This window comes from Gopherus flavomarginatus, chromosome 20 (genome assembly GCF_025201925.1).
Source record: "Gopherus flavomarginatus isolate rGopFla2 chromosome 20, rGopFla2.mat.asm, whole genome shotgun sequence".
Lineage (NCBI taxonomy): Eukaryota > Metazoa > Chordata > Testudines > Testudinidae > Gopherus > Gopherus flavomarginatus.
In genome coordinates, this window is record NC_066636.1 from 2,344,849 (window position 1) to 2,405,796 (window position 60,948).

The 60,948-nt window shown below is 49.0% G+C and overlaps 6 protein-coding genes across 7 annotated transcripts; all 6 read left to right on the top strand.

Annotated features, from left to right (window-relative positions):
• Positions 1-8,958: 8,958 nt before the first annotated feature.
• Positions 8,959-10,032, top strand: LOC127038352 (chemerin-like receptor 1). Its single transcript, XM_050930936.1, has one exon. It carries the CDS (start codon positions 8,959-8,961, stop codon positions 10,030-10,032), a length of 1,074 nt encoding a protein of 357 aa, XP_050786893.1.
• Positions 10,033-22,013: 11,981 nt separating this feature from the next.
• On the top strand, positions 22,014-26,327 carry LOC127038241 (chemerin-like receptor 1). Of its 2 annotated transcripts, none has more exons than XM_050930761.1 (2): positions 22,014-22,227; positions 24,598-26,327. In XM_050930761.1, exon 2 carries the CDS (start codon positions 24,639-24,641, stop codon positions 25,728-25,730), a length of 1,092 nt encoding a protein of 363 aa, XP_050786718.1. In that variant the 5' UTR covers positions 22,014-22,227; positions 24,598-24,638; the 3' UTR covers positions 25,731-26,327. The 2 variants fall into 2 exon arrangements, with proteins under 2 accessions (XP_050786718.1, XP_050786719.1); XM_050930762.1 differs by having other exon boundaries at positions 22,014-22,213.
• Positions 26,328-33,105: 6,778 nt separating this feature from the next.
• On the top strand, positions 33,106-34,203 carry LOC127038240 (chemerin-like receptor 1). The gene has a single exon (XM_050930759.1). The coding sequence runs from the start codon at positions 33,106-33,108 to the stop codon at positions 34,201-34,203; it is 1,098 nt and encodes a 365-aa protein (XP_050786716.1).
• Positions 34,204-40,286: 6,083 nt separating this feature from the next.
• LOC127038253 (chemerin-like receptor 1) lies at positions 40,287-41,150 on the top strand. The gene has a single exon (XM_050930775.1). It carries the CDS (start codon positions 40,287-40,289, stop codon positions 41,148-41,150), a length of 864 nt encoding a protein of 287 aa, XP_050786732.1.
• Positions 41,151-49,477: 8,327 nt separating this feature from the next.
• Positions 49,478-50,341, top strand: LOC127038254 (chemerin-like receptor 1). The gene has a single exon (XM_050930776.1). The coding sequence runs from the start codon at positions 49,478-49,480 to the stop codon at positions 50,339-50,341; it is 864 nt and encodes a 287-aa protein (XP_050786733.1).
• A 9,292-nt stretch (positions 50,342-59,633) lies between these two features.
• LOC127038252 (chemerin-like receptor 1) lies at positions 59,634-60,539 on the top strand. The gene has a single exon (XM_050930774.1). It carries the CDS (start codon positions 59,634-59,636, stop codon positions 60,537-60,539), a length of 906 nt encoding a protein of 301 aa, XP_050786731.1.
• The last annotated feature ends 409 nt before the right edge of the window (positions 60,540-60,948 follow it).

The following is a 60,948-nucleotide window of genomic DNA, read 5'->3' on the forward strand; positions in this document are numbered from 1 at the left end:
GGGGCAGCTTGCGGAGCCCTCTGGCTGCCACTATGTGTAGGAGCCTGATGGGGGACATGCCGCTGCTTCCAGGAGCCACGTAGAGTCACGGCACGTGCAGAGCGGGGCAAGCCCCTGGCCCCGCTCCCCAGCTGGAGCGGGGAAATCCCTGGACCCTGGTACCCAGCGGGAGCTCGAGGGCTGGATTAAAACTTCTGAAGGGCCAGATGCAGCCCCCAGGCTGTAGTTTGATCATCCCTGGTCTAGATAAAACTTGGTCCTGTCTTGAGTGCAGGGGACTGGAGTAGATGACCTCTCTGGTTCCATGAGTCCTGGTGCTCAGCCCCTCTGGTCTAATCACTAGACACCACTCCCCTTTCATAGCTGGGGATTGAACCCAGGAGTCCAATCTCCCAGTCCCTCCTGATCTAACCACTTGACCTCACTCCCCTCCCTGAGCCCAGGAGAGAATCTGGGAGTCCCGACTCCCAGCCTCCCCACTGTAACCTCTCGACATCATTCCCCTCCCAGAGCCAGGGAGAGTACACAGGAGTCCTGGCTCCCAGCCCCTCCCTCGCTTTAACCACTAGACACCACTCCTCTCCCCAAGCCTAGGAGAGAAGCCAGGAGTCCCGGCTCCCAGTCCCCTCCTCCCTGTGTAACCACTAGACCCCACTCCCCTCCCAGAGCTGGGGAGAGAACCCAGAAGTGCCCTGTGTGTTCTGGAATGATTTAGGTGCCACCTGCTGATGAAATTGTGCATCGCATCTTGTCCGCTCATCTTTAGCCCTGTCCTAGACCCATGTGCAGCGTGTGCTGGGGCTGATGTGTTAGAGCAGGGGGCAGCGGGGAGCTGGGAGCCAGGACTTATGGGTTCTCTCCCTGGCCCTGGGAGGGGAGTGGGTCTGGTGGTTAGAGCGGGGGGGCTGGGAGCCAGGACTCCTGGGTTCTCTACCGCATGGCTCCTCAAGCCAAAACCACAATAGAAAGAGAGATCAAGGGCATGTTACGGATGGGTGTAATCAGGGCATGGGCCTCTCCAGTGGTTCTGGTTCCCAAACCAGATGGGGAAATCCGCTTTTGTAACCTAAATGCTATAACTCACCCAGAGAACTATCCAATGCCACGCACAGATGAGCTATTGGAGAAACTGCGATGTGCTCAGTTCATCTCTACCTTAGACTTAACTAAGGAGAACTGGCCAGCACCGCTCAATGAATCCACCAAGAAAAGGCCAGCCTTCATCGCCTATGTAGAGCTGTATAAATTTAATACACCTTCCACCTTCTAGAGACTGCTAGATAACCTTCTGGCTGGGTTTGGGGAATTTGCAGTCACCAGTGTGGCTATATTCCCAGATTAATGGGCAAAACCCCTGGAACATCTCCAAGCTGTTTTCCAGCACATGAGGAATCGAGGATTAACCGTTAAGGTCAAAAAGTGTCAAATAAAGTACCTTGGACACCAGGTGGGTCAAAGTACTATCAACCCCCTACAGGCTAAGGTAAATGCTCTTCAAAATTGACCTGTCCCCAAGTCAAAGAAGCAGGTCCATCCTTCTTGGGCTTGGCTGGGTATTACCGACGATTTGTAACACACTACAGCCCAACTGCCACCCCACTGACAGACCTGACCAGGAAAAAACAGCCAAATGCAGTTTGGTGACTGAACAGTGTCGGAAAGTCTTTAACCAGCTTAAGGTGGCCCTTATGTCTGAGAGGGCCCCCGACTTCGACCAACCGTTCGTGATAACCATAGATGCGCCTGAGCGTGGTGTGGGAGCAGTTTTATTGCAGGAAGGACCAGATCAACAATTCCATCCTGTTGTGTTTCTCAGTAAAAAGCTTTCTGAGAGGGGAGGGAAAGCCACTGGTCAGTGTCAGAAACAGGGCGTTACGCTGTTGTGTATGCTCTGGAGAAGCTAGGCCCATACTTTTGGGGACGGCGGGTCCACCTGCTCGCTGACCATGCTGCACTGAAGGGACTTCACATGGTCAAAGAGACTAACAAAAAACTTCTTCGGTGGAGTTTAGCTCTTCAGGTCTTTGATTTTGAGGTACAACACGTTTCAGGAGCCTCTAACAGAGTGGCTGATGCACTCTCTCGGGAAGGTTTCCCAGAATCAGCCCGGTGACAATGTCCCTGCATTCTAACTCATTGTAGTCCCCGAAATGTATAAAGGACTTTTGGTTCTTCATGTAATTATTAGTGAAATTAGAGGTGCATGTATCTTATTAACTCTGTTTCCTAAGCCTCCAGGAAGAAATCCCAGCTGGCGTGGACCTGATCTGAACCAGGCTGGCCAGCACCGGCTGTGATTTGGGGGGCGTGTGATAAATGAAGTGGGGGGGAGGTAGCTCCCTTTGATGGACACTCACCCAGCCAATTAGCTTTAAAATCCCTCTTGGTATGTGTTCTTAACTTGCTTTACCTGTAAGGGGTTAAAAAGTCCCCCAGATAAAGAAACGGAAGTGGGCACCTGACCAAAAGAGCCAATGGGAAGGTAGAACTTTTCAAAATTGGGAAAGAAACTTTCTCTTTGTTTGTTGTTGTCTCTGGACTCCCCCCGTCCATCCCCGCCCTGCTCCACCCATTCCCCGTCCCTGCCCCGCCCCATTCCAATCTCTTCCCCAAAATCCTCACCCCAACTCCGCCTCCTCCCTGCCCCTATTGGACCCCTTCCCCAAATCTCCGCCCTGGCCCCGCCTCTTCCCAGAGCGCGCCGCATTCCCCCTCCTCCCCCCTCCCTCCCAGCCACGTGAAACAGCTGTTTTGTGGCGCAAATGCTGGGAGGAAAAGCGGCCACACGGCGTGCTTACAGGGCTGCCCAGAGGGGAGGGGCAAATGGGGCAATTTGCCCCAGGCCTCACAGAGGCCCCCATGAGAGTTTTTCAGGGGCCCTGGAGTGGGGTCCTTCACTTGCTCCGGAGGCCCCGGAAAACTCTTGCGGGTCCCCGGAGCTTCCTCCGCTCCAGGTCTTCCGTGGCAATTTGGCAGCTGGGGGTCCTTCCGCTCCAGGTCCCGCCACCGAAGTGCCCCAAAGACCCATGGCGGGGGGGGTCCTCCTGCCCTGGGACCCGCCGCCGAAGACCCCAGGCCCCCTGAATCCTCTGGGCGGCCCTGCGTGCTCAGGGAGGTGGCGGAGGAGGAGGTGAGCTGGGGCAGGGCGGCGGGGTGGGAAGCTGCTGGTGAGTGCAGTACACCCACCAATTTTTCCCTGTGGGTGCTCCAGCCCCAGAGCACCCACGGAACCGGCGCCTATGGCTGCAGGGACTCAGAGCAGCCATGCTATAAGCAGGAATCTGTGTAAGGTTTGAACCAGGTATGAAAAATGGTTTTCCATACCTGGAAGGACTCATTGGGACAGGGAATGCCCAGGTAGACGCGATCAGGTTTATTTCTTACTTGGCCTTGTGAACTCCTCTGTGCTAACCCCAGATGCTTCTGTTTGCTTGTAACCTTTAGCTGAACCCCCCCCGAAAAGCTATTGTAGGTGCTTGATTTTTTGAATTGTTCTTTTTAAATCTAGCAAAAGCCTAAATTCCAGATGCATTTTCTTTCTTTTTCTTTTTAATAAAATTTACCTTTTTTTTAAGAACAGAACTGGATTGTTGGCGTCCTAAGAGGTTTGTGGATGTTGTTTGATTCTCTGGTAGCAACAGCTAATTTCTTTTGTTTTCTGTCTCAGCTCTTCCCCAGAGTGGGGGTGAAAGGGCTTGAGGGTACCCCACAGGGAGGAATTCCCAAGTGTCCCTTCCTGGGCTCTCAAAGGGGTTCTGCATTTGGGTGGTGGCAGCGTTTACCAAGCCAAGGTCAGAGAAAAGCTGTAACCCTGGGAGTTGAATACAAGCCTGGAGTAGCCAGTGTTAATTTTTAGTATCCTTGAGAGCCCCACCTTCTGCACTCGAAGTGCCAGAGTGGGGATTCAACCTTGACAGGGTTAGAACAGAGGGCAGGGAGCCAGGACTCCTGGGTTCTCTCCCTAGGCCTGGAAGGGGAGTGGGATCTAATACTTACAGTGGGGGGGAGGAGCTGGGGATTGGAGCGGCAGGAAGGGGTGCAGACACTGTGGTGTGTCTCTGTGCTGACTGGATCATGGATCTGGAGTTGAAGACTTCCCAAGCAACCCACTGGGACTCCCCACCCGCCACACACTCCCTTGATCCCAACCGCAACTGGGGACAGAGTCAGCCACATCCTCCCACAGCCCCTTCCTGCCACAGCCGTGCTGGCTGTGCTGGGCCATGTGTCACCCAGCCCCAGAGCTAACCACAGCCGCTCCCCCAGGGCTGGGACGGCAGCTGTAGCTTGGGGTCTGGTGGATGACACCCGGCTTCTGCCTGTAGCCCTTATGGGGGTTCGGATGAGCTGGGGGGTAGGGGAGTGATGGGGCAGTACAGAGATGCACTGACACACCCAAAGAGAACACACACACAGTGTACAGCAACACGCACAGAATACACATAATATATATAGTTAAACACATCGTACAGAACAACCCACAGAGACAGACATGAACACACAGATGTGCTGTATAGCAACACACACATGCACACACACACACACACACACAGAGACACACAACAGGGCGTGCCCACGCCAGCAGAGGGCAGTGGGGACACTAACACACAAAAACACAGACACACAGCAGGGCCTGTCCACGCCAGCAGGGGGCATCGGGGACACTAACACACACAGACACAGAAACACACACACACAGAGCAGGGCCTGTCCCCTTCAGCAGGGGGCAGCAGGGACACACACACACACACACACACACACACACACGACCAGGACCTGTCCCAGCCAGCACACACACACACACATGCACATGCACACGCACACACACACACACACACACAGAGCAGGGTCTGTTCCTTCCAGCAGGGGGCAGCAGGGACACACACACACACACACACACACACACACACACTGGCCTGTCCCGGGCAGCACACACACACAGAGCAGGGCCTGTCCCTTCCAGCAGGGGGCAGCAGGGACACACACACACACACACACACACACACACACACACACACACACACACACACAGAACAGGGCCTGTCCCTTCCAGCAGGGGGCAGCAGGGACACACACACACACACACACGCACACACCCCAGGGCCTGTCCCGGGCAGCGCACACACACACACACACACACACACACACACACAGAACAGGGCCTGTCCCTTCCAGCAGGAGGCAGCAGGGACACACACACACAGAGAACAGAGTCTGTCCCTTCCAGCAGGGGGCAGCAGGGACATACACACACACACACACACACACACACACACAGTTTCTCCTTTTTGGTAAATATTTTGACCCCCTCCAACAATTGTTCCCTTCTCAAATCTGGACGACAACTCGAAATCCCCCAAACATTTGTGATCTGACACCCGCCCCCCTTTTCATCTGTCCCCATCAACCAAACCAGCCTGATTTAAAAATTGCCAGGGACTGAGACTCCACCCAACCCCTTGGGCAACTGCCCCTCACTGCCCCCCGGTTCACCCCCCCCTCGGGTCACAAGTGTCGCCTGATTTCCTGCCTGATTATTTGCTCCCCGTGTCGGTACGGACAGACAGGATCCACTCACCCCTTTGCCAACCCGTGGCCAGCGGGGCCCCGGGGGCCCACAGACGCTGACTAAGATTTCCCAAGGGGTCTGCACCTGCATGGGGAAGGTTTTAGGAGCCCGCAGAGGAAAAGAGGTTGACAACCACGGCGCCTCTCACTTGCCTCTCGCTCTGAGGCAGGTCTCCTCCCGGCCCTTCTCTGAGTCCTCCCCAACCGGCCAACGTCCTTGGTGAACCATGGGCCCCAGAACCGGACGCAGGAGCCCAGCGGCGTCACCCCAGGGCATCCCACCCCCCCTTGCCCCGTTTGAAATTCCTCTGCCAGCGTCAGGCCGGCCCCGGGCGCTGGGCGGCTCTGGCACGGGCCCGGACAGTGGCTTTTGATGGTTCTCTCTCTGCCCACCAGGCAGTCCGGAATTTTGCTTAGTTACGAGGTTTTTAATGGGGTTTGTTTTCCTGGGGTTGGGGTTTTGCTAAGGACTGTTTGTGTTTCCACAGGTAGGTTCGGAGCCACAGATAGATCCGGTCCCTGTGACCCGTTGGTGCGAGGATGTGGTCTGAGGGCACCCACCACTGTGTGTTGAGTTTGTTGGGTTGCTCCACCTCCAGGCTGGATGCATAGGCTGGCGTAAAGCCAGGAGTCCTGGCCCCCCCCCACCCCCCCAGCCACAGCTAGAGGTGGCTGCAGGTCAGGAGTGAGGGGCACTGGCAGAGCAGGGGAGGGGGAATTGCCATGGCCCTGGTTTGGGAAGGCCTGAGTCACTTAACGGGGAAATATGAGACCTTGCGCGGGGGGACGAGGGGAGTAAGAGCCTGGATCTAATTGTCTCTGTGGGAACGAGCTCTGGAGGTGGGGGGATGGACGATTGATGGACCCACGGACCCCCCTTCCCTCATGGAGGCAGGGCTCATTCCCCCCCAGATCCCCCAACCATCAACCGCCCAACACAGGCCCCCAACAACGCCCCACAGTCCTTCACACAGCACCCAAATACAGGTCCCCACCCTACAGCTCCCCAGAACCTCTGCCAAACACAGCCTGCATAATGCCCTCAACCCCCCCTCCCCAATCCCCTCAACAACACCCCACAGTCCTCCACAAAGAACCAAAATACAGGCCCCCACCCTACAGCTCCCCAGAACCCCCCACAAACACAGCTCCCATAATGCCCCCAACCCCCTACAGACCCCAAGCCCCCCAAACACAGCCTCCCAGCAATGCCCCACAGTCCTCCCAACAGCAGCCAAATACAGGCCCACATCCCCACAGCTCTCCAGAACCCCCCCACAACCCCCCCATAATTCCCCCAATGCCCCCAGCCACCAATCCTCCCAACAATGCTACACAGTCCTCCCCCACAGTACCCCAACACAGGCCCACCTCCCAGGTCCTCCGAACCCCCCACAAACACAGCCCTCATAATTACCCCAACTCCCCAATTCCCCCCAAACAAAGCCTCCCAACAGCCGCCAACACATAACCCCCCAACAATGCCCCACAGTTTCCTCACAGCACCCAAATACAGGCCTTCACTCTCAAAGCTCCCCAGAACCCTGCAACAAACACAATCCCCCTAATCCCCCCAACTCCCCACAGCCCCCCAACCCCCCAAATATAGACCCCCAACAATGCCCCACAGTCCACCCCACAGCACCCCACCAGGCTCACAGCCCCCACAGCTCACCAGAACCCCCACAAACAAAGCCCACTTAATTCCCCTGAGCCCCCAAATTCCCTCCAAACACAGCCCCCAAATCCTCCCAATAACCTCCAACACACAGTCCCCCAGCAACACCCCACAGTACCCCAACACAAGTCCCTACCCCTCACAGCTCCCCAGAACCCCCCACAAACAGCCCCCTTAATACTCCCAGACACCCCAATTTCTCCCCAAACACAGTCCCCCAATCCCCCCAACAGCCCCCAGCAATGACCCACAGTGCCCCAACACAGGCCCCCACCCCACAGCTCCCCAGAACCTCCCAAACACAACCCCCATAATTCCTCAAGCCCCCCGGACACAGCCCCCCAATCTCCACAACAGATCTCAACACACAGACCCCCACAATGCCCCCACACCCCCACGCTCCCCCCACTGCATGGAGAATCCCAGAGCAGAGGGTAGCCTGGTGCCAGGACAGAGACCAAGGCTGGGGGAAGCACCACTTCCAGGATCCCCCCACCTCCCGCCCCACTTCCTGGCACCTCCCCATAGCCACCGGCGGCACCAAGATCTCTGCAGACACTCGGGGGCATCAGGGAGAGAGAGAGTGAATCACGAAGCCAGCAGAGGAGAGACTCAGGAACAAGGTAACAAACCTCTGGGCCAGCATGAGCAAACCTATCATCTGTCTGTCTGTCCCCAGGCACCCCCTCTATCTATCTATCTATCTATCTATCTATCTATCTATCTATCTATCCCCATACACTCCCTCTATCTATCTATCTATCCCCATACACCTCATCTATCTATCTATCTATCTATCTATCTATCTATCTATCTATCTATCTATCTATCTATCTTCATCACTGTAGTAGCTGATAGATTCATAAGCAGATAGATAGATGGAATGGATGGGGATGGATAGATAGAAGTCCTGGCTCCCAGCCCCCTCCTGCTGTAGCCAGTAGCCCCCTCTCTCCTCCCAGAGCTGGGGAGAGAACCCAGGAGTCCTGGCTCCCAGCCCCCTGGCTCGTCGTGCTCAGAGAAGAGCTGAGAGCTCAGGGGAAGCCGTTACTGTTGGTAGGAGCCGGGTCCGAGCCGGGCGTCTCAGGGTCTCTCCCTACTGTGCTGAACCGGGGAAGAGTCTGACTGAGATTGGGTGGGGAGTGGGGGTGTTGGTCCGGGGACCATCCCACACATCTGTGGTGTTCCTGGCTGAGTGACCAGCATCCTGGCTCCAGAATGAAGTTGCGCAGCCTCAGGATTTTCCTAGCCCAGCCAGTAACCACAGCGATGTGGCAACACGGCTGGATCTGGGAAAGTATCAGTTGGATGCAATTACCCTGTTTCCTTGGTACCACACAGCTAAATGTTTTGAGGCCTGGCTGACTCAGGAAGGCTGGGCATGGGACTGGAGGCCTTTCCCCCGTCAGGGGTGCTGGCTCAGATTGGGCCCCAAGGCGGGGACTGGCTGGCTCAGGGGGGCAGGTAATGGGGCATGGGCCTCTTCCCCTCTAGGGGGTGCTGGCCCCAATCCAAGCCCAGGGTGGGGGCCTTGGTGTCTTAGGGGGTCAGTCCGAGTGGGGAATGGGACATGTGATCTTTCCCCTATAGGGGGCGCTGGCTCCCATCCAGCCCCATGAGGGGGACTGGCTGGCTCAGGAGGGGTGGGGAATGGGGCACGGGGCCTTTCTCCTTATGGCCAATGACTCCTTTCCTGCACGTTCTCCTTCAGCATGGCTGAAAATGCCTCCTTCCCCTACGACTATGATGGAGACTATGAGGACGACTCCAGCGTGGAGGCCGGCGCCAGGCTGCGTGGCACTATGCACGTGGTCTCCATGGTGATCTATTCCATCGCCTTTGTGTTGGGGGTGACAGGCAATGGGCTGGTCATCTTCATTACTGGCTTCCGGATGAAGAGGACGGTCAACGCCATCTGGTTCCTCAACCTGGCCATGGCCGACTTCATCTTCACCTTCTTCCTCCCGCTCGGCGTGGCCTACGTGGCCCTGGGCTTCCACTGGCCCTTTGGCAGGGCCATGTGCAAGATCAACACCGCCGTGGCCTTCCTCAACATGTTCACCAGCGTCTTCCTCCTCACCACCATCAGCGCCGACCGTTGCGTCACTGTGGCCTGGCCGGTCTGGGCCCAGAACCACCGCACGCCCCGGCTGGCCTCTCTGGTGGCCGTGGCCGTTTGGTTGGCAGCCCTTGCTCTCAGCTGCCCCTATGTGGTTTTCCGGGACACTGGGAGCTCCCCTTTTCAGGAGAACGTCACCCACTGCTACAACAACTATGCCCTGTCGGATGGCTTCCAGGGGGAGGAAATGGCTGGGCTGAGGGAGAGCCGGCACCAGGCCATGGTGCTGACCCGGTTCATGGTTGGCTTTCTGGTGCCATTCACTGTCATCCTGGCCTGCTACATAGTCATCGCGGCCAAGATGAGGAGGAACCAGCTGGCTCGCTCTGGTAGGCCCTACAAGATCATGGTGGCCGTGGTCACGGCCTTCTTCCTCTGCTGGTTCCCCTACCACGTCTTCTCCTTCCTGGAAGTGTCAGTCACTGCGGTGACGCCCCAGCTTCAGTCACTCCTGGCAGTGGGAATCCCACTGGCCTCAGGCCTGGCCTATCTCAACAGTTGCCTCAACCCCCTCCTCTACGTCTTCGTGGGCCGGGATTTCAGGGAGAAGCTCAGGAGCTCGGTGCTGTCGGCCTTCGAAGGCGCCTTCAGCGAGGTCTCCTGCCAGTCCTCCCTCCCAGCCAGCAAAAGCAAGGCCAGTGCAGAGGCTGAGTGTCACCTGGTGTAGAGGGGATGGGTTGGCTCAGGGGTCTTTCCTCTATAGGGGCACCGGCTCCCAACTAGCCAAAAGGAGGTCATGGAATGGGACATATTGTTACCAGCTTTGCCTTTTACTTTGGAGTAAGCTCATTTATTAGGATTACTTTTCTGGGGGGAGGAGGGAGGTTCTGTGCTTCTATCAATGTGCTGTTTGTGTCACTTGTCTTCTCATACGGAGCTCGACTTCTCCCTGCTGCAAGTTTCCTCCCAATGGAGCTGTCCTGCAGGACCTCGGTTCCCCAGGGCTGCGGTCTTCCAGCCCCAGAATCACACACACACACACACACACACACACACACACACACACACACACACACACACACACACACACAAACGTCGAGCAGCACCTCCAAGCCGCCACCCTCATATGTCCCTGGTTCAGCATGTCCCTATCCCCACTGTCACGTTACAATTATGCTGGGAGTAACCCACTTGATGAGCAAACCCCACAGGACTTTTGGGCACTGCAGGGCTCTATCTATAGTCATAGTGAAGATACCAAAGAAAGGAATTCAGTGCTTACAATAACTGGAGTGGTATCACACTTTTATCTGTGCCAAGCAAAGTATTGTGTAAGATCATAGTCCAGCCTTTATCAGAGGTAGTTGATAGTGTTCTCAGAAAAGAGCAAGCTGGAAGCAAGCCTTTTGGAAAGGGCGTGGATGCACAGACCACATCTTCATTGTGAAAGTAGAATGGATTAAAGAAATGCTGAATGTACCTTTAAGCAGAAATAAGGAATGTTGAAATACAGGTGTCAGGAAAAGAAACATTAAGGCATAAACAACGAGTCCACTCAAGCTAATGGTGGAACATTAACTGGAGATTGGTAAAAGTTAGTAAGGAAATTAGCCATGTATGTCTAGCCTCAGATAAACTTCTCAGTTCTGCTTTCTTTTGTCCTCTTGTTAAGTTTGCGCCCTTTTTATCTGTATAAAATAAGGTAGGGTGGGTCTTGCATGGTGCTCACATTATCTGGGTGTATTAGCAGAGCGCTGTGCTAATAAAACAGAGTGGTCTGACAAACTGTGAGTCCTGAGTCTAACTTTGACAATTTGGAGGTCCCACCGAGATGGCAACTGTCTTCACTGGGGCTGTGTGATTCCTGATCGTTTTTGTAGGATGACCGGGGCATCCAGTACCTGGGCATTTGGCCCGAGCGGTCCTCCGCCTGAATGGAAAGGTGCACGATCACAGTGAAGTCTATGCCATCAAACCTGTTGGTTCCCACTCTGTTCTGGTAGGGATCCCGGGATCTGACATCAGGAATCTGGTCAGGTGATTGTTTCTGTGTTTTGTGCAGACTGAGGACTGTCCTGTCTCTATGTCTTTCCATCCTCCCTGTAGAGTGTTTGAGTCTGGGTGCCATCTCCTTCTGGGGATCGGGCAACCAAGGGGTTCCTGTCCCCATGGTCTGAGTGAAATCTGCACAATCGCAGCCGCACCGCACCTTGGGTAAAATCCTTGGTGTGAAAGCAAGGGCGATTGAGGCAGTAGCCTGTGGGCTCCTTTTGTGTGTTGCACTGGGCATCGCTCTAACGAACCCGAATTTCCTTCTTGTGCGATTGGTGTGTGAAGTCCTCCTGTATGGGTAACCAGACGTCTAAGTCGGGACAGTTCCCTAAAGGAACACCGGCTCATTTTATGGATTTTAGGAAGGGTCTGGACTCCTGTAAATTTCTGGAAAAATTGTCTAGGCTAACTCAGGGGGATCCCAAAACTCAGTGGCCACTGTTAGGATCTTGCAACAAAGACCGAGTGGACGTCTTAAGAGACAAACTTGGCCAACCTAAAACTAAATTGGCCAGAGGAGAGGTTGATTGTTTCATGCAGTGGTGGGAAGAGGCAAATTGTAGGTGGACAGAATCAAAACTCGCCTCTCTCAAAGGTTCAAATGATAAGTTAAAAGCTTTATTGGAAGCCTCCTCTCCCACCACCAGGCCAAGTGCTCCCCATTACCCCATTCTCCGAGCAGACTCAGATCGATCCCAACCACCTTCATACTCCCATCTCATTGTGGAAAAGGGCGAAGAAAACCCCTTGTTAAATTCTGGGGACGCTGATGAGGAAGACGCATTAATTGGTTTGGCAGCCTTGCGTCAGATCAATAGACGATCCCCAGCCTCCCCAGTTCAGGAACAAGTCTCAGAGGTCACCAGTTCAGATCTGTCTGGACCATCCAATGCCACCCAGGCCCATTCTTCTGGTACCACTCAGGCCTGCAAAGAAAAATCCCTTGTTCCCCCAAAACCCTCCAGTCTGCCTGACTCCTCTGCTTTTTCTTGTACATGCAAAGATAACCTGACTAAGAATTGGGCCCACCACTTGTGCTCTGACTCTAAAACTTTCCAGATTCCCCTCTGAATCCTGCATACTGGGGGCCAAGAAGTGGGTTCCACTTGGAACTATAAACCCTGGACCCGCACAGAACTCCATTCAATTGTAAAAGGCTTTCCGAAGCCCCTGGAAAATCCTACCAAATTCACAGAGGAAATTTTGTTAGTGTGCGACACCTATGAACCTTCTGAGGCAGACCTCCTGCAGCTGTGCAAGCTACTTGTAACCCCTAGCAAGCATGAAAAATGGCTCATGGCAACAAATTGTCCCATCAGTGAGCGCCACTCTAATTTGCCAGATAGCGGTTCTGACGCTGAATACCGGGAAAAGTGTAAGGACCTCGCTAAAAATCTGCTTGAAGCCATCCCTTGAGTGTGGACTCCTAAAACCAACTGGACGGCCATACACTGCTGTAAACAGCGACAGGGAGAAAACCCGGGCGACTATCGCACCCGGCTGACTGATGTTTTTCTGCAACATTCGGGTATACAGCAATCAGGTGAAAATGGACAGGGCTTTGCCCAAGTGTCAACAATATGAATTTATCTTGGTTATGGTATGTTTATTTTCTGGTTGGATCGAAGCCTTTCCTTGTCGCAAGGCTGACTCACTGTCTGTTGCCAAATGTTTGTTAAATCATATTATGCCTGCCAAGGGAATTCCTGCCACTCTGTCCAGTGACCGGGGTAAACATTTTACCAGATAACTTGTTCAACACCTGGATTGTGTATTACATATCACACACCTGTTGCACTGTCCCTACCACTCACAGAGCGCAAGTGCAGTTGAAAGACGAAATGGTGTACTTAAGAATAAGCTTGCTAAAATTTGTGACTCTACAGCAAGGGTCGGCAACCTTTCAGACGTGCTCTGCCGAGTCTTTATTTATTCACTCTAATTTAAGGTTTCACCTGCTAGTAATCCATTTTAACGTTTTGAGAAGGTCTCTTTCTAGACGTCTATAATACAAAACTAAACTATTGTTGTATGTAAAGAAAATAAGATTTTTAAAATGTTTAGTAAGCTTCATTTAAAATTAAATTAAAATGCAGAGCCTCCCCAGACTGGTGGCCAGGACCTCGGCAGTGTGAGTGCCACTGAAAATCAGCATTCAGAGGACCAACCTATGGCACATTCTGCGGGGATACGGAATTCCTTTCCGTATAATCAACGTTATCAAAAGCATCTGTTTCACCTTTACATGCAGTGTTGATCACAGTGAGCTCAGTTTTGAAATCGAAACAGGAGTACGTCAGGGGTGTGTCATGTCTGCAATCCTCTTCAACATTGCCATCTACTGGGTAATGCGGCGTACAACAGAAGACATGCCAAGAGGCATTAAATGGACACTCTTCTCATCCCTTGAAGACCTGGATTTCGCAGATGATGTCGCTCTCCTATCACATACCCACCACCATATACAAGAAAAAACAACTCGACTCAATGCATTCAGCCAGCAAAATGGACTGAAAATCAACCACAATAAGACAGATATCGTGATCTTTAATATTGCTTCACCATCACCAGTACGGATAGAGGATCATGTTCTCACCAACGTAGAAACATTCACATACTTGGGAAGCACCATCAGCCAGGATGGCGAAACAAGCCAGGACATCTGGAACAAAATGAATAAAGCTAGGAACACCTTCAGGAGCTTAAAATACAGTCTGGAAATCATCAAAATACAACACTAAAACCAAACGCAAGATTTATCAGAGCTGCATATTTTCAACATTACTTTACAGTGCAGAATGCTGGGGAATGAGAAAGTCTGACACATCCAAACTGTCTTCATTCCATACAACCTGCCTCAGGAAAAGTGCTCCGTACCTTTTGGTCCAGAACAATCTCAAACCAAGATCTGTTGAGCGAGTGCAGCCGAGAGGACCTGAGCACCATCATTGCCAGGAGGTGTTGGAGACGGTTCAGTCATGTGCTTCGAATGGAAACTGATTCCATCACCAGAGTGGCAATAAGATGGGCACCTGAAGGGAAGTGAAAATGAAGCTGCCTGAAAACAACACGGCGAAGAGCTGTGGAAGCCCAGCTCAAAAAACTGGGGCAGAGCTGGGGAACCATTGAATGACTTGCCAGAAAGAGACAGGAGTGGAGGAGCTTCGTCATTGCCCTAAACGCCAGAAGCGTAATAGAAATATGATGACGTTGAACCATAGAGGAGTCAAACAAACAAAACAACTATAATATTAAATTTAACTCAAATTTGATGATAAAACTCAGGCTTACAAAACTATAACTGATCACACAGGTCAGGGTCAGAAGGCTACACTTAGAGAGAGAGAGATGGGTTCTCACCACTCCGTGAAGCTTGAATCAATCAGGGGTCCCAGGTGATGGTGGTAGCTGAGAGTTTGGGGTGCTGGAATGAGGCAGATCCCCCAGCTCGATCAGTCAGGAGAAGATGGAGTCCCAGTGGAACTTGAGCATGGGTAGGGGTTTTTGTAGAGAAACAACAATGGTTCGAGGGAGAGCACTAGATTTGTTGATGTGTAAACACGGGAGATACCAACATTGTTTTGTTCAGGCTAGACACAGGAGATGATCATTCCTGGCTTTGGGCGGTGTTCCTTGGAGGGAGCTCACAAGGCAATTCACTATTTTGGATACCAATCAAGGATTTATTGCTAGCATTAGTCCGATAACTGCTGAGCTGGGTGTGGGCAGGCGGGTTCATTGACATCTGGAGCAGAGATCCCCCATCATGCCGTGCTTCCCTGCTTTTCTGGTCCCAGAGTTCCATGCGGTTCTTGCTTTGGGATCTCTGTTTGCCTTTCTGTATGTTAATGAGGCTAGGAGAATTTCCTTAATCCTGTCACCCTTATCCCAGGGGTTTATGTGCGTCTACCACGACCTTTCCATTACTTTTTGTCAGTCTTTCTTCTGAAGCAGATTTGGTTCAAACAGAGGCTGGGAAGGGGGAAGGTCTTTCGTGAGTCAGACATGCTGGGTACAGTGCCCTGGTTCCCCAAGAACACAGACCTGCTAGGTAACACTATACCCTCCCCAGCTGGCCCCATGGTGGGGGACCTGGCTGGTTCAGGGTATGGAGTCAATCTGTGGATAGACCCCAGGAGTCCTGGCTCCCAGCCCCACCTGCTCTAATCCACTAGACTCCCCTCCCCTCCCAGAGCTGGGGAGAGAACTCAGGAGTCCTGGCTCCAAGCGTCGCCCTCCCGCTCTCCCCATTGCCTGCACTCATTCCTGGCTGTTGAGTGTGGTTGTAATCTGGTGGTGAGTCATTCCCCATCTCGTGGCCTCTGTGGAAGAAGTTGGTGGTGACTGTGGGAAAGTCACGTGATCGCTCTGTGCCTCAGTTTCCCCAATTGTACAACACGGGAAATAATTCTGCCTTCGTCTGTTTAGACTGTGAGCTCTCCAGAGGGCAGGGACGTTCTTCTCACTCTGGGACTGTGCAGCACCCATGGCGATGGGGCCCTGATCTCGGCTGGGGTCTGTGCAGTGCCCGGCACAGTGGTGTCATGATCTGTTTAATTGGTTTTGGTGTTAATTCTCTGACACTTCATACTTTGCATAATCCAGGAGGGTTTTTTTATTTAATACCATACGTGTGTGTGTATAAAACTCGTCACTGTAATCTCCTATAATCCACCTCTCCTAACTAATGACAAAATCTAAACCTAACCCTCAACATACCCCTACGCCATCACCGAAACAACCCCAACCCTAAAACTGATCACTGACTCTAACCACTACTTCTAACCTTAACCTTAACTCTCATTGATACCTTAACCCTAATCCCTGTCCTAACCCTAATTATACCCCTGCCCTATCCTTAACCCTAACCCTAACCCTAACCCTACCGCAGTGCTAACCAAGCAGCAAAAATTAACTAGACATCCTCACCCTAAACATGGACTCTACCCTCAAACTTACACTCCTAACCCTAAAACTAGCCCCTACTATTAACTCTGCACTAAAACTAGTCCCTGCCCCTAACTCCTTAGTGCTGATTTTCAATAAGTCTTGGAGCACTGGCGAAGTTGCAGAAGACTGGAAGAAAACGAATGTTGTACCAATATTTAAAAAGGATAAATGGGATGATCCGGGAATTATCGGCCTGTCAGTGGGACATCGATTTTGAGAAGATAGAGGAGCAGCTGATAAGAGACTTGATAATAAAGAATGAAAGGAGGGTAACATCAGTAATGCCAATCAACCTTGGTTTGTGGAAAACAGCTGCTGTCAAATCATCTTGACATCTTTTTTGGAGGTTGGTTGATAAAAGTAACAGTATCGACGTCGTAGACAGAGACTCCTATCAGGCATTTGCCTTGGTACTGCATGACATTTTGATTAAAAAAACCAGCATATAAACTGAACATGGCTCATAGTAAATGGATTACAAACTGGCTAACTGATTCATCTGAAAATGTAACTGTATCCAGGGAATCGTCATCAAGCAGGTGTGTTTCTAGTGGGGTCCCGCAGGGATTGATTCTTGGCCCTATGCTCTTTAACATCTTTATTAGTGAGCTAAAAAAAAAAACATAAAATGATCATGAATAAAATTTGCAGATGACACAAAAATCAGGGGTGAGGTAAATTACGACGAGGCCAGGCCGGTGATATAGAGCACTCTGTGTCGCTTGGTAAACTGGGCACAAGCAAACAATTAACATTTTAATATGGCTAAATGTCAACATTTACATCTAGGAACAAAGGGTGTCGGGGGGATTTGCAGGATGGGAGACGCTCTCCTGGGCAGCAGGGACGCTGGCTATGATTGGGGCTGGTGCTAGATAGTTAGCTGAACATGAATTCCCACTGCGATGCTGTGGCCAAAAGGGCTCTGGCTGTCCTGGGATGCATCCACAGGGCAATCTCGAGTAGGAGCAGAGAGGTCATTTCCCCTCTGGATTTAGCTCAGGTGCGACTGGAATCCTGTGCCAGTCCTGGGGCCCACAATTCCTGAAGGATGTGGATCAATTGCAGAGGGAGCAGGGAAGAACTACAGGGATGATTGAAAGGTTAGAAAACCTGCCCTAGAGCGAGAGACTCAAGGAGCTCTGTCTATTTAGCTTAACAAAGAGGAGGTCAAAGAGTGACTTGACCTCAGTCAGTACCTTCATGGTGAACATGTAACGGGCTCTTCCATCCAGAAGAGGAAGGTCTGACACGGTCCAATGCTTGGAAATTGAAGCCTGGAACGAAGTGTAACTGTTTGACAGCGAGGGAAGTAACGATTAGAACAATTCCCTCAGGGTCGTGGTGGATTCTCCATCGGTGACCATTTTAAAATCAGGACTGGGTGTTTTTCTAGGAATTAGTTAGGGGCAGTTCTCTGGCCTGTGCTATCCAGGAGATCACATGGCATGATCACAATGGTCCCTTCAAGCCTTGGGGTCTATGAATTTTACTCTCCCGCATAAAATATCTTCCATGGCTATTTCCTGCTGTGGTCTGCTAGGTACGGTTATCGCCAGTGTCAGAGGAGATGCCCCCTAGAGACCATGCTCTGTAAAGCAATGCTGATCTCTTGAACGTTGAACCAACATTCACATGACCCCACACCCCTACCGGAGCTGGGAATGGAATGGAACCTGCAGTCCCACGCACCCCCGAACGCTGTAACCGCCGCACGTCTGTCCCACAAGCATCCTCTGTTTATTGCATCATTTTTGGACGTGGAGACTCAGGCTTTGTCTACACAACCCAGTTTGGTCGGCAAAAGGAACACAGCTCGGGGCGGGGGGGCAGGGGACTGCTGTGCTGTGCTGTGCAAAGCGGGAAGGGAGGCGGGGGGGGTAATGTCAGGGGTGTCCCCATTCCTCTACCTCAGGCCTAGTTGCTTACAGCCACTGTCTGAACTTAAAGAGAGCGTGACAAAACAAATAAAAACAAATAAAAGGAAGTTCTTCTTCACGCAATGCAGTCAACTTGTGGAACTCCTTGCAGGAGGAGGTTGTGAAGGCTAGGACTATAACAGCGTTTAAAAGAGAACTGGATAAATTCATGGTGGTTAAGTCCATTAATGGCTATTAGCTAGTCTGGGTAAGGAATGGTGTCCCTAGCCTCTGTTTGTCAGAGGGTGGAGATGGACGGCAGGAGAGAGATCACTTGATCATTGCGTCTGGGGCATCTGGCATTGGCCACTGTTGGTAGACAGGATACTTGCCTGGATGGGCCTTTGGTCTGACTCAGTACGGCCGTTCTTGTGTTCTTATCTGATGATGTACTCACTCCCCCAATACACACTAGTCTTGGTGTCTCCCCTGCCTCCACGGTCCCTGTCATACACTGTTCCCCCTCCTCCCCCCACACTTCAATTGAAAAGCAGCTGGAAAGCTAGCAGGATGCCCATGGAAGGATGGGATTGAGACACCGGCATTGTGTGACGCTGTCCCTGCCCCACAAGGCACTGCAAACCCTTCCCAAAGCCCACCGAGCTGCTCTCTGTGTCCGTACGAGAGCTGCGAGTGTGGACGCGCGCTGCTGACACACGGAGCTCATGTGGACACGCAACTGCTTAATTAAAGAAGAAAAAGTTTTGTCAACAAAACTCTGTAATCTGGACAAGGTCTTAGTAACACATGAGTAACATCCTCTCAAACTGCTTGAGTTACTGTGGGTTTAGGATTCTGCAGGTTGGAGAGGACGGAGTGCCTGGATCAGTGGGAACTGGAGGGGGGTTATCTATCTATCTATCTATCTATCTATCTATCTATCTATCTATCTATCTATCTATCTATCTATCTATCTATCTATCTATCTATCCCTATAGCCCCCCTCTATCTATCTATACCCATAGACCCCCTCTATCTATCTATCTATCTATCTATCTATCTATCTATCTATCTATCTATCTATCTATCTATCTATCCTGATACAGACCATCAATCTACATAGGCTTCGGCTCACCACAAAAGATGCAGTAAAAGTCTCTTCTGTCCAAATCTCTCGTTACATCTGATGTATGAAAATCAGTTTGAATTTGAAAATAGCCTGTGGGAGAAAGAAAAAGCAAATTGGCCAGAATCCTAGCTAAGCTCAATCGGCCTTTTCCTCATTGGAGTCAGTGGGATCAGACCCCAAGCTGGTCTCAATTGGCCACAGCTTTCCATCCACACACCACTCCCCTCCCAGTGCTGGGAACAGGGCCCCGGGAGCCTGGACTGACAGTCTGCATGCACCGTCCACATGATTTTAGCTCCACAAGCACCAGTCATTTCATCATCTCCCTACTGGGGAAGTTGCGACTCTGTGGGCAGAATTGAGCAAAGTCCTGCCAACCTGCTTCATTTACAGTTGTGGGACAGGGCAGGAAGGAAGAAGAACAACTGCCTGTTACTGATTTACCAAACTACCCTTCCATCTATGGGCGGCACATAAGCCCCGCTTTGGGGAGGCTAACCCTGCGGAGCGTTGGCGGGGCCAGGGCTAAGCTAGGGGAGGCTTTTCCTCCCTGGGCTTATTATACCCACCACCCATGCGTCCATCCCCATACACCCCCCTCTCTCCATCCCATATTATCTATCTATCCATCCATCCATCCCCAGACATCTGCTCTATCTATCTATCTCTCTATCTATCTATCCCCAGTCACCCCCTCTATCTATCTATCTATCTATCTATCTATCTATCTATCTATCTATCTATCTAATCTTCTTTAGCCAAGTCTCTCATTATAGCTGACGTATTAAACTCACTTTGAACTTCAGCATAGATTATGGGAGAAAGACAAAGCAAATCTGCCAGCCCCCCAACTGAGGTCAATCAGCTGCAGCTCCACTGACGTCAATGGGGCCAGACCCCCAACTGGAGTCAATGGGCCGTAGCTCCATTGGAATCAATCGGCCAGATCCCCAGCTGGGGTCAATGGGCCATAGCTCCATTGGAGTCAATGGGGCCAGATCCCAGCTGAAGTCAATGGGCCGTAGCTCCATTGGAATCAATCGGCCAGATCCCAGCTGGGGTCAATGGGCCGTACCTCCATTGGAGTCAATGGGGCAGATCCCAGCTGAGGTCAATGGGCCGTAGCTCCATTGGAGTCAATGGGGCAGATCCCAGCTGAAGTCAATGGGCCATAGCTCCATTGGAGTCAATGGGGCCAGATCCCAGCTGAGGTCAATGGGCCGTAGCTCCATTGGAGTCAATGGGGCCAGATCCCAGCTGAGGTCAATGGGCTGTAGCTCCATTGGAGTCAATGGGGCAGATCCCAGCTGAGGTCAATGGGCCATAGCTCCATTGGAGTCAATCGGCCAGATCCCAGCTGAGGTCAATGGGCCGTAGCTCCATTGGAGTCAATGGGGCAGATCCCAGCTGAGGTCAATGGGCCGTAGCTCCATAGGAGTCAATCGGCCAGATCCCAGCTGGGGTCAATGGGCTGTAGCTCCATTGGAGTCAATGGGGCAGATCCCAGCTGAGGTCAATGGGCCGTAGCTCCATAGGAGTCAATCGGCCAGATCCCAGCTGGGGTCAATGGGCCGTACCTCCATTGGAGTCAATGGGGCAGATCCCAGCTGAGGTCAATGGGCCGTAGCTCCATTGGAGTCAATGGGGCCAGATCCCAGCTGAAGTCAATGGGCCGTAGCTCCATTGGAGTCAATGGGGCAGATCCCAGCTGAGGTCAATGGGCCGTAGCTCCATTGGAGTCAATGGGGCCAGATCCCAGCTGAGGTCAATGGGCCGTAGCTCCATTGGAGTCAATGGGGCAGATCCCAGCTGAGGTCAATGGGCCGTAGCTCCATAGGAGTCAATCGGCCAGATCCCAGCTGGGGTCAATGGGCCGTACCAGAGGGGTGGCTAAAAGCAGCACCCAGCACAGTCTGATGCTGGTACGAGTTTGCCAGGTCTAGGAGTGGGGCTTTTCCAGCAGCGAAGTTGCAAGCGAGAGTCATGCCAGGAGACAGAAGCGGCGTTTTCTCGCCTTGCTGGGGTTTTCTCACCTTTTTCTGTGGGTTTGTCCCATTTTGTCTTCTAGGAAACAGCATCAGACCTTAACAACAGCGGCAAGGACGCCGGTTCCAGCTCAACCCAGATGACTTCTCCTCCATCCCCCAAAGGACAGGGATCATCTCTGGCACCAGCTAAAACACTATCAGGTGGGTTTTTCCCTTCCCTAAATCTCTCTGCATCCAAGGGCACACGGGTTATAGTTCAAGTGAAAGCCTGACTTAATAATTTACCTTGCAAAGGCATTCACTCTCTCCTCCCTCCCCTTGTTTCTTTAATAAAAGGGTGTTTTCTGAAGTCAGAGACAGGCTGCAGACTCTGTGGAGCAAAGTCTGTGGACTCCTTGTTTAATGTTGACCAGTTTCAGATTCGTGGTCACAACTTTGAGTTTTGGGGTCCGTTAGTATAAATTAATACAACATCCCCCTACTCTTACCACTAGACCCACAGCTGGGAGGACAGCAGCCAGGACCCAGCCCCCCATGTTCTAACCCACTAGACCCCACTCCTCAGCCAGAGCCAGAACGCAGGAATCCTGGCTCCCAACCCCCCTGCTATCACCCACTAGACCCCACTCCTCAGCCAGAGCCAGGGCTAGATCCCAGCAGTCCTGTTCCACGCCTGTGCTGATTCAGGGGTTACATCACATTTCCGTTGTTCTCTCTGTTGGGTCAGAAGCTCAGCACTCTTCCCGTATTGGTCAAGTGCTGCGGATCACGCCTTGCTGACTGCATGATACAAAGCCATCCCGGGCCTCTGAAGGGTTTGAGATCCTCTACCTGAGAAGAACAGACGGGGCTGGCTTCAGAGGAGAGGATCAGCAGGGGAGGTCGCCCTTAGAGAGCCCCACAGACAGGAAAGGAGACATCACACGCACAGTGAGCACTCAGAGGTATAAGAGGGTGACCAGGATTCCTGGGTTCTCTACATGGCTCCGGGGATGGGAGTTGGGTCTAGGGGTTAGAGCGGGGCAGGGAGCCAGGACTCCTGGGTTCTCTCCCCACCTGTGGAGGGCTGGGAACCAGGACTGCTGGGATGTATTCTTGGTTCTGGAGGGGTAAATAGATAACTAAAGTAACCAGAGCTCCCATCCTGTGCAGAAGAGGAAATGGCGCTGGGACGGGGGTGGTGTGGAGTCTGTCTTTTCTCTTCCCCTGTTTAACAACCGGCCCTGGGTTGGGACATCGGGTGGGACGGATCCTGAGGCCTGCTTGTCGAAGAACAGGGTGTGCCGGAGAAATGGTTGCAGTAGCGGACTGAGAACCTCGAGAGGGGGGCAGAGAGCCTTCCAGCTGCCAAGTTACCAGCGTTTACTATAATCAATTTCTACAGATTTTACAAATCTTTCCCTGCACTTCTCAGCCCTTCGTTTAACTCAAGGCCTCCAGGTCGTTGCCCCCCAAAAGCTGGGGAGGTAGCCCCTGCTCTCCCTGCACAGATCAGTTAACTGGGGGCAGAGTTCAGGGTAGGGGCAGTCTGACTGTGGGAAGTTTTTCTCACGTGGAGATGCTGCCTCTCAGAAGGAATGGGCCAGATTTATGGACTTGGCTAGCCGGGCTGGACCCACCATTGTAACCACTAGATCCCAGAGGCAGGTACTCTAAAAGCCAGTCCTCCCTCCTACTACCAGTAATAGAACCCAGGAGTCCTGACCCCCAACTCCCCATGCCATACTCCACTCCCCTCCCAGTACCAGAACCCAGGAATCCTGAACCCAGCCACCCTGCTCTAACCCCCGGACCCCTCTCCCCACCCAGAGGTGGGGATAGAACCCAGGCCTGCTGATCATCCCCAATTTTTTCTGAAAGTTTGCAAGGCATATCCTGGGTGGGAGGGGAGCTATTAATGAACAGCCTGCTAATCACTGTGGGGCACAGAAACCCTCCCCCCTGCCAGTTTCCCGCATTTGGGTAATTCGTCCCCTACTGCATGGTTTGAAGGTCATAGTGGGGTAACTATGGGAGGGCCTGTGCTGAATAATAATTTAAACCCCACTGAAATAGTAGTAAATAATTTGCTGATCATGGTGCAACACACAACAAACCACAGGCATTTTGATTTTCCATCTAATTTCTCAGCATCCAGTGCCCTCCACTGGCAGCCTACAGATTTTTGAGTATCACCTGGTGAAATAATTTAATCAAATTGTTTTTTTCAGTGAAAAATGCAGATTTGGTGACACTGAAACATTTCATGAATCCAGGCTGGTTTCACTAAATTGTTCATTTCAGGATCCTGCCCCCACTCGGCCTGCCAAAAACAACACCCCCTCCCCCATTGAAATGTTTCCACTTGACATTTTTGGAAACAAAAAGTGACTATTGGAAATGACTTCTCATTTTGAAATATCCTTGAATTTTATCCATTTTTAAATTATTCAAAGGCATGAAAAACACTTGAGATCCAAATGACATCGTTCTGTTCAGGCTGAAGGAATTGGTTCCCCAAACTGATTTTTTTTGACTTTTTCAGTCACTGAAAATTGCAAAAATATTTCATTGTGGTTCGATCTGAAACAATTTTTCCTCCTCGACGATTCGGAATCATCAACGAACTGAAAAGTCCATTGTTAGAGGGCACCCAATGGCATCCAACACAGACCATACACCTCCCCCCAGTTATTCCTGCTTGAACTAAAGCCAATCTTTTAGAAACACCTCCTGTCTTGATTTTGAAACTGCCAGTGATGGAGAATCCACTACAGGCATTAGGAAGTTATTCCGATGGTGAATTTCGTCACCATTAAAAAGTTGCCTCTTATTTCCAGTTTAAATTTGTCTTGCTTCAACTTCCAGCCATTGGGTCTTTGCAAGACCAAAGAACCCATGGTCAAATATTTGTTCTCCATGTAGGTACCTATAGACTGGGACCCCTTCAACTTCTCTTTGTTAAACCAGATAGATGGATTTCCTGGAATCTTTCACTGTAAGGCAGGTGTTCTAATATTTGAATTATTCCCCTCTCTCTTCTCTGAGTCCTCTCCAATTTATCACCATCCTTGAATTTTAAGACTTTGACCTAATGCAGTGACCAGTAAATAAGTAAGTTAATTTACCAGTTAGGGGCCAGGAAAGTATCTTGGTCCCTTTTCTCTATCATCTTTGTCCAAGTTTCTCACCAAGTGTAAATGTGGTGCAACAGAATACAGGAGTCCCAAGTTCCCTTGACCCTTCTGAAGGGTAGTGTTCCCTTCAAGTCACTGGCTGGTTGGGAGGTTGCCAGGGGAGACAACTAATTGATGAGTTGTGTTGGTGTGTGACAGGTGGAGAAAGAGGTAAGACGGAGAGAATTGAAGACATCCCCATGGCGGTGAAGGGCACCTCTCTCCCCACAACTCCGTTAGATGTCTCCTCTGCCTCCTATTATGATGACTCTGGCTATGATTATGAAGATGCGGTCCGGAAGCAAGCGCTCTTCAATACAATGCATGTGGTCACTATGATCATCTATTCCATCGCCTTCGTGCTGGGAGTGACGGGCAATGGGCTGGTCATCTTCATCACCGGCTTCCGGATGAAGAGGACAGTCAACACCATCTGGTTTCTCAACCTGGCCGTGGCCGACTTCATTTTCACCTTCTTTCTCCCCCTCAGTGTGGTCTACACAGCTCTGGGCTTCCACTGGCCATTTGGAAGGGCCTTGTGTAAGATCAACAGCACTTTGGCCTTCCTCAACCTCTACGCCAGCGTCTATCTCCTCATGGTCATCAGCATAGACCGCTGCATCTCCGTACTGCACCCTGTGTGGGCCCAAAACCACCGCACACCCAACCTGGCTTTACTGGTAGCCTTGGGTGTGTGGGTCTTGGCCTTGGTCCTGTGTTCTCCAAACCTATACTTCCGCCACACGGCACCCTCCCCATTCAACAAGAACATCACCAACTGCTACAACAATTTCGACACAGCTGGGGAAGGGGCCACCAATGAGCAAAGAACCAGGATGGTAAACACCAACCACCGGGCAATGATCATCAGCCGCTTTATATTAGGCTTCTATATCCCCTTCAGCGTCATCTTGGGCTGCTACGGTGCCATCTGGGCCAAGCTAAAGAGGAACCAACTGGCTCGATCTGGGAAGCCCTTCAAGGTCATTGCCGCTGTGATTGTGGCTTTCTTCCTCTGCTGGCTCCCCTACCACATCTTCTCCTTCCTGGAGTTGAAGCGGACACCCAGCCTGGACACCACCCTCATTGTTGGCCTGCCCTTGACCGCCAGCCTGGCCTTCATCAACAGCTGCCTCAACCCCATCCTCTACGTCTTCATGGGTCAGGACTTCAAGGAGAAGCTGCGCCGCTCCCTCTTCTCAGCCTTCGAAAGTGCCTTCAGTGACGAGGCTGCCAGCACCGCTGCGAACACAAAGAGCAAGTCCACAGACATGGACTCCCAGGTCTTCTAGGTACCATGAGTCTGCTGAGAGCTGGGAACCTCACCTGTGTTCGGCCAGAATCTATCCCCCACATCAACAGGGGCAAAACCGACTCAGGGAACTCCGCCCTTCCACAGATATGATTCCCCGCTCAGCTCTGCTTATGCTGATATATCCCTGCCAGGGATGGTCTAGGTTCACTTGGTCCTGTCTCGCCATGGGAGAAGAGGCCTGGAAGCCTCTTGAGGTTTCTTCTAACCCTACATTTCTGCGAACAGATGCTTCCATATGGATGGATAGAAGACAGCAAAGAACAAAATGCCATCACCTGGTGGTGGGATCCTTTGCTGATTTCTCTGTTGTAAATGCATTCAGCGAGCATAACTCGAGCAGCATTTTCTATACCTAAGAGTGATTTTGGGGGCATCCAGCTAGAGAGATCTGGTGTTCAGAGGGACTTTGTCGAAATGACATCTCTTTAAGACTGCTCCATTTTGTCTCTGAGAACAGATACTGAAACCTTGGCTTTTCTCCATTCCTCCTTAATAGCACGTTGCTCGGTTTCTTAATTAACAGTGTTTTATTGAAAGCTGAGGCTGCATGAAATAAAATGCTTGTGCTTGCAGATCCTTGGAGCTGGGAATTGTATCTGAATGGTGGACACAGTCAAGATAATAGAGACAATAGAGCTGTGTTGTGGAAAGATTCTGGTTTCTTCATTAAAAAAAAAGACACCTTCTCAATAAGGGGCAAATTGTTCACTATAAGGGGGGATTCTCTGTAAGGGAGTTTAGTTCATTATTTGGGACAGTCTCTCAAAGGGGTTATGAGCTCATTATCAGAAGTTATCACTATAATAAAAGATGACTTGTTTGGAAATACAGCTCTGGAAGGGGAGTGGGGTCTAGTGGTTTAGAGCAGGGAGAGGAGGACGGGGGAAAGGCTGGGACCCAGGACTCCTGGGTTCTCTCCCCAGCTCTAAGAGGGGAGTGGGGCATAGTGGGTTAGAGTTGGGGGAGGCAGACAGGGGAGAGGCTGGGATCCAGGACTCCTGGGTTCTAGTCAAAGCTCTGGGAGGGGAGTGGGGTCAAGGGTTACAGCAGGGCATGGTGGGGACTTGGAGGCAGGAGTCCTGTATGTGATTATGGGGCAGGTGGCTTTTTTGAAGGGAGGGGGTGAAGGATTGCAAACAGCTGGGCACAGGACAGAAGGGACCCTGGGGTTGGTCAGCGTTAGTATCCTGTCTGATGGCTCCAAATTGCTGGCACTTAGGGGCCAGATGCCAGAATAGGCCAAACCAGATCCTTCCTTGTCGCCTCTGGTTCGCCAGATGCATTCAGCCTTCATAATAATGGTGGGATTTAAAACCTGGTGGGAGCAGGGATCTGACAAGCACTAAGTCCTGTACAAATGGAGTTAATGCACAAAGGACACCCAGGTCAAACTCACTGGATCCCACTCCCCTTCCAGAGCTGGGGAGAGAACCCAGGAATCCTGGATCCCAGCCCCCCTGCTCTAACCACTAGATGCTATTCCCATTCCCGGAGCTGGGGAAAGAACTTCTGGTTGTGGCTGCAAGAAAGTACAAGGTCCATCCTCCTCCTGCTCTGGGCTGGGCAGACTGACACACCACAGAGCAGCCGGACCAACGCCCTGACTCCTTCCCTGTCAATGTTCCCACCTCCCCATGGCAGCTCTTGACTCTCTGCCAGCCACCTCCCCCTGCCTGCGTCAGCCTGGTCCAGACTTGTACAGGGGCGAGGACACAGAACTACCATCAATGATCAGCCCTATGGACCCATCCTGCCCAGTGTCCCGCCCCCTCCCTGCCTACCTGGGTCAGACCCATAGGCTCATCTAACCCTGCACTCCACCCCCTCCCTTTTACCACAGATCAGTGTCATGGGCCCATCTAGCCTGGTATCCTGCCCCCTCCCTCATGCGTTCATCCTTTCAGATGCCAAAGTCGCAGTCATGAGCTCCTGAAGGCCTGGTAGGTTTCTCAGCACTGGACAGCTCCACCACCTCAGAGCACATGGCACTAAGAGTTAAAGGAGGAGAAGAGAGACGGAGGGGCTGGTCCAAGTGGGGCGGGAGCAGCAGAGGGGGCTGGTTCTTGCCCCCCAGGAGGATGACGAAGGCCTCTTCTGTGGAGAGAAAGGAGGTGAAGATGAAGTCGGCCATGGCTGGGTTGAGGTTCCAGATGGTGGCCATAAGCTGGCGATGAAGATGATCAAGCCGTTGTCTGTCATGCTGAGTAGGAATTCCAGACTGAAGAGGATGGCAAAGAGAACTCCTGTCCATTCATGCTGGGCTCCATCCTCTTTTCTGTGCTGGTAGAGATTCCCGAAGAAGGGGTGTAAGGTGCTGTTCACATACGGAAAGGCGGGGTGGGTCCAGGGGACTGGAAGGGCATGGTCTCCTCCATCCTATGCCATCCAAACGCACATCCACCATCCCCATTAGTGCCGGTGGGCCAAGAGAGCAGGGAGTTGATAGAGCTGGGCAGAAACTGGTTTTCCCACGCCACACATTTCTGAAAAATGTTCCTGGCCCAAATTGGAACCAAACCTTGAAATTCCAATGTTTTCATGAACCATAAACCTGGGGGGAAAAATCGATTTGGGACAGTCAGAGATTCCAGAGCCAGAAGGGACCATTGTGATCATCTAGTCCACTGGTCCCCACATTTTTTACACTGTGCCTCCCTCTTACAGCTGTCTATGTCCCCCCACCCCACCTCCCAGAGCTGGGGCTGGGAGCGGAGCTCCAGGAGAGGGAGGGGTGCAGACAGAGGTAAGGGGGCCAAGGCTGGGGCCACAGCTGGGAGTGGACATGGAGCCCTGGGTGTGGGGATGGCAGCCAGGGCTTAAAGCAGAGCCCGGGGTGGGGAGCCGTGCCAGCCGCGATCCCCGAATGTTCCTCACCGCCCATCTAGGGAGCGGCCTTCCCAGACCGGGGACCTCTAATCTAGTTTGACCATGTGGATAACACAGGTCATAGGACTCTCCTGATTTAATTCCTGCTTGAACAGGGGCAGATAACGAATAACCCAACTCGCTTTAAAACTTGCCAGTGGCAGAGACTCCACCCCAGGGGCAGCTCTATGTATTTTGCTGCCCCAAGCATGGCAGGCAGGCGGCTTTCGGTGGCATGCCTGTGGGACGTCCACCTGTCCCGTGCCTTCAGCGTCCCCGCCGCTGAATTACCGCCGAAGCCGCGGGACCAGCGGACCTCCCGCAGGCATGCCGCCGAAGGCAGCCTGACTGCTGCCCTCTTGGCAACCGGCAGCCCACTCCCCGCAGCTTGCCGCCCCAGGCACACACTTGGCATGCTGGTGCTTGGAGCCGCCCCTGCTCCACCCCCCTCAAAACGCTCTGTTCCGCCCGCTTCAAAAGGGTGTGTTTCAATCCCACCCCTTTGAACATTTTTTGTAGCTTATATTTGCCAAAACAAAAAGGCTGTTTTGGAAGAATCAGACTCTTTCATCTGGAATTTCAAAACTTCTCCTCCCAAAAAAAAAACCCAAAAACTTTTTTGAGTTGGGAGATCCATGGAATTCCCATGACAAGTTCCAACTGGCATTTTTGGACAAGCAAAAAAGTCTTGCTGAAAATGTCAGCTCTTCAGATAAGTAGTGAGATGGGCTGAACCCCCCACCCCATTCCTCCTCTTGCAGAGTGGGCGGAGCTTTCTCTTCCCTGGGGGCGGGGCTTCCCCACTTTTCTCTCAGAAGGGCGGGGCTACTTTTTCCCCCTCCGCTCTTGCTCTGTCTGTTGATTGGCAGCTGCCGCCCCATGCCTTGCCACCTGCTGATTGGCCACATGTCAGTGCCACTCAATAATTGGCTGTGGGATATTGAGAGATGGAAGGGCAGGAGCTGGTCCAATCCAGTTCGGACTAGACCAGCGCCGGGGGCGGGGGGCAGGAGAGGGAGGAACCAAGCCCTGGGTTCCATTCCGGCTACGGGAAGGGAGTGGGGTCTAGCAGGTTAGAGTGCAGGGATGGTGGGATCACTGGAACAGACTCAGGGGCCCAGGTAACCTGGTGTCTCCTGCCACACTCGATCAGACCCATGGGCCTATAGAGACTGGTATCCTGCTCCCTCATTAAATGCCCCTTTGCTCTGCCCTACAGCTTGGTATCCCTGCCTCCACCATGGGTCTAAGCTGGAGAACGGAGATCCGGAGGGATTGGCAGGTAGAGGAAGAGCAGAGAGACAAGGGGATGGGCCAAGTGGGGTGAGAGAAGCAGAGGGGGTTGCTTCTTGCCCCTTGTCACAGACTCACAGGTTGCGCCCACTCTTGGCCCCGTGCAGTCCCTGGGGGAACCCCCTTCAGAGTGACAGCCCTTCTCAGGGGTCAGTTCTCTCTTGAGGGTTAAGCCCCTCCACCTCCTGGAGCTGCACCTCTCTGAGCCTTAGCACGCCTGCTTCTCGCCGTGGGCCCCCTCAGGGAGTCCACGCGCTCTGGACCACTGGGGCCTCCACTCCCAGCGGGAATAATGCCACCCTCCTCTCTAGACTGCAGTGACTCTCAGCCGGCGTAAAGCAGGAGGGTTTATTGAGCGTCTGAACAGAGCACAGGAAACTCTCCAGCCTCAGGCCTGGCCTCCCTCAGCACAGCACATCCCAGTCCCCCTGCATCCAGGTGGGCTCTGTCTGCTCCCCCTCTCCACCCCAGAGCCCCCCTGTGACAGGTTGGCTCACAGAACCGCCCCTGGGAGCTGCCACCCAATGTGCCAAGACTACTTCTACCCTGCCTTCCCTGCCAGCTCGGGACCCCAGCACCCTGTCTTGCTGAGCCAGACCCTCCCGTCTGCTCCAACAAAGACCCAGGGTCTGAATTACCGGCCCCAAAGCTGCAGGTTTACCTGAAAGCAGCTAACAGAAGTGTGCTTGTCTCTAACACTCAGATGCCCAACTCCCAATGGAGTCTAAACCCAAATAAATCTGTTTTACCCTGTATAAAGCTTATGCAGGGTGAACTCATAAATTGTTTTCCCTCTATAGCACCAACAGAGAGATATGCACAGCTGTTTGCCCACCCAGATATTAACACATATTCTGAGTTAATTAATAAGTAAAAAGTGATTTTATTAAATACAGAAAGTAGGATTTAACTGGTTCCAAGTAGTGACAGACAAAACAAAGTAAGTCACCAAGCAAAATAAAATAAAATGCACAAATCTATGTCTAATCAAACTGAACACAGATAATCTCAGCCTTAGAGATGCTTCAGTAAGTTTTTTCCTCAGACTGGACACCTTCCAGACCTGGGCACAATCCTTCCCCCTGGTACAGCTCTTGTTCCAGCTCAGGTGCTAGCTAGGGGATTCCTCATATTGGCTCACCCCTTTGTTCTGCTCCATCCACTTATATATCTTTTGCATAAGGCGGGAATCCTTTGTCCCTCTCTGGGTCCCCACCCCTCCTTCTCAATGGAAAAGCACCAGGTTAAAGATGGATTCCAGTTCAGGTGATGTGATCACATGTCACTGCAAGACTTCATTGCCCACTTGCGAGCACACACGTATACAGAGAGACTTACAGGTAAAACACACCCATCTGCAGACAATGGTCCTGGTTAATGGGAGTCATCAAGATTTCAAACCACCATTAATGGCCCACACTTTGCATAATTACAATAGGCCCTCAGAGTTATATTTCATATTTCTAGTTTCACATACAAGAGTGAGACATTTATACAAATAGGATAATCACACTCAGTAGATTATAAACTTTGTAATGATACTTTACAACAGACCTTTTGCATGAAGCATATTCCAGTTACGTTATATTCACTCATTAGCATACTTTTATAAAACCTTATAGACTGCAACATCACATCCTCTGCGTTCCAGCTGGACATCTGATCTCACCGGCCCCAAGTCCTCCCTCCATCCATTGTCGTCTATCCAGGTAAACAGGGTTGCTGGGCCTTCTTTCCTCTCTTCTGGCCCCCTCTGGCTGTAACTGGCTGGTTAGGTCACCGGGGTCCTCTCTTTACAGCCCATTGCCCTCCTACTGGCCAGAATGGCTGTGACTCCTGAGCTGGGCCTCCAGGTCCCCAGGTCCCCAGCCATTGGCCAGGGTCCCAGGTTCCATCCCTGGTCCTCTGTAACAACAAACTCCCCCTCCCATCACTTCATTAAACCAGTAACACCCAAGGAAACTGAGTCCCACCCCCTCTGCATGCAAACCATTGGAAAAACAAGTCAAAAACCAGGAAATCCCACACTTCCTCACACCCCTGAGGTTGTGTAAAGGGAGCAGGGACGGAACTAGAAAGGGTCAGGACTCCTGGGGTCTAGTGAGTTAGAACAGGAGTGAGGGTGGGAGCTGGGACTTCTGGGTTCTCTCCTCCATTCTGGGAGGGGAGTGGGGTCCAAGTGGGACAAGGAAGGGGGCATGATAAAAAGTAAGCAGGGAACTTAGAACAATACCAGAGAAGGGAGCACAGGGCAGTCCTGAGAAGCTGTCTGATCCCTTTGCTAGCAACAAATCACCAGAGGAAATGAAAATGCTGAAGCTTCTCCAGATCTGAGTCTGCAGCCCCAGAGCCAACCCCTTTCTCCTCCTTCCCTTTCCCATAACCCCTTCAAGTTTCCCAGCCTGGCCAGAGTGCAAGCTACTGGGGCCACAGTAGGAGAGCCGCTCTGGGGATCCGGGAAGAGACGTCCCTCTGAGACCTGGGTAAGGAAAGGCTCAGATCCCTCCAACTCAGCCCCGGGTCCCTCCCAGAGTGTGGGTGAGGGGAGACAGGGAGGAAGCTGCTCCACTCCTACAGGAGACAAACAGGGAAAGCGCACCCCCCAGGAAAGAGAATGCCTCATGCCCTCTGCAAGGGGAGGTAAGGGGTGGGGTTTTCACCCTGTCTCACTCTACTTATCTCCAGAGCTGGTCAGGAAACTTTTGACAAGATGTTTTCATGTCTAAAACAGCTGATTCATTGACAGCTTTTGTGTTTGGGAAAAAATTAAGCTAATTATCATTTGTAAAAACAATTAAAAAGAAATGAAAAGCAGATGGAATTGAAAATGCCACATTTAAAAATGATCAGAATGGAGAGTTTTGATGCGGGTGGATTCTCTACCATGGGCAATTTCGGTAGCAGGCTGGGATTTGGGGCTGTTCTCTGGCCTGTGTTGTAAAGGTCAGACTAGATTATCACAATGGTGGCTTCTGGCCTTGGAATCTATGATTGCCCTGAACTGGTTTTTGGTTTTTGGTTCATGAAAATGTCGAGATTTCAAGTTTTGGCTCCAATTCAGGATGGGACAATTTTTCAAAAGGTTCAAAAATTTGTGGTATGGGAAAAACGTTTTCTGCCCAGCTCTTCTAATCCCTGCTCTCTTGCCCACTGGTGCTAACAGTGACAGTGGATCTGGGTTTGGATGTTGTAGGATGGAGGAGACCACACCCTTCCAGCACCTCGGGGCCTACTCTGCCTTTGCATATGTGAACAGCACCTTACACCCCTTCAGGGATCCCTACCAGCACGAAGAGGATGGAGCCCAACGTGAATGGATAGGAGTTCTCTTTGCCATCCTTTTCAGTCTGGGATTCCTATTTGGAGTAATAGGCAATGGCCTGGTTATCTTCATCGCCAGCTTCCGGATGACGAAGACTGTGGTCTCTATCTGGTACCTCAACCTGGCCGTGGCCGACTTCATCTTCACCTCCTTCCTCTCCATTGAGGTGGCCTATGCAGCTCTGAACTTCCACTGGCCCTTTGGCCGGACACTGTGTAAGATCCACAGTGCAGTGTCCTTCCTCAACCTCTTCTCCAGCGTCTTCCTCCTCACTGTCATCAGCGTCGACCGCTGCATCTCCGTGGCCTGGCCGGTCTGGGCCCAGAACCACCGCTCTCCCCGGCTGGCTTTCTGGGTGGCGGTGGCTGTTTGGCTGGTAGCTCTGGCTCTCAGTTCACCATATATCATTTTCCGGGACATTAGGAGCTTCCCGCTTCAAGGAGACATCACCCTCTGCTACAACAACTACATCCCAATGGGGAACTTCACTAGTGAGGAGGTGACCATGGTGTGGAAGCATCGACACCAGGCCATGGTGCTCACCAGCTTTGTGACTGGGTTCTTGGTGCCGTTTGCCATCATCCTGACCTGCTATGGAGTCATGGCGGCCAAACTGACGAGGAACCATCTGGCCCACTCTGGCAGGCCCTACAAGATCATGGTGGCCGTGGTGACGGCTTTCTTTCTCTGCTGGTTCCCCTACCACCTCTCTACTCTATTGGCCATGTCGGCAGAAGGGGTGACTCCAGCAATACAGGTGCTCCTTGATGTCGCTCTTCCCTTGGCCTATCTGAACAGCTGCCTCAACCCTGCCCTGTATGCGTTCATGGGCTGGGGCTGCAAGGACACGCTGTGGCGCTCCGTGGTCTTGGCCTTCCAGAGGGCCTTCGGTGAGGCTGAGGCCCAGGCCAACCTCCCCAGCAAGAGCCAGGACAGCAGTAGATTAGAGGCAGAATTGCCCCCATTATGATCAGGCTACTGACACCTCTCCCTTCCCCAAGCTGAGGATAGAAGCCCAGGAGTCCTGGCTCCCATCCCTGCTCTAACCTACTAGACCCCACTCCCTTCTCTTGAGCTGGAGATAGAACCCAGGAGTCCTGGCTACCAAACCTGCCACTCTAACCTACTAGACCCCCCTCCCTTCCCCTGAGCTGGGGATAGAACCCAGGAGTTCTAGCTACCAACCCCTCCACTCTAACCTACTAGACCCCATTCCCTTCCCCTGAGCTGGGGATAGAACCCAGGCATCCTGGCTCACAGACCTCCCTGCTCTATTCACCGGACCTCACTCTCCCAGAGCTATCACCTAGCTAGGATGGAATCCTGTGTAAGGCAAACAATAAAGGCTTCAGTTTTAATGTTGATTCTGGTTCTGTTTTTCCAAAAAGAGGAACCAGCAAGGAAAGAGAACCAGAACCTGCCATGTCCCCCAGTTTACATTTGGCCACAGGATTGAGGTCAGGAGTTCAGTTCCCAGCCTATAAGCCAGGACTTCAGACCAGGAGCTTTTGATGCTGTAAAAAAATCCTGCATTTGCCTGTTTAGATGATAAAATCTTTGGAACTGATGCCCAGTGCCCCTTCTCTGACCTACTAGCTCCCCTCTTTCCCAGATCTGGGAAAGAACCCTGGAGTCCAAGGCCAGATAGGATCATTGTGCTCAGACTGTAGTCTGACCTCCTGGATAACACAGACCATAAAATTTAAAAAAAAATGATACCTAGTGTTTATCTTTCAGAAAAGCATCCAATCTTGATTTAAAATTTGCCATTGATGGGAACCAGGGTGCAGTACTGAGCCTGTCTGACTCATGAAAGACCTTTCCCCCTCCCCAACTCCAGCGTCCGCTTGAATCAAAACCATTCAGAAGAAAGACTTACCAAAAGGAATGAAAAGGTTGTGGGAGACACACCTAAACCCCTCCGGAAAAGGGTGACATGATTAAGGAAACTCCCCTAGCCTCATTTGCATTGAAGATGGGACAGGGAGGCATCTCTATTAGCAGACAGAATGGAGAACAGAGATTCCAAGGCAAGAACCGCATGGAACTCTGGGACCAGAAAAGCCGGGAAGCACGGCATGATAGGGGATCTCTGCGCCAGATGTTAATGAACCCGCCTGCCCACACCCAGCTCAGCAGTTATCAGACCAACGCTAGTAACGAATCCTTGATTGGTATCCAAAATAGTGAAGCTCCCTAATTGCATTGTGAGCTCCCTCCAAGGAACACCGCCCCAAACCAGGAAAATCCGTTCCTATTGTCTAGCCTGAACAAAACAACTTTGGCATCTCCCTTGAGCCATCAATTTACCCATGAACAAACCTAGTGTCTTCCTTGAACCATTGCTCTTTCTCTTCAAAAATGCCTACCCATGCTCCAGTCAGGGTTCTGATGCCTGGATCCAACATCTGCATCAATTCCACTGGGACTCCGACTTCTCCTGACTGATCGTGCTGGAGATTCTGCCTCACTCCAGCACTCCGGACCCTCAGCTACCACCACCACCTGGGACCCCTGACTGATTCAAGCTTCACGGAGTGGTGAGAACCCAGCTTTCTCTCTGTAGGTGACCCTTCTGACCCTGACTTTTGTGTTCAGTTATAGTTTTATAAACCTGACTTTTGCAATCAAATTTGTTAGATTTAATATTATCACTGTTTTGTTTGCCTCCTCTATGGTTATTACCTGGCAGTAGATAACTTTCATGGTTAAGCTGGTTGCTTTTTTTTCCTCTCTCTCTCTCTCTGCCCACCTCGTGAGTAGTTTTTTGGCTTCCTCATTCGCTCTGCAGAAACACTCCTTGTACCTAAGCTAAAAGATCCTTGCAATGCCCAAAAATCCAGTGGGGTTTGCTCATCATATGGGTTACTACCAAAACAACTGTTACGTGAAAGTGGGGATAGGAATGTGCTGAACCTGTGACATATGAAGGTGACAGGGGGTTGGACGAGATACCTCCTGAGGTCCCTTCCAGCGCTGATATTCTATGATTCTATGACAGCTTGGAAGAGCAGCTTGACCCAGCCTACTGAGTCCAGGGACATCTAAGGGGTCAGCTTGGGAATGCTGATTAACCTGGTCCTCTCAGACGTGCTCTGTTAATGTGTGTGTGTGTGTGTGTTCATCTGATTCTGGGGCTGGAAGAACCCAGCCTGAGGAACCGAGGTCCTGCAGGGTAGCCCCATTGAGAGGGAACTTAGAGCAGGGAGAATTCAAGCTCCGTATGAGAACACAAGTGACACAAGCAGCACATTGATAGAAGCACAGACCCCCCGCCACCTCCCCCCAGAAGAGTAAACCTAAGAAATGAGCATACCCCAAAGTAATGGGCAAATCTGGTAACAAATCGGTGGAGGAACGCGGGCAGCATGTGACCCTAATCACGTGGTACTTGTTGAGTAGTTGCTGTGGAGTGGGGCAACAGAGGCACAGACCAGAACAAACTGTCTCTTCCTTTTTCAGACTAAGCTCCTTTAGTGAGGTTTCCCTGTCATAGAATATTTGGTAACATCCTGTAACGTTTAAGCTAAGAATCATGCTTAGAATAACTGTGGGACTGTGCAATGAGCTTAAGAGTTGTGCCTTAAAAGTAAAGATTTTGTGAAAGTGAAAGAGCTTTTGGTGGGGCTCATTAGTGAGATCAGGGAAGTAGAGAAGGCTGGAAACTCCCCCCACCCCCAACCCCATGGCTGCTTGCTTGAGCCAGGAAAAAACCAACAGGTTTGAGAGATGGGTAATGAAGAAGGGGAAATGCCCCTGGGAAAGGCTTTAAGGGTGACAATCCCCTGATTGAAGCGAGTCTGAGCTTTGAACAATATTGCAGAACTTTTAAGCCACAGGGTGGCACAAAGGATGCGGCTGCTGCATGGGCGTTTGTCATAAACAGATAGTTAAGGGTTAATAGAATAGAAGTACTTCATGTCTCTTTTGACTGTAAAGAGTTAACAAGTTCAGTGAGCCTGGCTGTCACCTGACTAGAGGACCAATCAGGGGACAGGATACTTTCAAATCTTGAGGGAGGGAAGTTTTTGTGTTTGCTCTTAGTGTCTGGTTGTTGTTCTCTCTGGGTTCTGAGAGTGACCAGACGTGCAACCAGGTTTCTCTCCAATCTCTCCGATACAGGCTCTTATAAGTTCAGAATAGTAAGTACTAGGTAGATAAAGCAAGTTAGGCTTATGGTTGTTTTCTTTATTTGCAAATGTGTATTTGGCTGGAAGGAGTTCAAATTTGTATTTTGCTGAAAGGATTTTAATTTGTACTTGTATACTTAGGCTGGGTGGGTATTCCCAGTGTCTATAGCTGAAAGACCCTGTAACATATTCCATCTTAAATTTACAAAGATAATTTTTACTGTTTTTCTTTCTTTAATTAAAAGCTTTTCTTGTTTAAAAACCTGATTGTTTTTCATTCTGGTGAGACCCCAGGGGACTGGGTCTGGATCCACCAGGGAACTGGTGGGGAGAAAGAAGGGAAGGGGGAGAGAAAGGTTAATTTCTCTCTGTGTTAGGATTACTTTCTCTCTCAGGGAGAGTCTGGGAGGGAGACAAAGGAGGAGGAGGGAAGGTGAATTTTCCTCTCTGTTTTAAGATTCAACGAGTTTGGATCACAGTGATCTTCCAGGGTAACCCAGGGAGGGGAAGGCTGGGAGAGGCAACGGTGAGGGAAAGGGTTTACTTTCCTTGTGTTAAGATCCAGAGGGACTGGGTCTTGGGGGTCCCCGGGCAAGTTTTTGGGGGGACCAGAGTGTACCAGGCACTGGAATTCCTGGTTTGTGGCAGCGCTACAAGTACTAAGCTGGTAATTGAGCTTAGAGGAATTCATGCTGGTACCCCAGCTTTTGGACGCTAAGGTTCAGAGTGGGGAATTATACCATGACAGCGTTATTTTATGCATGTCCAGACATGGCTGAAATGATAAAGAGGAGGCAGGAACTGGAGCTGGAGAACAAGCAGCTACAACAGCGTTTGAACAAATGTGAGACAGGCGGGTGTGAACTGATAGCAGAAAAGCTTCAGACGGTGACGGTATGTAGAAAAGTGCACTAGGAGAGAGACGAGGCCAGCAGGAATGCAGAACAGTATAAGAAAGCCTTAACACACGCACACAAACGTTGTTAGAAGACGCGAGAACAACAACTCGCTTCCTGGCAGGTGAGAATAAGGCACCCAAGGCAGCAGTGGGCCATCCGGTGTGTGAGGCAGAGATTAGTAAATTGTGTGCCCGACTTAGTACCCGTAATGTGGTGGTAGTGGTTGTAAGGTTGAGAGAGGATTGTGATTTGCAGCCCTTTGGGAAAATAGCGACGCATCCTGATGCTGTCCCCAAAAACCCATTCAAACCCGATTGGCCACACAGGCATAACGTTGCCCGTTTCCACAAGGGAGCATAGTTGCAGTAGCCGATCTTCCCACAACGGAGTTGGCCACGGACGTAGTAGGATGGTCTCCTAGTCAAGCCAAGGCGGGTTTCCTTAGCCTTAGCTGGTCTGTAATGTGGCCTGAGGCCAAGGGGTGAGTTCCCTGCAGCAAAGGCAGGGCTGAGAATCTCATGTGTTCGACTCCCAGTGGGTCTCTGTTCGCTTTCCTCAGCCAGGATGGAGTAGAGGGCAGAGTCCCAGTTCTGGGACCTCACCTGGTGGATTCAGCTGGATTTGGCTGTCTTAGCCCCTGGTCTTTGCTGGGGGCCCCATTCACCTGCCCCCGGATGTCGGCAGCCAAATGCAGACACTTGGCAAGGGCCCAGCAGGGGGGCTGGGGAGGAGTTTGTGGTTCGTGTGATGTCTACATGTAGCAGTGGTTGATGAAGACCTTACAGGCTTTGCAGACATGATTGGACCCAGCCAGGTCTTGTGATCTCCCCACATTGTCCCCCCTCCAGATATACCCCCACATGAACGGCTTCCTGCTCTGGTGGCGAGCTACAGGCATCGCACTGGGGAACCCGGAACAGGGGTCAACTCTGAAACGCTGTGTCCCCCCAAGACACAGATAAGGAAATGAAGTAAACCCTCCAGCTGCTCCACTGGATCTCATTCTGCCCCCCTATTACTTCCCCCTGAATCTCATCCCTTCCAGCTGCCCCCATCCCCTCTTCTCATCTGCTCTGGACAGAGCCAGATGAAATTATTTGTGGGTCCTTTTGTCAGAGGTCAGGTGCCCGCATCACGGTGAGTGTTGCACAGACCATGACTGAGCTCTGGGGCCCCATCGTGCCAGACACTGCCCAGACCCACAGGGAGAAACAGGCCTGGCCACAGCGAGTTCACTCTCTAAACAGACAAATGTTTGGAGGGGAAACTGAGGCATGGGGCAGTGACATGACTTGTCCAAGCTCTCCAAACAGTTCAGTGACAGAGTCTGGGATGGAACCTAGGAGTCTGGACTCCCTGTCTACCCACTAAAATAGACTCTTGCCATTAAAAAAACCCAATCTTTTGACTTCTTACTGCTCTCCCATTGTGTTTTGCCACTGTACTTTTCTCCTCTTGGGGAGTTACTCTCCATCACCAGAGATTTCCATGGGGATGGGGTTCAGCGGGGATTTTACCAGCCCAGCTCCAGTAACTCATGCTTCCCCCCCCAAAAAAATGGCCTAAACCACACAAAAACTCCACTTCAAAATGGTGGTGGTGGTGGGGGGGGAAGAATCAATTTCAAAAGTTCCATTATTTAAAAAATAAGGGGCGGGAGGAGAGATTTTGTTTATTTATTTTTAACCAAGAGGGGAATAACCAGCTCCTTTGGGAAACTAACAGCAAGAAGATTATTTGGGAATTTTGGTGAGGCTTCGGGGGGATTTCTCATATCTCTGTCTCTGCATCCTGGACACCCCCATTGGCCACCTCCCCTTGCCTAGAAATCCAACTTTTCATCAAGAAGCAAAGGGGTGTGTTATTTTTTAAACGTTTGGTTTAGTAGAAACCAAACTTTGTCCTTGTCCTGTCCTGGAGTCTGTTTCATTGCTCTCCCTTCCTTTGCACAGCACAATGTCTGTGCTGCCCCTGCCGAGCCCAGACGCGAAGGATGCGATATTGTGACTGCAACTCTTCCAAGAATGGAGTTCCCAGTCCTCTTCGTGGTGCTGTGTGTCGTGGCCTTCCTCTCCGGGGTGCCATTAAACTGCTATGTCCTCTTCATTGCTGGCTGCCGTGTGGAGAGGACGGCCAGCGCCGTGTGGTTCTGGAGCTGGGCCGTGGCTGATTTCATCTTCATCGTCTTCCTGCCCCTCAGATTCACCTCCATCTTCATCCTGGACTTAGACTGGGCCATGGTGCTGAGCAGCACCATCACCTCCTTCCACATGTTCTTCAGCGCCTTCCTCTTCATGGCCCTCAGTGTCGATTGCTGCATCCTCGTGGCGCGCTCTGAGTGGGCCTGGAACCACTGCACGCCCCGCCTGGCTTTCAGGATGGTTATAGGCATGTGGGCCCTGTCTGTTGGGTTCAGCTTGCGGTACGGTGTTCTCTGGGAATCCCTGAACTCACCTGCCAGCACCAGCATGAATTTCCAACTGAATGAAAGGAGGGTGAAGGCTGCTATTGCCATCCAGTTCCTGGTCGGGTTTCTGATCCCACTAGCCATGATCCTGATCCCAACATCCTACATCGTTCTAGCTGCCAAGCTGAGATGGAACAGGCTGATCCAATCCACCAAGACACTCAAGATCCTTCTTGGCTTGACCCCAACTTTTTTCCTCTGCTGGCTGCCGTATCACGTTTTCTCCTTCCTGCAGATCTCAGCTACGTACCCTCAGACTCTTCTGAGCAAAGGAAGCACTTTTGCTTGTGTCCTGACATATTTCAGCAGCTGCCTCAACCCCATCTTCTACCTCACCATAGATGAAGAGTTTCAGCGGCACCGGCAACGTGCACGCAACCCGCAAACCACTGACAATTTGGGACCAGAGCTGGCTGAATAGGGGAATGGATGGATTTTTCTATATTTGCATGGAGAAAGAATTCTGTTCGCTGGACCCATAACTTCTTCTTGATCCCCAAATTACTCTTTTAGCAAGTGAATTTTTTTTGCCTTAGTCAAAGAAGAGCCATGGGAATGATTACGCAAATAGAAAACCTGACTCAGAGTGAGAGTCACAAGGAGCCTCATCTATTTACCTTAACAAAGAAAAACTGAAGGTATGACTTGATCACAGTCTGTAAGTACATAGGTGGGGAACAAATATTTAACAGATGGCTCTTCAGTCTAGCAGAGGAAGGTCTAGAACACTTTTACCTGTCTGGTCATTCAATGACAGACCTGCGGGTGGCAATTTTGCAACAGAAAAGCTTCAAAAACAGACTCCAATGAGAAACTGCTGAGCTGGAATTGATATGCAAACAAGATACAATCAATTAAGGCTTGGGACTGGGAATGGCTAAGCCATTACACACATTGAATCTATCTCCCCTTGTAAGTATTCTCACAGTTCTTATCAAACTGTATGTACTGGGTTATCTTGATTATCACTTCAAAAGTTTTTTTCTCTTACTTAATTGGCCTCTCAGAGTCGGTAAGACAACTCCCACCTTTTCATGCTCTCTGTATGTGTATATATATATATATGTGTCTCCTCAATATATGTTCCATTCTATGCATCCGAAGAAGTGGGCTGTAGCCCATGAAAACTTATGCTCAAATAAATGTGTTAGTCTCTAAGGTGCCACAAGGACTCCTGTTCTTGATCCAGTGAACAGAAGTTGAACCTAGACAAATTCAGACTGGAAATGAGGTGTAAATTTGTAACGATCAGAGTAACTGACCATTGGAACAATTTCCCAAGGGTCCTGGTGGATTCTCCATCACTGGAATTTTAAGTCAAGCAGGGATGTCTTTCTAAAATCTCTGCTCTAGAAATGATTTGGAGGCAGTTCTCTGGCCTGTGTGATCTTGGAGGTCCGAAGAGATGATCTTTCCCAGCCTCAGAATCTGTGAATCATTTTAATGAAATATATAGATTTTTGACTTTGTTCATTTTTAGATCATTTTGGAGCAGTTGGCTCTTTATGGTCTGTCCTTTTCTGTGTCTGTGTCATTATTTTTCTCATTGTGTCGTCTTATTCTCTATTCCTTTCTTAATAATTCCCAACAGATTGTTCGCTTTTTTGACGGCCACTGAACATTGAGTGGATGTTTTCAGAGAACTATCCACAATGACTCCAAGATCTCTTTCTTGAGTGGTAACAGTTAATTTAGAGCACATACTTTTATATGTATAGTTGGGATTATGGTTTCCAATGTGCATTACTTTGCATTTATCAACACTGTATTTCATCTGCCATTTTGTTGCCCAGTCATCTAGTTTTGTGACTGGGTGACTGGGCAACAGATGGACACAAATCTGACATCAGGAATCGTAACATTCAAAAATCAGTGGGAGAACACTTCAACCTCTCTAACCACTCAGTGACAGACTTGAAGGTGGCAATTTTGCAACAAAAAAACTTCAAAAACAGACTCCAAAGAGAGACTGCTGATTTTGAATTAATATGCAAATTAGATACAATTAAGTTAGGCTTAAACAGAGACTGGGAATGGTTGGGTCATTACACTAATTGAATCTATTTCCTTATGTTAAGTTCTCCTCCCACCTTCTATGGGTCATCTCAATTATCACTTCAAAAGTTTTTTTTCTCCTGCTGATGATAGCTCATCTGAATTGATTAGACTCTTCCTGTTGGTATGCATACTTCCACCTTTTCATGTTCTCTGTATGTACAAATATCTGCTGTCTGTGTGCTCCATTCTATGCATCCGAAGAAGTGAGCTGTAGCTCATGAAAGCTCATGCTGAAATAAATTTGTTAGTCTCTAAGGTGCCACAAGTACTCCTGTTCTTTTTTCCAGTTCTGTGAGTCAACTTTGTAACCCCTCACAGCCCTCTTTGGACTTAACTATCTTGAGTAGATTTGTATCATCTGAAAATTTTGCCACCTCACTGTTTACCCCTTTTTCCAGATTGTTTATGTTGGACAGCACTGGTCCCAGTACAGACTCCAGGGAGACACTGCAATTTACCTGTCTTCATTCTGAAAACTGACCATTTATTCCTACCCTTCTTTTCCTATCTTTTAACTAGTTACTGATCCATTGGAGGACTTCCCCCCTTATCTCAGGACAGTTTGCTTTGCTTAACAGCCTTTGGTGAGGCACCTTGTCAAAGGTCTTCTGAAAGTCCAAGTACACTATATCCACTGCATTACCCTTGTCCATATCCTTTTTGATGTCCTTCAAGAATTCTAGTTGATTGGTGACGCATGATTTTCCTCTAAAAAACACATGTTTATTACCACCAACAAATCATGTTCATCATTATGTCTAAGAATTTTCTTCTTCATTGTCATTTCAATCAGTTTGCTTGGTACTAAAGTCAGAGTTACCAGCCTATTATTGTCAGGGTCATGTCTGGAGCCTCTTTTAAAAATTGGTGTCACATTAGCTATCCTCCAGTCATCTGGTACAGAAACTGATTGAAGTGATAGGTTGCATACCACAGCTAAAAGTGCGGCAATTTCACATCTGAATTCCTTGAGAACTCTTGGGTGAATCCCATCTAGTCCTGGTCCTTTATTACAATTTATTTTATCAATTTGTTCCAAAACCTCCTCTAATGGCACCTCAATCTGGGACAGTTCCTCGGATTTGTCACCGAAAAGGAATTCATTTTCTTTCTCCCCAATGGTCTTATTGTCCTTGAGTGCTCCTTTTGCATCTCGATTGTCCAGTGTCCCGACTGGTTGTTCAGTAGCTTCCTGCTTCTGATGTACTTAGATATTTTTTTTGCTATTCCTTTTTGAGTCCTTGGCCAGCTGTTCTTCAGATTCTCTGTTGGCCTCCCTAATTATATTTTTATACTTCATTTGCCAGAGTTTATGCTCCTTCCTATTTTCCACAGTAGGATTTAACTTCCACTTTTTAAAGGATGCCTTTTTGCTTCTCAAACCTTTTTTACTTAGTGGTTTACCCAGGGTGGCACTTTTATGGTTCTCTTATTATGTTTTTTAATTTGGGGGATACAGTTAAGTTGAGCCCCTATTATGGTGTCTTTAAAAAGTTTCCCTGCAGCTAGCGGCGATTTTCCTTTCGATGTTGTGCCTTTTCATTTCATTTTGCTAACTTCCTCATTTTTGTAACTTCCTCATTTTGAAGTTCTCTTTTCAGAAATTAAATGCTACCGTGGTGGGTTGCTGTCATGTTTCCCCCAGCAGAGGGATGTTAAGTTTAATTATGTTATGGTCACTATTGCCAAGTGGCTCAGTTATAATCACCCTTTGGACCAGATCCTGTGATCCAAATCTAAATCTAAATCTAAATCAAGAATTGCCTCTCCTCTTGTGAGTTCCAGGACTAGCTGTTCCAAGAAGTAGTCACTTAAGCTGTCAAGAAACTTTATCTCTGCATCCCGTTCTGAAGTGACATGTACCCAGTCAATATGGGTACAGCTGAAATCGCCCATTATTACTGAGTTGTTTTTATTTTAATAGCCTCTCCAATCTCCCCAAACATTTCACAATCGCTATCACCATCCTGCTCAGGTGGTCGGTCATATATCCCTACTGCTATATTCTTATTATTCAAGCATGGGATTACTATCCATTGAGATTCTATGGTACAGTTTGGTTCATTTAAGATTTTTACTTCATTTGCCTCTACGCTTTCTTTCACAGAGAGTGCCACTCCCCCACCAGCACGACCTGTTCTGTCCTTCCAATATATTTTATACCCTGGTATTACGGTGTCCCATTGATTATCCTCATTCCACCAAGTTTCTGTGATGCCTGTTACATCAATATCCTCATATGAGACACTCTAGTTCATCCTTCTTATTATTTAGACTACTAGCATTTTTATATTAGAACTTAAATGTCACATTTTAGCTGTCTGCCATTACATGATGGAATTGAATTGACTTAGGCTTCTGTGGGTGAGGTTTTCAAAAGATGCTTAACTCCTAACATCAGTAGGAATTTGGCACCTAACTCCCTTAGCCACTTTTTAAAATCTAGTCCTGTCTCTTCATTGCCAAGCCCAAACCTTCAAACCTCACGAGCCACCTCCTAAAAAAACCATGAGATTAGTTTGAAAAGACATTTGGATTTTTCTTTTTTGGCTTATGATTTTTTCAGGGGCCATTTCAAGCTTTTCTCTGGAACCATGAAGGGTTCAAACTTACCTTAAAAAAGAGAAAAGAAAACTGAAATTCCTGCCTAATCATCTGATTCCAGGATCTGGGGCTTGGAAGAAAAGGAAAAGCATGGCAAATGCTGCAACCAAATTGTAAGAGTTGGCGACAGTATAAAACTCCACCAAAAATTTCAGAAAACCAGAAATATCCAGCTCTGTTTGGAGACCAATGGAGTTCAGGATGTGTTTAAAATATTGGACACGTTAAATAAAATGTGTGACTGTGGCACTCTGTGCCTCAGAACAGCTCTCTGGAACCCCCATATTCACCCTGTCTCATCAATATGAACAATGTCTGCTTTGTGCGGCAGTGAGGAGGGCTTTAAACTAGGTTCACCGGGGGAAGGAGACCAAAGCCCTGAGGTAAGTGGGGAAATGGGATATCGGGAGGAAGCACGAGCAGGCGAGTGCAAGAGGGTGAGACACGGCTTGATTCAAATCCTGTTTAGTTTGTAGAACTCAGATTGCAAATTTCCTTTTATTTCTTGTGTAACCAACTGTGATCTCTACGCTGGCTGCTTCTAATCACTTAAAATCAGTCTGCAGTTAATAAACCTGTTTTATATTCTGCCTAAAACTGTGTGTTTGGTTGAAGTGCTGGGAAATCTCAGCTCGGTTTACACAGGCTGGTGTTTGTGCTTTCCACATCGGGGAGGTGCAGATTGGGAAATGATCTTACACTGTCCAGGTTTCTGACCAAGGCAGGATGGTTCATTTCTGGCGTGCAAGCCTGGGTAGCCAGGGGAATTGGCTGGAGCCTCCCTATTCTTGATTTGTGAGTGGTTGGCAGGTCATTCATGTAACTCGGCTGGGTGAGTCCCTGCCTGGGGATGGCTGTGGAAGTGCAGTGCCTGCCAGAGGTTTGTAGCTTGACACAGCATCACAGTGTGAGAGGGACACCCCAGGTTGGTGAGACAGAGGACTCAGGTCCCACAGTCCAGGTTGCACGCCAGGAACCCGATCACAGTGGCTTTTTAAACCAGTGTCTCAATGAAGCCTTATATTCCTGGCCAAAATTCACGCAGGTTTCACCTTTTGCTACTTAACAGCCTTTCTCCAGCATCCAACCAATCCACAAGCCAGTCGTGGAGCAGACACAATGTCATGTGGCCCACATCTATCAAGCAAGAGATTCACCATCCACCTGCTACCTAGCAAGGTTTCTTCAGGATGGTCGAGGAGGACCGGGTTGGAGGGCGGCAGGGTCCACCCACGAATCCCACCCGATCCAGTAGCATCTTCAGAGGCTCAGACTGGGTCTGGTGTGTCTCCAGGTGTGAACGGGCTGAATTTTTGCAATGACGTGGCCAAAGCTCAGTTCCTGCTCTCAGGCTGTGGCTTCCCCAGATGTGGGCGACTGTCTCTGCAGACGAGATCTCAGAACTTTTGTCACACGAGGCCTCAGAGCTGAGCTGAGCTGTTTGAAACTTGCACAGAGCTGGCCGCTTCGAAGGCTTTGCAGACTCAGCTTTGTGAGCATCTCCCATCCCCACTGATCTGCCCATTCAGTGCTCCCCACTCCCGCAAAGACAGCTACCTGTCCCCAGAGTTGGAGGGGGGGTGAGCTGCAGATGGCGTCTGTGTGTTGGGGGAATCAATTCTGAGATCCTGTGTCTGATTGCCCAGGACATAAGTAAGAAAGTGGGATTAAACCTTCCAGGTTCAATGCTAGGGTGAAATCCACAATGCCCCCCACCCCAGATCTGTCTCTACCCCCCACACCCTATCCTGGATCCTCCCTGCCCCCACACCACTGCCTTCAGCAGCCCCCCTCAGATCCCTACCTGCCCCCCATAGCAGTCTCCCCCTGTCAGGTCCCCCACCCCATTGCCCAAAGCAGCCTCCTCAGATCTTTCCCTGGCCCCCCTGCCCATACGTGCTGGACCTCATGGATTGAAGTGGTTCCCTTCGTATACAGTAGCTCTCAGCACCCCCACTATACAAATTTTTCCAGAATCCCTGACCCAACCCCACTCCCCACAGCAGCTCCTCCCCAATTCCTCCCTGTCACCTGTATAAAGAGCTCCCACACCCCACCCCAGAGGTGGTCACATCTCAGTGGGAAAAGACCCGACAGACCAGTGGCTCTCAACCTTCCCAGACTACTGTACCCCTTCCAGGAGTCTCATTTGTCTTGTGTACCCCCAAGTTTCTCCTCACTTAAAACCTATTTGATTACAAAATCAGACATAAAATTACGAGCGTCACAGCATACTAGTACTGACAAATTGCTGGATATTTAATTTTATCATATAATTATAAAATAAGTCGATTGGACTATACACATTGTCCTTACATTTCAGTGGACAGGATATACAGCAACAAGTCATTGTGTGGAATTTTAGTTTGTACTGACCTGAGCAGAGTCCCAGCTGGGGTCTCTGATCCTGGGACATCGCCTGGTGGAGTCGGCTGGATGTGGTTTTCTCAGCCCAAGCTCTCTGACGGTGATCCCGCCCGCCTGCCCCCGGATGTGGACAACCGAATGCAGACACCTGGCTACGCCTCCACGCGGAGGTGGGGAGATCTTGAGGTTCATGTCACATCTGCAGGTAGCAGTGGGAGCCAGAGTCCTTCCAGTCTTTGCAGACGTGATCGGACCCGGCCACATTCTGTGATCTCCCCTGATTGTCCCCGCCATCCCCCAGATATACACCCACATGAATGACTCCCTGCTCCTGGCTAAGCCAGTCTGGGTGAGCTGCAGGCATCGCGTTGGGGACCTGGGACAGGGGTTGACTCTGTGACACTGCATCCCCCAAGACACAGGTAAGGAAATGAGGTAAATCCTCCAGCTTCCTCACTGGATCTCATTCTCACCTTCCCCACCGCTGCCCACTGGATCTCCCCTCTTCCTGCTGCCCCCCTCCCCTCATCTGCTCTGGATAGAGCTGGTTGAAATTATATGTAGGTTCTGTTGTCAGAGGTCAGGGGCCCTGTCACACTGGGTGCTGAACAGACCCCGGCTAAGCTCAGGGGCCCGTCACACCAGGCAGTGCACAGCCCCACAGGGAGAAACAGGCCTGGCCACAGTGAGGTCACACTCTGAAGTTAAACAGAGAAATGTTTGGAGGGGAAACTGAGTCATGGCGTCATGTTCTGACTTGTCCAATCTACCCAAGCAGTTCAGTGGCAGAGTCTGAGATGCAGCCCAGGAGTTCTGACTCCATGTCTGTCCACTACAATAGACTCTTGCAATATCCTTTAAAGAAAAAATCTTTTGAGTTGTTATAGGTCTCTTCTTCCTCTGTTTTTTTTATGGGGTGACTTTTCTGTTGTCATCCTTGTTTCCATAGGGGGGATCTTTTGGTGGGGATTTTCTCTGCTCCACTAACTCATCCCCGCAAAATGGCCTAAATTGCACAAAAACTGCACTTCAAAATAAAGTGTGTGTGTGGGGAAGAATCACTTTCAAAAATTCCATTATTTGAAAAAAAGAAAATAAAAGGGGAAATGATCATTTGTTAACTTTTTTGGTTTTTTAAAGACAGGAATAACCAGCTCCTTCAGGAATTTAACAGCAAGAAGATTATTTGGGAATTTTAGTGAGGCATCACGGGACGGGGTGTCTGTCATATTGCTGTCTCTGCATCCAGGACACCCCACACGCCACTGTTCACACCCCCTTGACTAGAAATCTAACTTTTCAGCAAGAAGCAAATGTGGGTTTCTTTAAATATTTGGTTTGGTAAAAAAAAAGATATTATGTAAAAACAAAAAATGTTTGGGCAGAGAATAGACAGAACAAATCCTGCATATTGGCAGGGGTTTAGATGAGATGACCCTTGTGGTCCTTTCTAACCCTCTGGCTCTATGCTTGTAAGGTCTTTGAACCATTGGTGCCATGGGCCTACAAGGATTTGATCTTATTTGAGTTCAGCTCAGGACCTAGGGACCTTATAAGCTCTGAGGAAATTATAAACTCAGCGGCTGTCTCTCTCTGTCTGTGTCCTCTCCTGGAGCCCCTTTCATTGCTCTTCCTTCCTTTGCTCAGTACAATGTCTGCACTGCCTCCGCTGAACTCTGGGGAGAACAAGGGGATATTGTGACTTCAACTCTTCCAAGAATGGCGTTCCTAATTGTCTCTCTGGTACTTGGTGGCATGGTCTTCCTGGCCGAAGTGTCGTTGAACAGCTACATCCTCTTCGTTGCTGGATGCCGTGTGGAAAGGATGGCCAGCACCCTGTGGTTCCTGAACCAGGCTGTGGCCAATTTAATCTTCATCATTTTCCGGCCCTTCAGATTCATCTCCATCATCATCCCGGATTTAGAGTGGGCCAAGAGGCAGAGCAGCACCACCACCTCCCTACACATGTTCTCAAGCGCCTTCTTCCTCACCGCCCTCAGTGTCGATCACTGCATCCTCATGGCACGCCCTGAGTGGGCCTGGAACCACCGCACACACACCATGGCTTTCGGGGTGGTTCTGGGCACATGGGCCCTGTCACTTGGGTTCAGTTTGCAGTACAGTGATCTCTTGGAATCCCTGCTCTCACCTGCCAGCACCAGCATGAATGCTGGACTGGATGAAGGGAGGGTGAAGGCTGCTGTTGTGATTGAATTCCTGGTTGGGTTTCTGATCCCATTAGTCTTGATCTTGATCCCAACCTTCTACATCATTCTCGCTGCCAAGCTGAAAAGGAAGAGGCTGATCCAGTCCACCAAGCCATTCAAGATCCTTCTTGGCTTGATCCCGACCTTTTTCCTCTCCTGGCTGCTGCATCACGTCTTCTCCTTCCTGCTGATCTCACCTAAGTACACTCTGCCTTTCCTGGACATGGGAAGGGCTTTTGCTTGGGTCCTGACATATTTCAGCAACTGCCTCAACCCCATCTTCTACCTCACCATGGAGGAAGAGTTTCTGAGGTACCGGAAACATGCACAAAACACCCAAACCACCGACAACTCAGGGCCAGAACCAGCTGAATAGGGGAATGGATGGAATTGTGGATATTTGCATGGAAAAAGAATTATATTCACTAGACCCGTAACTTCCTCTTGACCTCAAAATTGTCTTTTTCAGAACGTTAATTTTTTGGCCTGACTCAAAGAAGAGCCATGAGAATGATTACAGGATTAGAAAACCTGCTTAGAGTGAAAAGAATGAGGAGTACTTTTGGCACCTTAGAGACTAACAAATTTATTTGGGCATAAACTTCTGTGGGTTAAAACCCACTTCATCAGATGTATGGAGTGGAAAATACAGTAAGAAGATATATATACTTACATATATATAGAGAGAACATGAAAAATGGGGATTGCCATACCAATTCTAACGAGACTAATCAATTAAGGGAGGCTATTGTCAACAGGAGAAAAACATGCTTTTGTAGTGATAATCAGGATGGCCCATTTCAAACAGTTGACAAGAAGGTGTGAGTAATAGTTGGGTAAAATTAGCATGAGGAAATAGTTTGGGGAATAGTCTCTAAAGTGCCACAAGGACTCCTTGTTCCCTTTGCTGATACAGACTAACATGGCTACTACTCTGAAATCTGCTTTAGAGCGAGAGTCTCAAGGAGCTCATCTATTTAGCTTAACAAAGAGAAGCTGAAGGCTTGCCTTGATCACAGTCTGTAAGTACCTACATGGGGAACAAATGTTTGATAAATGGCTCTTCAGTCTAGCAGAAGAAGGTTTAACATTATGCAGTGAACAGAAGTTGAACCTAGACAAATTCAGACTGGAAATGAGGTGTGAATTTATAATGATCGGAATAACTGACCATTGGAGCAATTTCCCAAGGATTGTGGTGGATCGTACATCACTGGCAATTTTTAATCAAGGTGGGATGTTTTTCTAAATGCTCTGCTCTAGGAATGATTTTGGGGAAGTTCTCTGGGTCTGTGTGATCCGGGAGGTCAGACGAGATGATCACAATGGTCCCTTCTGGCCCTGGAATTTAAGAATCTGTCATTTTAACAAAGTATTTTAGAGTCTTGGTTTTGTTCATTTTTAGATCATTTTGGGGCATATGGTTCTTTATGATATGTCCTTTTCTCTGTCTTCGTGCCCTTATTCTTCGCATCGTCACCTTTGTTCATTTTTAGATATTTTGGGGGCATTTGTTTCTTTACGGTCTGTCCTTTTCTGCGGCTTTGAGTCATTATTCTTCTCATCATGTCATCTTCGGTCCCAGTAGAGCTTTCTGTGTTTCTTGAAGATCAACGGGTCTATGAAACAAAGGGTAACATTTTCAAAAGTGTCGAAGTCCTATTTTTAAAAGCGTTTAAGGCCATAGGAACTCACTGAGAGTCAATCAGAATATAAGATCACATAACCCTGTTATAGTCTTGGCCTTCACAACATACTTTGGCAAAGAGGTTGTCTGTATGATGTAGGAAGAAATACTTTCTTTTGTTTGTATTAAATCTGCTGACAATTAATTTCATTTGGTGATCTCGAGGTCTTGTGTTGTGAGAAGGAGTAAATAACACTTCCTTGTTTAATTTCTCCACACCAGTCAGGATTTTATAGAGATCTATCAAAACTCTCCTTAGTCGTCTCTTTTCCAAGCTGAAAAGTCCCAGTCTTATTAATCTCTTCTCATACGGAAGCTGTTCCACACCCATGATCATTTTTGTAGCCCTTTTCTGCACCTTTTCGAATTCCAATAGATCTTTTTTGAGATGGGGCACCACAGCTGCACATAGTATTAAAGATGTGAGCGTACCATGGATTTATATAGAGGCAATATGATATTTTCAGTCTTATTATCTATACATTTCTTAATGTTGCCCAGCATGCTGTTCATTTTTTCACTGCTTCTGCACATTGAGAGGATGTTTTCAGAGAGCTATCCACAATGACTCCAAGATCTCTCTCTTGCGTGGTAACAACAAATTTAGACCCCATCCTTTTATATGTGTACTTGGGATTATGGTTTCCATTGTGCATTACTTTGCATTTAATAACACTGAATTTCATCAGCCATTTTGTTGCCCAGCCACCCAGTTTTGTGAGACCCCTTTGTAGCTCCTCTCAGTCTGCTTTGCACTGAACTATCTTGAATAGTTTTGTAACAGCTGCAAATTTTGCCACTGCACTCTTCATCCCTTTTTCCAGATCGTTTATGAATACGTTGAACAGTACTGCTCCTAGTACAGTCTCCGCTATGTCTCTGTCTCCTTTCTGAAAACTGACCATTTATTCCTACCCTTTGTTAGTTAGTATTCCTACAGTTTCACATTTGAGTTCCTTCAGAACACTTGGGTGAATGCCAACAGGTCCCGGTGACTTATTACTGTTCAGTTTATCAATTTGTTCCAAAATCTCCTCTAATGACACCTCAATCTGGGACAGTTTCTCAGATTTGTCACTTAAAAAGAATGGCTCAGGTTTGGGAATCTCCCTCACAGCCTCAGCCATGAAGACCGATGCAAAGAATTCATTTTGTTTCTCTGCAATGGCCTTATCGTCCTTGAGTGCCCCCTTAACATCTCAGTCGTGCAGTGGCCGCTCTGGTTGTTTAGCAGCTTCCTGCTTCTGATGTTCCTCAAAATACTTTTGCTATTACTTTTTGAGTCTTTGGCCTTCCTAATTACATTTTTACACTTTATTTGCTGGAGTTTATGCTAATTTCTGTTTTCCTCAAGAGGATTTAACTTCCACTTTTTAAAGATGCCTTTCTGCCTCTCAGTCTTCTTTACTCAGTTGTTTACCCACATTTAAATAGAGCCTCTCTTATGGTGTCTTTAAAAAAGTTTCCATGCAGCTTGCAGGGATTTCACATTTGGCGCTGTACCTTTTAATTTCTTTTTTACTAACTTCCTCATTTTTGTGTAGTTCGCTTTTCTGAAATTAAATGCTACAGTGTTGGGCTGCTGTGTTGTTTCCCTCTCCAAAGGGATGTTAAATTTAATTATATTATGATCACCATTACCAAGCGGTTCCGTTATATTCACCCCTTGGACCAGATCCTGTGCTGTACTTAGGACTAAATGAAGAATTGCCTCTTCCCTTGTGGGTTCCAGGACTAGCTGCTTCAAGAAGCTATTGGAATATAGATATCCAGGCCTGCCTGTACAGGTCTATACTTTAAGAACATAGGTGTATTTTTATCAGTTAGCTAGTTACGGGGGTATAAAAACAAAGAATCAAAATCACAGTCTGCCTGTATCTGGGCCTTCTTTCACTACGATAGTCTGAGGCCTTGTTCTTAGGCTAAGCAGCAGGGGCAGCCATAAGTGGGAAGCGAACAGTCACGTCCTCACATCCCAAACCAGCCACACTGAAATAAGATGCTATTGGGCTGTTAGGAAGATGATCCGGTCCAGATAGTGCCCATGACCACCAGATACAGATGGTTAAAGAAAACTTAAGCTTGACAGCATCCTATCTGGCAAGAAATCACTTCTCAATGGTTGTGGTTGTGAAACCCTCATTTCTGTATTGTTTTATCGTAATGGCCCCCACTTTTGTATTGTTAATCTGTCTGGTTCTGTAATTGTTTCTGTCCTGCTGTATAATTAATTTTACTTGCTGTAAATTAATTAGGTTAGTGGGATATAATTGGTTAGAAAATTATGTTGCAATATATTAGGATTGGTTAGTTAAATTTTAGTTCAGTGAACGGTTAAGGTATAGTTGAGAATATTGCTCTATAAACTGGGGTCAAACAGGAAGTGGGGGGAAGGGAAATTGGAATCATGTTTGCTAAGGGAGGAAATGAGAATAGGGAACAGAGAACAGGGACACAGGCTAAGCTCTGCGGCGTCAGAGCTGGGAAAGAGGACACTGGGGAACAGACTCTATCGGTGTATAGAGATAAGCCCGACTGGTGTGAAGGGCTTTGAAATATGCTGGCTTGGAAATTAACCCCAATAAACATCACATTGTCTTTGCTTCAGACTTCTGGTCTTTTGCTGCTTACTGTCTGCGTACCAAGAACCGGGGGAGAGGATGAAGGGAAATCCCTCTAACAGAGACAATCATTTAAATGCGTCAAGGAACTTTATCTTTGAGTCCCGTCCTGAGGTAATATGTACGCAGTCAATATGGCGGACCGTTGAAATCCCCCATTATTATTGAGTTTTTTATTTTAATAGCCTCTCTAATCTCCCTGAGCATTTCACAGTCGCTATCACCCCCATGCTGGTCAGGTGGTGGGTAATATATCCCTGTCGCTATAGACTCATAGACTCATAGACTTTAAGGTCAGAAGGGACCATAATGATCATCTAGTCTGACCTCCTGCACAATGCAGGCCACAGAATCTCACCCACCCACTCTTGTAACAAACCCCTAATCTATGTCTCAGTTACTGAAGTCCTCAAATCGTGGTTTGAAGACCTCAGGCTGCAGAGAATATATTATTATTATTCAGGCATGGAATTACTATCCATCGAGATTCTATGGTACAGTTTGGTTCATTTAAGGTTTTTGACTCTACACTCTCTTTCACATATAGCGCCACTCCCCCACCAGCACGACCTGCTCTGTGGTATATTTTGTAACCTTGTATTACTGTCTCCCGTTGATTATCCTCAATCCCCAAGTTTCTGTGATGCCTGTTGTAACGATATCCTCATTTCATATGAGGCACTGGAGTTCACCCATCTTATCATTTTGACGTCTAGCATTTCTATATCAGAACTTAAATGTCACTTTTGAGCTGTCTGCCACTACGTGATGTAATTGAATTGACTGAGGCTTCTATGGGTGAGATTTTAAAAAGCACCTATATGAGTTAGGTGCTTAACTCATAACATCAGTGGGAATTTGGCATCTAACTCCCTTAGGCACTTTTAAAAATCTAGTCCTGTCTTTTCATTGCCAATTCTGAGCTTTCAAACCTCAACATCAGGGATGAATCCCCACCCTGGATTGAAGTGGTTCTCATCATATAAAGGAAATTTATTTTATTTTGATTCAATGGGTCTGTACAAATTGTTCCAGGAACCCAGACCCGACCCCAATCCCAACAGCCCCCCCCCGCACAAATTCCTCCCTGTCTCGTGCATAAACAGCCCCCATGCCCCACCCCAGAGGTGGCCACACTTCAGAGGGAAAAGACCCTATAGACCAGTGGCTCTCAATCTTTCCAGACAACTGTACTCCTTTCAGGAGTCTCATTTCTCTTGTGTACCCCCAAGTTTCACCTCACTTAAAACCTAGCTGTTTACAAAATCAGACATAAGAATACTAGTGTCACAACACACTAGTACTGACAGATGGCTAATTTCTCATTTGACCATATAATTATACAACATATCAATTGGAATATAAATATTGCACTTGCCTGTCAGTGGACAGTATATAGAGCAGTAGAAAGAAGTCGTATGAAATTTTAGTTTGTACTGACTATGTCAGTGCTTTTTATGTACCTTTGTAAAACTAGACAAATATCTAGATGAGCTGATGTACCCCTTGGATTGGAAGATCTCTGCATACCCCCAGTGGTACATGTTCCTCTGGTTGAGAACAACCTCTATAAACCCTTATCCAAAGGCTCAGGGCTGACAATTGCAATTAAACCAACTGGCCAGTAGACAGCAGCATACGTGAAATTCAATTGCTTGTCAGAAATTGTTATCAAGTCACCCCATCACCTTCCCTTTCGCTTGGTCTACACTTGCAAGTGATGTTGGTAGAACTACGTCACTCACGGGTGTGGAAAAACCACCCTGTTGGGTGATGCTGTTATACTGACTTAACACCCAGTGTAGACATCGCTTTTTCTATCAACTCAGCTACCACCTCTTGGAGGGGTGGGGGTGGATTAACTACGTCGATGGGAGAAGCTCTCACATCAGCATAGACAGCATTGTCAGGGAAAATCTACTGTCAGGGAGAGTTTTGGGGCTTTGGTCAAGTATATAGGCCCAAAACTGTTAGCTGAGTATTGCTTCTTTGTATAAAGGGAATAGACAGACAGAGTGATATGGAAAAATCCCAAGATAGAGGAACAATGATTTTGTGTGCAGAAGGGGCATAAGTAGGTGAAGTGGAAAGTCCGCAGAGATGCTGCTTTGCAATAACTAAGCTTGTGAAACAAAACCACAGTGAAGGCATTAGAAAAGTGAAACCAAAAACGAGACTAGGAATAATCACAACAGGAAAGGCCGAATATGGAAAACTGATTGTTCAGCTTGATTTTGACCTGCATCGTATTTTCCAGTATATTCCAAATAAAGTAATTAATGTACAATGTGTGTGTAATTTGTCTGTGGTTTTAATCTTTGTAAGCTGGCTAGAAATTTGCAGAAGGCAGAGCAGCTGGCCACCTTGCATGGGGCCATGCTGACTCTCCTTGCCTATATGTTTGTGTGAAATAAAGAAGCCTCAGACTGTCTGATCCAAAACCAGCCGTATGGTCAATTTTTGACAACAATTTGGGGGCTCGCCCGGGATCCACAAATGACTTCCCCAGACTGGAGGACCGCAAGCGGTCTCCCAACAAACCCTGGGCCCATCTGAAAGGTAAGAGACCTTTTGAAATCTCTGTCATGGGTTGTTGGTGGAGGATTTGCTCATAGGCTCAAGGTTGGGTGAGTTACAAGCTGGATCTGAACCTTTTACTACCAGACAGCCTGATGCCCTTCTGTTCCGATCTGTTCCCCGGGAAGAGCCACTGGATATCGATATCCGTATTTCTTCCCACGATACACAGATAACCTGTGGAACTCTTTGCCAAAGGATGTTGTGAAGGCCAAGACTATAACAGCGATATGTTATGTTATATTTGTTTGATTTGTGTGCCAGTATGAAAGTGAAGGTCAGCTGACAGGTGTAAGTGAGGTTCATAGGAAGCCAACCCTACAACCACGCCTTAGAAAAGTCAGTAAAAGACCTTGACTAGGACTAGGTTTCCTTTGCATGGCTAGGGACCTGCCTGAGTCTAGGTTTGTGTGATCCTGTCCTTTTCCCCTCATCTTTGGATGGTCCCTGAGCTCTGTTCAATCCTCTGGACTGGAGTAAGGCACGTTATCCACTCCAGAACCAAGATTAACGGAGACTCCCTTCACCCTAACCTCTTCTCTTTTCCCTCCCTCACCTTAGGGAGGTCTGATGAGCCACTGACGGGTCCTAACGCCCTACAGAGTAAGCAGCGTTGTGCTCCCTGAGACTAGCCGATGCTCTTTGCTGGACGAGGGTGTAAACAGTCGTGGATGCCTTGAACAAACTTTCCCTGTTCGAAAGACCTGAGTGAAAGTGATCTGATCTGTCAAACTGAAAACTTGGGGGCCGGTGAGTCGAAAGGAATTCCCATCCAACCAAAAGGCACATCCACAGCTTATATGTATTTGAACTACGGTCCTCTCACTTGTAAATTTTTGAAAAAATGGAATTGGCATACGAGAGATGACCCTAAACTACAGTTCCCGTTAGACGGTAGTTTCGACCTTGACAAGCTTGTGCACCTCAGTGGAGCGCTTATTGCCAACGTCGTATCGCAAGATCAGTTTGATGCATATTTTGACTGGTATGAGGAAACAGAGAAACAGCACCATGAATCTCATATGAGGAGTTTTAGGGACTCCCAGGAGAAACTTAAAATTAAATTTAAAGAAACACAGGAAAAATTAACCCTTGCCCGGAATTCTGCTGGCCAGCACACCTCCATCTACCCTTCAAGGCCTCAACAAGAGGTTCAGCCTCTTAGATCTACCCCTTCAGCTCCGCCTGACGAACTTATTGATTTATTTGTGGAATGCAGACAGTGGCTTGCCCCCTTCTGGCCCGGTCAGGCAGTGGTGCATCCCCACAAGGTGCGGATGGAGGAGGTTGGAAGTGGGGCCATCGCTCAAAGATCTCCCACTCTGCCTCTATATAAATATGAGTCCACCTCCCAGGGATCTCAGACACTGTTAACGTCCCCCACGTCAGGGCCCTCGACTTCTTCACCATCATCTTCGGCTTCTCAGGAGGTTCAAATTGCCAACCTATCTAGACAAGACAATCACATGATAGCTGATTTAAGAGGGCACCCAGCCCCCGAAGAAGAAAAAGAAGATGAGCCAATCCGAAGCTTGTCTTCTCAATTTGAAATTTTGAAAGAACTTGTAAAATCTCCCAAAGTTGCAAATTCACCCCCTGCACACCGTACTAGACATAAAACAATCCTTAGGAATATACAGAAGACCCATGGCTTATCCCCTGAGGAGGTCCCGATATTTCCCCTGCGACAACTCCCGGGAGGGGGTTGAATGAGCGGGGACAAGGAGTCATGGTAACTGTGCATGACCCATGGTCTCCGGGGATTTATATAATCTAATCGATAAATTTCTGAAAATAAGAGAAGATCCAATTAAATTTCAAGAACAATTGAGGATGGTCATTGGTTGCTATGACCCCTCCTGGGCAGACGTGGATCAGCTTTTAAGAGCAATCCTACCCAGGGAAATGCTGGATTGCCTTTATAAAAAGGCCAGCTGGCCTTAGACTGACCAAGATCTTAGTCACGACAATTTAGTTACGTATAGAAACAATTTGGTAACTACAGTCCTTACCGTATGTCCAAAAAGAAGATACTGGACTAAAATTAATGCTTGCAAACAAAGCCAAGGAGAGAACCCTGCTGATTATATGGAACATCTTAAACAAATGTTTGAGAGACATTCCAGCATAAATAATGCAGAAAACACTTCCAAACAAGCTGTGGTGGCCGCTTTTGTACAAGGTCTTATCCCAAATTGCATGTCAAAAATTCCATTATTTCAAAAGAAAGGGAGTAAGCAATCATTCCTTAACTTTTTTTTTTAACCAAGACAGGAATAACCAGCTCCTTTGGGAAACTAACAGCAAGAAGATTATTTTGGAATTTTAGTGAGGCTGCGGAGCAGGGTGGGTCTCTCCAGGCTCCGTCTCTGCATCCTAGAAATCCAACTTTTCAGCAAGAAGCATATATATATGTTGAGAAAAGATATTATGTGAAAATAAACACTTTCAGGCAGAGAATAGACACAACAAGTTGTGTATCTTGGCAGGGGGGTAAACTAGATGACCCTTGCGGTCCCCTTCTAATCCTCTGGCTCTATGCTTCTAAGGTCTTTGAACCATTGGTGCCATGGGCGTACGAGGATTTGATCCTATCTGAGTTCAGCTCAGGATTTGGGAAGTCTGTAAACTCTGAGGGTATTATAAACTCGGTGGCTGTCTCCCTCTGTCTGTGTCCTCTCCTGGAGCCCTTTTCATTGCTCTTCCTTCCTTTGCTAGGTACAACGTCTCCGCTATCTCCAACGAGCCCTGAGGAGAAGAAGGGGATATTGTGACTTCCAAGAATGCTGTTCATAATCGTCTGTCTGGTACTTGCTGGCGTGGCCTTCCTTGCCGGGGTGCTGTTGAACTGCTACATCCTCTTTGTCGCCGCCTGCCGTATGGGGAGGACGGCCAGCACCATGTGGTTCCTGAACCGGGCTGTGGGTGATTTCATTTTTCTCATCTTCCTGCCCCTCAGATTCATCTTCATCCTGGACTTACACTGGGCCACAATGCTGAGCAACACCATCACCTCCTTCCACATGTTCTCCAGCACTTTCCTCCTCACGGCCCTCACTGTTGATCGCTGCATCCTCGTGGCGCGCCCTGAGTGGGCCTGGAACCACCGCACGCCCCGCCTGTTTTTCATGATTGTTTTGGTCATATGGGCCCTGTCTGCTGGGTTCAGCTTGCGGTATGGTGATCTCTGGGTATCCTTCCACCCACATGTCGGCATGCGCATTTATTTCCGACTGCATAAAGGCAGCATGAGTGCTGGTGTTCCAATCCAGTTCCTGGTCGGGTTTCTGATCCCATTAGCTTTGGTCTTAATCCCAACCTTCTACATCGTTCTATCTGCCAAGCTGAGAAGGAACAGGCAGATCCAGTCCACCAAGCCACTCAAAATCCTTCTTGGCTTGATCCCAACGTTTTTCCTCTCCTGGCTGCCATATCATGTTTTCTCCTTCCTGCTGATTTCAACTATGTACCATCCACCTTTTCTGGACATGGCAAATTTTTTTATTTCAGTCCTAATTTATTTCAGCACTTTCCTCAACCCGATCTTCTACCTCACCATGGAGGAAGAGTATCTAAGGTATCGGAAACGTGCATGCACCTCCCAAACCACTGACAACTTGGGTCCGGAGTCAGCTGAATATGAGAATGGATCAAATTGTCAATATTTGAATCAAGGATTGAATTCATAACACTGGGTTTAGCAGGCCAATGCTCAAACCACTGAGCTATCCCTCCATTAAGATAGGTGAAAATTTATTTTTCCTGGGACCCATAGCTTCCTCTTGACCCCAAAATTTTCTTTTTTAGAAAGTTAATTTTTTGACCTTATTCAAAGAAGAGCCACAAGTAGTCCTTCAATTTCACATTTGAATTCCTTCCGAACACTTGGGTGAATGCCATCTGTTCGCGGTAACGTATTACTGTTTACTTTATCAATTTATTCCAAAACCTTCTCTAAAGACATCTCAATCTGGGACACTTCTTCTGATCTGTCACCTAAATAGAATGGCTCAGGTTTGGGAATCTCCCTCACAGTCTCAGCCGTGAAGACTGATGCAAAGAATTAATTTTGTTTCTCTGCAACGGCCTTTTCGTCCT

Coding starts and splice junctions, on each gene's coding strand:
- LOC127038352 (XM_050930936.1), top strand. CDS start 8,959: ATGGCTGAAAATGCCTCCTTCCCCTACGACTATGATGGAGACTATGAG.
- LOC127038241 (XM_050930761.1), top strand. CDS start 24,639: ATGGCGGTGAAGGGCACCTCTCTCCCCACAACTCCGTTAGATGTCTCC.
- LOC127038240 (XM_050930759.1), top strand. CDS start 33,106: ATGGAGGAGACCACACCCTTCCAGCACCTCGGGGCCTACTCTGCCTTT.
- LOC127038253 (XM_050930775.1), top strand. CDS start 40,287: ATGGAGTTCCCAGTCCTCTTCGTGGTGCTGTGTGTCGTGGCCTTCCTC.
- LOC127038254 (XM_050930776.1), top strand. CDS start 49,478: ATGGCGTTCCTAATTGTCTCTCTGGTACTTGGTGGCATGGTCTTCCTG.
- LOC127038252 (XM_050930774.1), top strand. CDS start 59,634: ATGCTGTTCATAATCGTCTGTCTGGTACTTGCTGGCGTGGCCTTCCTT.